General features: G+C 38.6%; 2 protein-coding genes across 2 annotated transcripts in view; both read left to right on the top strand.

Moving 5' to 3' along the window:
* The window catches only part of LOC131902742 (leukocyte immunoglobulin-like receptor subfamily A member 6), a 76,103-nt gene extending 64,784 nt beyond the window's left edge, over positions 1 to 11,319 (top strand). Inside the window, exons 5-9 of the mRNA XM_059253731.1 lie at positions 6,535 to 6,819; positions 6,959 to 7,261; positions 8,284 to 8,319; positions 9,020 to 9,139; positions 10,949 to 11,319. Coding sequence (XP_059109714.1) covers positions 6,535 to 6,819; positions 6,959 to 7,261; positions 8,284 to 8,319; positions 9,020 to 9,139; positions 10,949 to 11,319 — 1,115 coding nt within the window. The remainder of the gene's footprint in view (positions 1 to 6,534; positions 6,820 to 6,958; positions 7,262 to 8,283; positions 8,320 to 9,019; positions 9,140 to 10,948) is intronic.
* A 19,233-nt stretch (positions 11,320 to 30,552) lies between these two features.
* Positions 30,553 to 58,235, top strand: LOC131902731 (killer cell immunoglobulin-like receptor 3DL1). The gene is made up of 7 exons (XM_059253727.1): positions 30,553 to 30,634; positions 31,337 to 31,603; positions 53,296 to 53,601; positions 54,928 to 55,221; positions 57,351 to 57,521; positions 57,943 to 57,989; positions 58,092 to 58,235. Exons 1-7 carry the CDS (start codon positions 30,553 to 30,555, stop codon positions 58,233 to 58,235), a joined length of 1,311 nt encoding a protein of 436 aa, XP_059109710.1.
* The last annotated feature ends 13,854 nt before the right edge of the window (positions 58,236 to 72,089 follow it).

The following is a 72,089-nucleotide window of genomic DNA, read 5'->3' as shown; positions in this document are numbered from 1 at the left end:
TCCCTCTGTATTACTTTCCTTCCCTTGCCTATTTCACTCTTTGGGCCAGTTCTATTCCTTGAGGATATTCTTAAATATAAATCCTCAGAGCTAGTATCCATAAGTAAAAGAGAAAACATGGCAATTGTTTTTAGGAGAATGAATTACCTCACTGAGTATTGTTTTTATACTTCCACTAGTTACCTGAAGATTTCTGAGATGTATGTCAATAAGGAACAGCTATGCCAGTGCATACTCGTTGATTTGGGGTCATCCAATACCTCTGTGACTTACAACCAATCCCTTATGTCTGTCTGCAATGATCTCTGATCCATGGTAGGAGGGTCTGTGATACCAATGTCCCATTTATGCCTGAGCATTCCACAGTGTCTTATGGTTCACACGTTTGACTACTAGTAGGGGTCCTCATCTCATCTGCTGCAGGCAGACCTTATCTGATGAAGATTTAGAAACTAATCTATGGTGACTAACTTATGGGTGCAATGATAAATCACTGGGTGTTGGTTTACTACTGTGATGATTTAATAGAGTTGTGGTACTATGTTCACCTCTGTGGAACATGATATCTCTAACCACAGATAATTGGCCAAATACTGGTGTCAGGTATGGATTTAACTTGTGGAATGAACCTTATTGCTAGTGATAAAATGGTTGGGCACAGTCACATTATTTGGCACTATAAAGTGCCAGTGGGCATGTCTTTCCATCCAGTCTATCTTTACCTAGTTGGAGGTTTTCCTGTGTCCCAGTCAGCTGGCCGTTGGGACAAATCTCTCCCACTCACATCCCACAAATAAACACACAGAAGTTCATATTAATTATAACTGCTTGGCCATTAGCTCAGGTTTATTACTGACTAGCTCTGACTCTTAAATTAACCCATAATTTTTATCTATGTTTAGCCATGTGGCTTGGTACCTTTTCTCAGTTTTGCCTTGTCATCTTGCTTCTTCTGTGTCTGGCTGGTGACTCCTGACTCAGCCTTCCTCTTCCCAGAATCCTCCTCATCTGTTTCCCCACCTATACTTCCTGCCTGGCTACTGGCCAATCAACATTTTATTTATCAACCAATCAGAGCAACACATATTCACAACATACAGAACGACATCCCACATCACTTCCCCTTTTCTGTCTAAACAAAAGGAAGGTTGTAACTTTAACATAGTAAAATTACATATAGCAAAACAGTTATCAAGCAAGAATTACAGTTACAATTTTGAGTCTATTTGTATTTGGCAAAATTAAAGAAAATATTCTATCATCTATCCTATATTTGTGAGTCTAAAGTTTCAGATCTATTTATCTTTTATCATAACCAAGGAAAATTATAACTTCCTAGTTTTCAACTACATTAAAGACCTCAGAAGGATATATTACCTTAGTAAACAGGAAGAGCATTGTAAGCAACTTCCAAAATTCTAGAATGACAGAGACAGTTGCCTGCCTGGACAGTCACCCAAATTTCCTCTGAAACATTGGGACATCTATCTTCAGCCAATAGGTCTAGAGTTTTTTAGTCATTTCCCCCAGTGTCCTGTAGAATATTTGGCAGGAACCTGAAGAACCAGCTCATCTTGCCGATTTCAGTGGTCACCTTCCTAAGGGTCCTGCATGTCTACTTTATACAACATACTGTCAAGCAGTCAATGCAAGCACACTTTTTTACCCAGTGGCTAACTTTTGCCACAAAGAAAGCAAACCCATAATGAGCTTCTTCAATGTCTCTGAAGTAGAATGGTGCTGCTAGAAGCAGGCATGTCTCAATGTCCAGAGTCAAAGTTCTTAAAACATTTTAAATGCCATATTCTGTAGGTCTTTGAAGTGTTTGAAGATCACCTACCTAATTAAAATACACCTTCATATACCTAAAAACTTAACTAACATGACTATAAGTTTGATTATCATGGATGACTAATTATTAATCTGTATTTCTTAATTATACATTACAATTACATTATACATTACATTACAATTTCAAATGAGCTGTACAAACATTAACCTTAAACAAGAGTAGAGATACACATACAATATAACAAAATTAACTTTAAATTTGTATCAATAAACTAAAATCCCTAGCAATGTAAAACACTTTAAACAAGTTGTTACTCTTTATCCTATCATTTCTATAATATCCCCTTTTCTTTTTTAGAAAGAGATTGCATTTATAATCAACCCCATTAAATAAAAATAAACATTTATAAAGAATGTTTTGGGAATTTAGGCATAGCTTCTCACACTACTTCCTGCTGGTTGTGGGCACTGGTAATCTTATGGGGATCCTGAGAAAACTAAGAATTATGGTCAAGTCCTAACTGGAGTAGTCTGTGATGCTGTATTATCTAAGTCAGTTGCCTTGAAGCTGATTTTACATGTTGGATCACCTGGAGACCTCTCAGGTGTTCTTCCTTGATCCAACTATACTAGCTTGGAAGCGATCCATCGGTTCTCATTTTCTGTGGAAAAAGGAGCACAACCTCTTTTCCAAAACAATGTATCATTAAACACAAATTTTGAAGTCAAGGTAGTTTAAAAAAAACATATATACACACACACACACACACACACACATATATATATATATATGTTTAATTTAGCAGCCTTTACAATCAAATGTCTTTCTGCAGTTAAAAATCCCTAAGACAACACAATCCAGAAACTCTGTGTAATATCCATCTTTATGTGGCTTATTTTTGTATTACCTTTACTGTCTCTTTAAAGACTTTATTTTTTAAAACTATTTCTTTATATAACTGTCTATATTCATTTTCTTCTCTCTTCCAAGCCTATGTACATTTTTACACACACTGTAAACCATTTAAAGTCTCATTCCATCTAAATCTGCCTTATTGTGAATCTGTTGTTTTAAACTGCAGTGGCTAGTACTGAAGCAGAAGCCTTGGCTGCTGACTCTGCCCATTTCAGCTTCCCAATATGGTGGTGGTACATTTACCACCAGCTCTGGGAGCCATGTGCACACTAACTTTTGGAAGCAGTGTGTCTCTTCCTCCATCAAAGCAGCATGTATCCCAGAAACCATTTTTTGTCTGTACTAGCAAAAGCTATATCCACTATGCACCATGCTGCTGTGCAGTTGGAGATGTCTCTGTGTACAGTGGCAGGAATCCACAATGCTGCACTCAAGCCCACATGCCACTGCAAACATGACATACTGTAGCTCATGGCTCACATGGGAGACAAAACTAGAAAGCTGTTTTTGCTCCTTTTTAGAATTTTCTTTTTAAAACTTTCTGTGGGTTTAGGTGGAAAATCTTGCTCTACATTGGGCAGCCAAATGTAGTTGGAAGTTTCCTGTGTCCCAGCTGGCCAGCAGTCAGGACAAATCTCTCCCACTCATGCCCCCCAAATAAATAGGCTTATATTAATTATAACTGCTTGGCCATTAGCTTAGGCTTATTACTGACTAGCTCTTACACTTAAATTAAACCATATTTTTTAATATGTTTAGCCATGTGGCTTGGTGCCTTTTCTCAGTTCTGCCTTGTCATCTTGCTTCCTCTGTGTCTGGCTGGTGAATCTTGACTCTGTCCTTCCTCTTTCCAGAATTCTCCTCATCTGCTTACCCACCTATACTTCCTTCCTAGCTGTTAGCCAATCAGAGTTTTATTTATCAACCAATCATAGTGACACATATTCACAGCATACAAAACAACATTCCACCACTAATATCTGGTGATTTAGGGTCAGCAATGTGAAAGATGTGCAAAGAATGTATTCCTTGTATAGTTTATCCTGTTGGTATGCTGAAGCCTAATCATACCTTCTGAAATATACTGAATGCCCAACTTCACTGCTGGGAGACATGCCTTACTAAGTATAGATTTACACAGTGTGTGTTGGGAACATAGCAGCTGTTTGAAATTTAACATTCCTCATGTTATTAAAAATTCTGGCTACTGTGTTGCTTATTGTCTTAAAACAAGACATATCTCCTGTGATTTATCTAATGACAATTATATGATATGATGAACTACAAACTTTATCACTTCTGGACACTCAATAACCACTTATGTCTTCCAGGTAATATAGAAGTTAATGGAGAATAGTGATTGGTGGTAGTTTAACTAGGGTTTTCTGAGCCTATCTTGGAGATACTCCTCTAGTCCAAGAAGAGTGGAGTGCAGTGTTAAAGGTGCAGTATTATGGGAACTTTATCTGGAGTAACATTAACAAACCATGTAATACATTACATAAGGCACCAGTGACAGAAAAAAATACAATGCCACCCAAGTATGATGTGGTGAACCAGTGAATTTAATTTTGATTACTAAACCAAAGCATTGGTAAGTGGCTCCTTAATGAAGTTGGGAAAATTTTATATAGCTATACCACCAAACAAAACCTGTACCTCTTTGTCTTTCATCTTTCTTCTTTAGCAAGGCATAATACCAGCATGGGGCAAAGTATTGCAAAACCCTTCCATCACCTATAATAAATATTATGACCAGTCCTGTGAAAAACATAGGTGGACATCGCAGCCACTGTAATTGAAATAGAGAAACCCTATCTTTATTTCATGTCATCCTCAGAGGATAGATTACCACAACATGCAGGCATCCCAAGTACTTGTAGATATTATGCCCATGGAATTAAAAAAAAAGCCAGTCACCAAAGTTTAATTGGGAAATGGAAAATTCCTCTTCCAAGCAGAATAATAAAGCCAAAGGTGTCTACATTCTTATGCCCAGAACCTGAACTTATTCCCTTTGGTACCAGATATTACATAAGTTAGGGACTTTGGAGGAGTATAGCATGAATCTTAGAAGGTCTTATTAATAAAAACAAACCCAGAGCCAACTATTGGGGTGAATGCTGAAAGATCACAGAAACAGAACAAGCCGCAGCTAACCTCACCTGGCTAATTCCTCAGCTGGTCTTGTTTCCTCAGACTGAAAGCCTCTGAGTCCTCATCTGAATAGATGTCAGCTGAACTGCAGCTAAAAGCCTAAAAGCTTAACAAGCCTCTAGTTCCTGGTCCCCACACTTTGTATATCTTTCTGCTTCCTGCCATCACTGGGATTAAAGGCATGTGTCACCATGCCTGGCTGTTTCCAGTGTGACTATGAACTCACAGAGATCCAGATGGATCTCTGCCTCCAAAACGCTAGGATTATAGGTGTGTGTGCCACAATTTTCTGGCCTCTGTCTATCTAGTGGCTGTTCTGTTCTCTGACCCCAGATAAGTTTATTAAGGTGCACAATATATTGGGGGACACAATATCCTCACATTTTCTGTTTTTTCTAAATAATAAAGGAAGCTTATAACTAATGTAACAAAGTATATACAGTAAGTCAAGAACTGCATTAAGAATGTCCAGTCCAGTAACATTTGACAAATTCAGACAAAACATTTCATTACCTGTCTTATTTAAAGCAAGTAGTTCCTTTTTAAAAGTAGATTCAATAATCTACCTTTTCATCTTATCAGAGGAGGACTTAAGCCTGATGGTCTCAACATAAGAGTAACTTTTTGAAAATGCGAACAAGTAGGCAAAGAGTGAATCTCACAGAAACCAGTAAGAGGGAACAGAATTGGAAAATGCTGGTCTTGGCTGCTGTGAATCAGGACATTGTGACTAAAGTTGTGGAAGACCATTGGAGCTGAGGGAGGAAAGAGAGCAGAGTCTGATCTGAGCCTGACATAAGAAATATTTGACTTGAGTCTACAGACCCACCTTGAGATTATGGCCTCCCATTTTAATATCATAAGTGAACTTTTTCTTAGCACAGTGTGCTGATTGTGACTAAAAACAATTTTGCATATTTGGGGTCTGCAATTGTTTCTCCTTGTGAAATGACATGTTGTTACATGCGAATGTTTATTTTCTGGCTTGGTAAACACAGAGAACAGGTGGAAAGCTGTGAGGAATAGAGAAAAAACATTTCTTCTAAAGACTTTTCAGAGACCCGAGTACTTGGCAAAACTCCGGAACTGGGGAAAAAAAGAGAAGCTCCCCTTCTGGTGAACTGGTGATAATACCGATGTGGCAAACCCATGACAGGAAGGACCTGCCCTCAGACTGAAAACACCCTGTCTGATGGTTCTACAGAACATGGTCTGGCTGCCCAAGGAGCACAAGCAAGAAATATACCAAGACTCACCATGGTACCCATGCTCAGAATGCTGCTGTGCCTTGGTAAGATATGAAGAGGGAGAGTGGACACTCAAATCTGTAAAAAACCCTCTCCAAGCCGGGTCTTATTGAATCTGGAGACCTCAAGATATTGACCCTGTCTCTCAGATGGGAAAAATCTCTCAGAGTGAATTTTCTTTCAGGACTGAGTGTGGGACAGAAGACTGCAGTCCTGGCAGGTGAGTGTCTCCTTCCTTCTCAAGATTTTATTCTTGACTCTGAATACCAGACCTTATTTTTGCTCTCCTCTTAGTTAACTCTTCACAATGTGGAGTGAGAGAAGTGTTTATGGATAATGTTGTGATGACCATTAAGTGCTCTATGCTAAGGTTTGGTGTCTGAGGGAGGATTGTATGCGACTCAGCCTTTGGTTTCCTTGCAGGAACACTCACAAAGCCCAAAATCTGGGCTGAGCCACAGTCTGTGATTGCCTCATATGCAACTGTTACTATTTGGTGTCAGGGTTCCTCGGAGGCCCAGGAGTATCGTTTGCTTAAAGAGGGAAGCTCAGATCCTTGGGACCGACAATCCCCTCTGGAAAGCTTGGACAAGGCTAAGTTCTGTATTAATTACATGACACATGACTTTGCAGGGATATATAAGTGTTGCTATAAGAGCCCTGCTGGCTGGTCAGAGCACAGTGACACTCTGGAACTGGTGCTAACAGGTGAGTGGAGACTCAGGGTTCCTACTACAGGCTCTCCCCTCAGGAGTTCTACTCTCCAGGGTACTTTTCTCAGAGCCCAAGCCTGCAGGACAATGTGGGTAGCTTAAGTTCATTTCATACACTTCCCCTTGTATCCTAGAAGCTTATGATAAACCAAGCCTGTCGGTTTGGCCCAGCCCTGCTGTGACCTCAGGAGAGAACATAACCATGCAATGTAGTTCATCACTGGGATTTGGCACATTCATTCTGATCCAGGAAGGAAAACACCACCTCTCATGGACCCTGGATTCACAGCAAAATGCCAATTTGAAGTTTCAGGCTCATTTTGTTCTGGACCCTGTGACCACCATCCACAATGGTACATTCAGATGCTATGGCTATTTTAGGAACAGTCCCCAGATGTGGTCAAAATCAAGTGACCCCCTTCACCTCTTGGTCTCAGGTAAGAACCCCTCACACTACCTTTATTAGTGCAGAGTGTCACCCAGGGATCTGCTCTGAGAAGCGTTCTAACCTAGAAGTAAAATAATGAAACTCAAAAGTTCCAAAGACTTTGACACCTCATAGAGCACCAGCCTTAAGCTTCCCCTGATGCAATTACTACCCCCAGTGACTCATTGGAATTTAGCAGAATCAGGAGGGCTTGAGAACAGACAGTATATGGAGTGATCAGACATTGTCTCTGTACTGCTTAATTTTCTATTTTTGTGATTAAAACACCATGATCTAAAGCAACATATGGAAGAAAGGTTTTATTTCTTCTAATAGTTTACAGGCCATCATGAAGAGAATTAGAGGTAGGCACTCAAGGCAAGAACTGGAGCAGAGGCCATAGTGGAGCATGGTTAACAGGCTTACTCTCCAGTGGTTTTCTCAGACTATTTTCTTATATCATCAAGGTCCAACTACCCAGAGTTAGAACCACCCACAGTGGGCTTGGCTGTCTCACTCCCACCTCAACAATCAGGCAATCAATAAAATGCCTCCACAGACTTGCCTACAGGCCAATATGATGGAGGCATGTTTTCAACTTAATTTGCCTCTCCCAGATGACTCTAGCTTGTATTAAGTTAGCAAAACCTAATGAGAACAGTCTCCAATGGCATCCTCAGCCCTTCATTCTCCTCTTGTCTATATTTCCTGAAATAAAGGGTATAGTCTCATCATAACAATCTCATCTCACCAAAGGCTTGTGGTAAAAATGATGCACAGACTCAATCAGGAAGTTTCATGTCCCTCAGAGACTCAATACTTTCCTTACCTTCTGTGATATGCTTTGTTGAAGCTTGGTGGACCTGGGCTGTGATCTTGACAGACAAACAGGAATCCAGAGGCACAAAATCTGGTCTCCAACAAGGTGGTAGCTAGTTGGAAGTACTTAAAGTCCAGATTGATGTAGAAACTGACAGGCCATAGTCATGTGCTTGAAGTTCAAATACTCACTTCTCCATCTATCTCTGGCAGAATCCAAGGACGAGTCTCCTACCCACACTGAGAATGGTAAGTAGAGCTCTCATGAGAGGTGGGTACAGAAAGAGTGGGATCATTATGGGGTGGTGAAGCCTCCTCTGAAGTTCATAAATTGAAAGTACTAGACTTGCTCCCCACTAAGATAATCTGTTCCTCAGAGCCAAGGCCTCAATATATCTCTCTACCTAGATCCCATACCCTTGTTAACACCAACTTCTGATTCACTGGAGTCTTGAATTCCCTAATGGAGTTTCTTCCTAGCCTCTAGATTCCTGGACAGGTTTTATTGAATAGTGAAGGAAAATCAAGATGGTCTTTTGAGATCCAGACTTGAAGAAAATCACCTTCTCTGAGTCTTTGTGCTGTCCTTGGCTGTGACCTCCTGAATGAGCAGGAGTCTCATCCATCAGACACCGGTTTTTGAAAGACCATGTCCCCTGTGCCACAAGAATGGTGACACACTACACTACATTGGAAAAGACTCATATTTGGGGCTGGATATTCTGAAACTTTCTTTCTAGAACAAGTACCTCATCCTTTGTAGTAAGGACAAGGCTGAAAGTCAGATGTTGGGTTCAAACCACAGCTCTTTTAATCCTTCTATCTGGGTAATGGAAACAATTCCATGTTGCATGATTGTGAGGACAGAGGCTATGAGTGGGCTGGGCATACAGTAGGTGCCTGGGTAAATAACATCTTTTCTTCATGCACAATGCCAACTGTGCCTAAGGACTGGGAAGATACCAGAAGGTTCTGATTGGAGTCTTGGTCAGCCTCCTCCTGCTTTTCTTTCTCCTTATTCTTCTCATCCTCTTCCGATATCAGTGTAAAGGCAAAGAGAAGAAGGCAGGTAAGTAGGGTAAGAGTGACTTGGGTGTATGGATGTGGTGGGTAAATAAAACATGTAGCCTCCAGATCTGTGAAAATTTCAAATATTTTATAAGGTTTTCCATCTCTGGCAGTATTTGCATACTTACAGCATGTTTTTTACATCCCATTTCTTCCTCTGAAATTTTCTATTGGTGGAGCCTTCCCATCCAACTAGCTTATACTTTTTCAATTCATGCAGACCAAAGGGAGACCAACTTGCAACTTCTTGAAGGGAATACAGACCCAACAGCCAGAGATAGACTCCCTCAGAAGAGGTAACTCCTGCCCAGAGACCCAGACTCCCACCTGCCATAGACCTCACAGCTATCTGATAATCCCTGTCTCCTCAGATCCAGCCCAGATGCTGCCATCAAGGAAGAAAACCAGTGTGAGAATATGGGGTCCTTGGGGATGGAGATGCTCTAAATGTCAGCATCACAAGACTGATAGGAAGGGTCTGGGGTCAACACTCTGAGGGACTGAACTTTCACAATGAACCCAGAGATTTCATCACACTCTCTGGTACTCTGTCTCCTTGTGGGACAAGGGCATGGGTCTAGGAGACTGAGAGATTCCATAGCCAAGAGATGACTATTTTGTTGTAACGTGACAGATGCTTCTGTGATGGCCCCACAACCTGAGGAGAGTGTAGAGCTGGACAGTTGGGTAAGACTGCTGCCCCATTCACAGTGACAAGAGCTTATGGCCCAATTTGGTCTAGCACTCCTTCTTTGTGCCAGAATCAGCCACAGCTGATCCCTCCTTTCTGGAAGAATTTGCCTCTATGAACTATGATCTCTTCTTCTTGGTTTCGCTAGGACTATGTGACCCTTCTCTCCTGTCTCATTTCTGGATGTGTGTCATCTGTCTGTTACTTAGCATGTGTCTAGAGACTCAAAAGGACATATGAGTCACTGAGCCCTCATTCCTCAAGATCCGCATTTACTCATTCACCCTGTCATCCACAGAGAGCTTCTTTTTTTAAGCTTGAAAACAATTTTATTAGTGTTTAAAAGAAAAAACAACAACAAAGGTAACCTGTAAATCTCAGGATCTGTCTGGAGGAAAAAAGAAAATAGAGAAGAGAAATGAAGGGAAAGCCATGTCTGAGTAGAGCCAAGATAAAGATCAACTAGGTGATTGCTGGTGGCCACAAGGCAGGGAGGGAAGCTTTAGAGAAAGAGTAAGTAATACCAAAGTGTTAGGAAATGTGTACTTAGAACAGATATACAAAGAAAAATGGAAGCATTATGCACTAACTCAGAAAAGTAGGCACATTTACAAAACTAAGGCTTACAGCACTATAAGCTACCACATAGAGCATCTTCTTGTTATAGCTTTCCTTAAGGGCTACAAACACATCAAGGAACACAGTTCCTCACCCACTCTAAGCTCACCTGAAGGCTAGGAAATGAGATGTGTATAACTGAAGAATGATTGTGGTGTGGTGTGCTATTAGGAAAAATGAAGCAGAGAAAATGGACATACTGCGAGGCACAGAGGGCCAGTGTGAATCCCAAAGGGAGACTCTTACTAGGTATATTCTGAGGAGATACCTGAAAAAGTCCACCCAGACACCTAATTAACCAGCAAAAACAGGCAGAAAATACAGAAGGTTCAAAGGTCCTCAGACAGGAAGATGAGAATGTTGCTGGATCTGAGAAACCAGGAGTTAGTGTGAGGATAACAGGCCAAAACTATGGGAAGTACACTTGCAGACTCCCCAAGGTCTCAGGAAGCCTATGAAGACTCTATTAGTAATGATATGATGTGAATTAAATTTCTAAAGGCTCTCTCTGTCTAAAGAAGATCCTGAATGGAACTAGAAGTCACTTTATCCATCTCATTGCCTCCTTGCTGCAGAACCCACCTGATGAAGAACCCCAGGGAATTGTTTATGTCCAGGTGAAACCCTCCATGCTTTATAAAGCAGGGATTACCTCTTCTTTCCCACTGTCAGAAAAAGTACTGGACATGAAGAATAATCAATCAGGAGAGAACAGAGAGATGTACCCTCGGGTAGGTTCTGTTCACCTAGCTCCAGAAGTTGCCAATGCCAAGCACATACCTTCCTCCAACTCTGTCCCACTCCAGGCTACTACATCCAAGGAGCCTCAGGATGTGACCTATGCCCAGTTATGTATAAGGACACTGGAATAGGACAACAGCTGAAAAAAGTAAGAAGCCATAACAGAAAGAAGACTCTGACCCCACATTCTGTGGATAGAAACTAGGGACATCTGAGATAATATTTGTCTCTAGTGCACTCTGTATAACGAACGTCAGCCATCATGCATACCACATGTATCATCAGGAGACTCTCAGAACTTGACCCTCTTGATTCTTTGGTCAGAGATAACCAATGTCCTTACATTTTGTAAATAGAGCCAAATCCTTCTCAATAAGCAATTAGTGAAATGAGAAAAAAATGAAGTGAGAAAATGTTGTGAATTGAATGACAATGTAACCAGGACACATTGATCTATGAAACTTGAACTTTCAGAACCATGAATAAATACAGAAGCAAAAAAAATGTCTACAAAATCAATGGCCTTATATATTATAATGAGAATACAGAATGTTAAAACCAGGCTATCCCAGATGAAAGCATGGGGGTGGAAATGGCAATTTAAGAGAAACCACTGGCCCTGCGTGATGGCCACTCATCCTAGATAATCAGGAGACACCAATAGAAGACCTTATCTACCACTTTTGAAGCCTTTGGATTCATTCTCAGCACAGACAGAGACAGAGACAAAGGGAGATACAAGTAGTGGGAGAGGGAGGGAGTTTCTGGTACTACTTATATACTCTAAGATGTGTGGTCTTCAAATGGAGTGTGGTCAACTTATCAGGACTCACATCCTTAAAGAAAACCAACTTCCCCTCTCCCAGAAGTCATCAAATGCCACAGCTTCTCAGTTAGGGGTGGAATTTATGATCATTCCCTCTCCATGCTGGGATTTGGTTTGGCTTGAGCTTGTGCGGGTCTTTGCATGTTGCTGTAATAACTGTGAGCTCAAAACTGCATCTGCCCTGCTATGTCTGGAAAACACTATTTCCTTGTAGTCATCCACTGTCTTTGGCTCTTACATCTTTCTATTTCCTCTTCTGCAATGATCCCTGTCCCATGGGTTGTGGGGGTGTGACTTTTCTGCCCCTAGCAGGTATCAACTGCCAACAGCTCCTTGGCTAGATCTGAGGCCTTATGAGTCCCTTTGCTCTCCATGCTAGAGTCCTGACTGGCTTCACCTCCTGCAGGTCTTAGGCCAGGGGTTTACAGCTACTGTGAGGTAATAGATGACATATCCCAGTTAGATCCAATAGACACTATTTCACATCACAGAATCATTGGCAGTCCTGTAACTGTTACAAGCCTCCCTTGTCTTCCACGATATTATTGCATGCATATATGTATAGGAATATATATCTATATCTATATCTATATCTATATCTATATGTTCCAAAATATAGCATGCTCAGTCCATATGTTACCTATATGAATGTTTTCAGGCCTGACCATTAGGTATTAGATAACCAATTGTTGTGCTTTTCCCTGAAGTAGACTATTTCTCCCACTCTCAGCATTCCTCAATTGCCTACAGTTGTGTGTGTGTGTGTGTGTGTGTGTGTGTGTGTGTGTGTGTATCTGTGTCTGTGTGTCTGTGTGTCTGTGTGTCTGTGTGTCCAGGGATGAGTCCTCATGGGCTTTTCTTCCACTACTTTTTTCAAGGAATGTTTGGGAAATCATGTTAGTGAGACTTTGTAGGTATACATGCTGACATTACTAGGAGGCACAATCTCACAGGAAATACACTGATCTTGCTCATACAATATTTCCACCTTCCTTCTTCAATATTCCATGAGCCATAGGTGTACAGAAAATGATCAAAATTGGAAATGTTTCATTGCCTTTGGTTGTTTACCTACTGGTTACTTCACCACACTAAAATCCAATAAACATACATATGGTCATGGTTAAATTGAGTGAATCACAACAAAATCAAAAGTTATGAATATGGAAAATGACTTTTAGGAATGATGGTCCAAAGAAAGTTCAACAAGAAAATCCTGTCACATTTAGTGCCCAATGCAGGGCACCAAATTTGGTTGGACTTTGTTTGGCCCACCAGCCCCCAAATAATGACACAGAGACTTCTTATTAATTATGAAAGCTCAGCCTTTAGCTTAGGCTTGTATCAACTAGCTCTTATAATGTAAATTAACCTGTTTCTATTAATCTATATTCTGCCATGTCGCTATTTACCTCTCCTCCATTCTGTATGTCTGACTCCCTCTTGGTGGCATCTCCCACGTGCCTAGATTCATCCACCTGAGTTCCATGCTCTGCCCAGAAGTCTGGCCTAACCTCTCTTGTCTAGCTACTGGCTGTTCAGCATTTTATTAAGCCAATCACAGTGACACATCTTCACACAGCATGATAAAATATCCTACAACAGTTCCACCCTTTGTCTAAACAAAAAAGAAAGGTTTTAACTCTTAATACAGTACAACTATATACAGTAAGAAGAATTATCAGTCAACAAGAACAACTTCTTTGTACCAGAGGAATCCTGTCTATTCCTTGGCTCTTAAAAAGAAATTTATATTGCACAGGAGTCACTCATATGCACTATACACAAATAGTAGGAGACAAAATAAAATTCACCCAGACTCATATTCATTGAACTTCTCCTGATATTTCTATCAATAGTGTTTAGTTATCACATAGTTTGTGATTAAAATGGATTTGTATTTCTCCTAATTTGAGTCCATCTTTAATCACATCATTCTATCTGGTAAACCACTGTCTTTGGAAATGCTACTTATACTACCCTTCCTATGGGTTATAAAGGTTTATGTGGAAATAGGCTACATCATATACCTATTGTTCAGTAATCTCTACAATCAATCAATAGAATTAAGAGATTACTCCCTTAAACTTGTACTGATTATTTGCACCTATTGGATCCTTTCATGGTTGCAGCTACAATATCTTTTTTACTACCAATCCAAGGAATGGTTACTGGAATACAAAGAAAGTTCCCAAAGATGATGCCTATATGACTAGTAAAACTGCTTGTGTTACAGCAAAATAACAGCAGAAATTTATCAAGAGATGATGAATGGAGGGCCACAATAGAAATAAGTGAATCTGTACTTGTTACTCAAGCATAATCTTGATTGTCAACAACTTCCTCTCATATGTTACTTTAATGTGTCAGATTTTCATCATTCTATTGATGGTAAAAATAAAGATTTGTGTAAAGAGAGACAAAATCTCTCAAGGGACCTTTGAGTGGCCATTATGGTTAAGATCTCTTTCCTCTGTTTTGGTCCTATGTTAGATAGTCTTATAATTCTCTTGTGCTTCCCTGTACTTACGGGACTAACCATTAGGGCAGTGCATTCAAACTTGGCCTCTATTACCCACCAGTTTTCTTTTAAAAAATAGAAAGGAGGGGATATTGGGAGCACAAAGGTACTTGTGCCCATAGATCAATAGGGAAATTAAGAATGTTAAGCATGCAGGGTTGTCTTTTCAAAGAAAAAGTTGTATTAACCTGTTTTTCCATTCAGAATACTGGGAATTGGAGGTGATTAATATCCTGGTGGTCTGTGTTATCAGAAGGGTGGGGCCATTTCAAGCTCCCACAAGCATGACTGGAGATACACACTAATATAGATGGACCTTACAATTATCTGTATAGGCAGGGCTCCCCCAAGCTCCCACAACTGGGATAAGAGGTGGCTAATAGTCTATTCATTTTCTGTGTGCCTGAAACCATGCCAGATCCTTCCCTAGGCCATTATGCTAATACATTTAACCTATCTCTAGAGCCCATCCTCCTGTAAGAAATGACAGGTCCTTTAAGTTGATTTCAATATTATTACATCTCAGTGTACACGGGGTGCTGTATTGCATCAGGAGACATTTCCACAAATTAACTGTGTCTAAATATACTTACAATAAACTACTTGGTGTCAAATTCCCAAAGTTTGAACCAGCCTGGGTAACTAAGTAATTCTGAACTGGGTTTCTTTGTTACCTTATGTGGTTTGTTTTTCTGCTAGCCATAGTGTTTTCAGGCACCCCCACAACTGTATAAAACTTTTCCGTGGTCCATGACCCTTGAAAGTATCTCTCTGTAGCATTATTGGAAGTAACTTGGATTGAAGAGACTCCAAATAAAATTCCACCTTCAGGATGCCCTTAGTTCCTAGGGCCTTAACTCTTGAGAGGTTCACACGGGAAGATCACAATTCGGAGGCTACCTAGAAATCTCCCTTTTCAAAACAAACAGACAGACAATAAACAAATATTCATCTCATAATCCAGGCATTAAAATGTAAAAGAGAACATATGTGATAGTATCCTAGTTGGTTTTGTCAACATGACACAAGCTATAGTCATTTGAGAAGTGGAACTCTCAACCGAGAAATTGGCTCCACAGTTTCATTGGCTCCAATGAATTAGTCTTTGGGCAATTCTGTTGGGCATTTTCTTGACTCATGGTTGATGTGGGAAAACCTAGTTCACTGTTGTTGGTGCCCCGCTGGATCAGGTCCTCTAAATTGTATAAGAAAAAATGCTATGAAACCATGGGGAGCAATACTGTATGTGGTGAACCTCCATGGAATCTGATTAATTTCCTGACTCCAGGTTCCTGCTTGGATTCCCTCACTGGACTGTCACCTGGTATACATAAATGATTTAAGCCAACATCTGTCACTCCCCGTTGCTTTTGGTCATGGGGTTTTATCACAGCAATAGAAACCATATTTTAGGATTATTATTGTGTACATAGGTTGCGTGACTCTTTCTGGGGAGAAATGAGCAAGCATCTGCTGATCTCACGTAGGGTACCAATTGCAGATCCAATAAATGATCCAGCCAGATCTATTTTACTGAACTGAGGAATTTATAAGGATTACTTGAGGAATTATGGAGGAAGGGTAATTATGGGAACATGGGTGAGTCAAAAGTGGCTGCATTACCAAAAGCCCAAAGTAGCATGTGTGATGACTCATGAAAGCTGCATCCCTGGAGCTCCCTATACAACTTATAGGACACTTGGCTAATTGAAGGATCTCATCTCCTTAGCTATTGTTATTACTCATATAACTTTGGAGGGCCCTTGTGAATCTGTGAATCTTGTATGCTTCAGGACATTCCTGAGAATTCTGAGGTTTTCTTTTCTCCCTGAGTCTGAATAATTCCACTTCCAAAAGATAATGTTTCAATTCAGAGGAACTAACTTTTCAGCAGCATAGTAATGGAATGATGTGAGAAATAGCATGTACCTTACTTCTGCCAGATCTTAGAAACCATTATAATTGATAGGAAGTATACAGTGAAATATTAAAGACATATATACATGCTTCTGATGAGAGAAGACTTTGACAAACAGCATTTGAGTTATAAAGACAGCATATTTTAAGGTCCAGTGTCTGGAAGGTATCAGCTGGAGTGGAAGAAAGTCAGGATAGTTGGGTAGGAATATGATCAAAATACATATCCACAAAAGAAATTGTCATGAGACACATTATTTTATATAACATCATTAAATATTATTAACATATACTAATAAAATGAGTGAGTCTTTTGTTTATATAGAACTTTGAGATATTCAACATAGTTGCCTCTTCAAGTAGATCTAGAGTGTACAACTAGTTAGATTGTAGAGGTCCATAGGAATAAAACGAAGTAGAGACTCGTGCTCAAAACCAGTACATGCTTCAGCCAGACAAAATCACATCACCTAGAGAGATGAGACATATCAAACTGATGCTCAGAGATGCAAGACAATGTCATGTTTTCTCCTAACAACACCACAGGGCCCATTAGGTCTGACAGTGTAAATTTGGAAGAAAAAAGGCAGAACAGAGGAGCAGTTCCTTACCAGTGTTCATTCACTCCTCAGGGTTCATACTTATAGCTTAGAGGTAATTTAGGCTATGAGTCACCTCTGGTTCTGGTTGCAGGAGCATGAGGGAGCTTCTAGCTCTATAAATAATTTAAGGGTCATCTAGACACTTAAGTATCCCTGGTCTTGATTGTGAGAGCTTGATATAGCCTGGCCCTTTAGAAATCACAAGCCAACAGTCTATTTATCATCCCCAGTCCCCAGCCTTCTGGGTGAAAAACAGGTCTTATACCTTTTCTTTAAAAATAAACCATGCATGCTTACCATTGCAGGTTTCCTTAGTCATCTGTGGGCTCAATTACCTTTGTGCCCCCGACAGGCAGTCACAAAAAAAAAATTAAATGGAATATTTGCAGGAAAATTGAAGCAACTGGAAATCATTATGTTTACTAAAATAAGAGATACGCAGAAAGTTAAATGCTGCATATTTTTATACACGGAAGCTAGATTTAAGAATATGTTTGTACATTTTTAATCTTTCATTAACTTTTTAGGTTACCATACAAAGCACAGTGTTTCATTATGGTATCTATATACATATGTGTCATATCATGCGTTTGTTTGTGTGTAGGTGTGTGTGAGACAGAGAGATTAAACAAAAAGATCACGAAAATAAAGAAAGAGGTTTTAATATATTTTTCTTAATTTCATAAGCATACACAGGTATTTTGATCATATTCAACACTCACTCTAACTCCTCCCACATTCAAGAGTGGGGGTCCCTGATACTCATCCTCCCTCAGTGCTGGAATGTTGACTGTCTTGATCTTGTGTAGGTCTTATGCAGGCAAGTACAGCTGCCGTGAGTTCAGGAATGCTGAGGTCCTGTCATGTCCAGAGGCATCATTTTGCTTTTGTCTTCCTAAATCTCTGGCTCTTATATTTGTTGATGCCATATCTTTTATTAGTATCTCTGAAGCTTGCGAGGATGGGTGTGATATAGAGAGGAAGGGAGCTTAAGGAGGGTGGAGAATAAAGGATAGTGGATAACAGAATCCATGTAATAGGAAAGCAGAAGAGAGAACCAAAAAGGAGAAGAAAGGAAAGCACCAGCATGAGGGGAGGCTGTGATCTAAAGTCTTCCAAGAAAAAAATTTAGTCATTTCTCCTCAACTTTGGCCCACATGGTCTAAACCACTATATAGAGACAAACAGCCTTCTTGGAACATCTATATCAACCCCTTCAAAGACTCAGAGAACATCATGAAAGATAGGGCATTAGAAAGATCAAAACATCCAGAATATTTGAGGGTAGTTGTGAGACCTTGGCCTCTGTTCATGGCATAGCTATTAAAAACACAAACTTCATAGCAGCTGTGGTTACCTCAATAATAAATAATAAACAAATAAACTCAATTAACTCCATGGTGTGTTAACTTCTTGGCCTTCATGTATGTAATAAACAGTAGTGTATCTGAAACAAGTGGGAAAACTCATTTATAAATATTTTATGCAATATTAAATAGTAGCATTATCTTGATTTTTGTGCCAGTATGATCTTTAGTTTTCCTTTTCAACTTGCCACATTCTAGATGTACTTCAAAATAGTGTCTAAAAGAGAGTGTATAAATCAGAGAAATTTGCCTATGGACATATCTGGAGAATTTTTTTCCTGTTTAGCTTAATTGGGGTGAGAATCTGATTACTATTTAGGGAGTTGGAGCCATTCCCTAGGCAGGATATTCTGAACTGTTCAAGAGTTAAGAAGGTTAGTTGAGCATATGCATGCATCCTTGATTTCTGCTTTCCAACTATTGGTGCATTGTAACCAATTGTCTGTTTCCTAACTGATATAGATATGATAAGATGAAAGGGTAGATTAATGAACCTACTTTTAAAGAGCAACAACTTGTTTAAAATGTTTTACATTGCTATGGATTTTAGTTTATTGATACAAGTTTAAACTTAATTTTGTTATACTGTATATATATTTCTATTCTCGTTTGAGATATTATGTTTATGTAACTAATTTAGATGGTAATGGATAATTAAGAAATACAGATTAATAATTAGTCTTCTATGATAGTCAAACTTGTAGCATGTTAATTTAGTTTTCCAAGGTATGTATCAATATATTTCAGACAGATGGGTAGTCCTCAAACACTTCAAAGACCTATAGAATATGGCATTTAAAATATTTTTTAAAATTTAGACATTCTGGACAATGAGACATGTCTGCTCCTGGCAGCACTGATTTACTTCAGAGAGGAGGATGGGCATCAAAGACACTCCATGTGGAGTTTATCTTCACCTTGACAAAAATAGCCATTTGGACAAGAAACTGTTCTTGCCTGGACTGCTTGATCAACTGGACATGCAGAACCCATAGGAAGATGACCACTGAACTTTGCTTGGCAAAATGGTCTTTTAGGTTCCTGCTTCACAAAGGAAACTGCCAGACATTCTACAGGACACAAAAAAATGACTGAGAGACTCTAGGCTTGTGGGCTGAAGAAAGATGCCCCAAATTTACTAAGGAACATTAGGTTCCCAGCTGTCTCTGTCTACCCCGCAAGACTCCCAAAAGTTGCCTGCATCCTTCTCCTGTTTCTCAGGTAATATTATATCCTTCTGAGGTCTTTCATGTAGTTGAAGACTAGAGATAGTTATAATATTCCTTAGTTATGATAAAAGATAAGTTAGATATGAAACCTTAGACTCATAAATATAGAATAGATAGGATATCTTCCTTAATTTTGCCAAATACAAATAGATGAGATGTTATAAATAGACTAGATACTGTAACTGTAATTCATACTTGATAATTGTTTTGTTATATGTAATTTTACTATGTTAAAGTTAAAACCTTTCCTTTTTGAAAAAAAAAAGAAAAAGGAGAAGTATTGTGGATGATTGATTGATAAATAAAACACTGATTGGCCAGTAGCTAGGAAGGGAGTATAGGCGGGACTAGCAGAGAGGAGAATTGAGAGAACAGGAAGGTGGGGAGGAGGAGACGCCAGCCTGCCATCCAGGGAGCACCATGTAAAGGCAGCAGGTAAAGCCACTGAACATGTGGCAACGTATAGATTAACAGAAATGGGCTGAGTATAAGAGTAAGAGCTAGTCAGTGGTAGGCCTGAGCTAACAGCCAAGCAGTTTAAGTAATATAAGTGTCTGTATGTTTACTTTATAAGTGGGCTACGGGACTGCTGGGGCTTGGCGGGGCCTGGAGAGAAAAACTCTAGCTACAAGTAACTGTTTTGATGACTTACCTACAATGATGGAACTGTCAGTTAAGTAAACCTTTCCTCCATTAAAAATAAAAATAAAAAAGAAACAGCTAAAGAAAAGTGTGTTAGTGCACACCTTTAATCCTAGCATTTGGTAGGCTGAAGAAGGAAGAACTCATATTTAAGGCCAGTCTGTGCTTCATAAATTAGTTTCAGACTAACTGGAATGCAAAATAAACTCTTCAAGAAAAAAAATAAAAATAAATTTAAAATAAAAACAAAAAAGATTGAAATTTGAGAACCACCAGACATTGGCTTAAAGGACAGCCTCCTTTCTCACCTGAAACATAAACAGATGGATTCTTGTCCTTTTCTGAGACATTACCCAAGAGCAACTGAAAACTAAGCATTTCAAAAAGAAACTGTTCAGTAGTAACAGATGAAGAAATCCTGTGGTCGGGAACTCAGACCTCACACAACCCATGACTCTCACGCTCTCACAATTATCTGTTGTTGTGAAAGTACACAGCCAGGAAGCTAAGTGTATTGAGGCAATATCAGCATTGTGGTCACACAGGACACCACCTTTCTGTGTCTTGGTGAGTCTTGAAATAAAAGTGAGTTAGCAAGGAAGACAGGACTCCCACAAAAGCTAGATCCTCTTTTAACATAAAAGCTAGCTGACTTTAGTGGCAGCCAATGATGATCTAATTTCCTCAGTACTCTGCTGAGATAGCTGTAACTGGGTCTCTGAATCTAAGATGTAGTACTTGGTTGCCTCTATTCAACCCATGACATACTGTCTTGCATTCATAGTTACTGGTAGAATTTTGGAGAGGAGAGATTGAGGGACTGAAAACTTAAGGGTGATCCTCAGTGTGTTTGTACTGAAAAAAATACATGCTCACTTGTGATCATCTGCCTCCCTAACTCTGTTTTATAATAACCAATATCTTCCATTATTTATCAATCAATACTTTCAATTCTTCTATTAGGTTTAGGACTATTTGAAGTTTTTTTCTCTTCACACATACCATTCTTAATATTTCTTCAGCCCTTTCTAGCTCTGAGTCTTTCTCTGTTCCCCTTGTCTCACTCACTGTGTATATGCATATTTCTATGATCCTGCTATATATGTATCTTAGATCAGAATTCTGAAACAAGCCCCAATTGCATAAATCAAGTATCTGCAAGACTATTATACTGCTCAAAGCACCAATAAAGCATCCATTTCTTTTAGCCTTCCAGCTCTGTAGGCATCATGCAGTCCTTGGCATTTGGACCCTTCCTCCACTGTCATAATTAGCAACACAGTGTCTTCCTCATGATGTTTGCTCTGCCTACTACTGTATTTTTCATTATTTTGTTGTATAAACCCTTGTATTGAATAAATCCAGGATAATTCAGAATAGTCCACCATCCCAATGTCAACTTGTTAATACTTGAATTCCACCTTGTAGCCTTTTTTTTGCATGTCCTTTGGGAATCATGTCATGCCAGCACAGTATCCAATTCCTTGTTTTGAATATGCCTTTATCAAAGTTATTTGAACATATTACCGTTGCACATATTATACTATGACTAAGACTGTTCACCAAATTTATAGGGTTGCGAGATTTGGGGGAGTAAACTGACCCTCAAAACGTGGTCAATGACGTGAAATTATGATTTCCACAGTGTCACTGTATCTGAAACTTTATCAAGGGTTTGATTATTAAAATCATAACATTTGTTGAATCCTGCATATGGTGGGGTCACAGGTTCAAATAAAAAGCTCTTCTCAAGGATTATGTCTTAGAAATGAGGGACAGGAGCCCCATGTTCTTTGTACAACTATAATATTTCAGAGCTGCTATGAGAGTAACAATGAAGAATCACATGCTATCCCTGAGGAAGAACAGGCAGACAGTGAAGCCTTGCCATAACTTCCCACAGAGAGAGGAACAGAGTGAAAGATCTAATGATCTCCCCTCATCCCTGTGCACTCATCCTCCTCTTTTCAGTTCTTCTGGTCCTTTTTGATAATAGTTTTCTCTGAATTGAAGCATGTGTGGCCCAAAGTAGGAGGTGGAGAGGCTTGGGAGACTCAAGAGCTAAACAAACTTCACATGTCCTAGAGAGCTGAAATTTGCAAGATTCACTATCACCCTTCCCAGATCTGTAGGAACAGTAGACAACTAACTGAGTCTACTGAGCTCTAAGAGGAGATTTCTTAGATCTCCTGAGCTGCCAGAGAATTGTTCAGAGAGCTCTAGGGTTTCTGCCTTTATGATAAGCACCCATGTTGAGCTCTGCTTTCAGTAATGCTTTTGAGTCATTCCTTGCTTGTATAAGTAACTCCTTATCTATACTGCTCTTGGTAATCTCAATTAACTCATTGTTTCACAAAGTTGGATTTTAATGTAATCATTGGTCTGTTGTGGATTTCCTTTCTTAGGTGAACAGTTTTGTGTAACTAGAGTTTTCCTACCTGGCCCACAGTCTGGACAAATCTCTCTCACCCGCCAGTCCCACAGCCACTCAGACCCAACCAAGTAAACACAGAGACTTATATTGCTTACAAACTGTATGGCTGTGGCAGGCTTCTGCTAACTGTTCTTACATCTTAAATTAATCCATTTCTATAAATCTATACCTTGCCACGTGGCTCGTGGCTTACCGGTGTCTTCACATGCTGCTTGTCATGGCGGCAGATGGCAGTGTCTCCCTTCTCCTTCTTGTTCCCTCAATTCTCCTCTCTGTTAGTCCCGCCTATACTTCCTGCCTGGCCACTGGCCAGTCAGTGTTTTATTTATTGACCAATCAGAGCACGTACAGACCATCCCACAGCAGTTTTGGATATGTTGTTCTTCACCAAAAAAAGTCTCACAATAGTGTCATTTTCAAATGGTGGGTGTGAAAGACTGTAAGCACCCCCCAACTACCACATATACATGATATATCTTTCTATGCTAAGGTATGTTAGTTGAAATTTTTGAGGAAGTAGCTAATATTGAACTAGATTTGATCATGAAAATTTTTTATCTAAAAAGAAATTACTCATTTGAGTTTAAGGTAAGACTCATGAAATAACAGATAGGATTTGATGCCACCAAGAAGGTGGAAAAATAATACTCTTGACTCACACTCACAAACTCTAGAAGTCAAAAAATACATGGATGAAAATTGAATTATGAATATTCTCTTATCTATCAACTTCATTATGATAAAATAAAAGATAATCAGACAAAGATGAAAATGGATACCAGATAAAAGAAAGATGTTTGGCAAAGTCAATAAATAGATAACTGAAAGAAAAAGGATAACAAATACACAGATGATTGACAGAGTGTTTGATCAATAGAAAGACAAACATGATGTGTACTCACTTATAAACTGATATTAGCTGTTAGGAAAGTGATAACCAAGCTATAATTTGTAGTCCCAGAGAGGTTAGGTAAAGAGGAAGGCTCTCGCAGGGAACCCAGTGATCTCTCTGGGATGAGCAAATAGAATAGATTTTACAGGTGGACTGGGGGCACATGAGTATAAGAAGAGGAAGGAACCAATGGGGCAGGAGGGATGAAAAGAGGGAATACTGGAAGAGACACTTGAAATTTGGGGTATTTGGGGAACAATATGGAAACATAGTGTTGTAGAAAATCCCAATAATCTATGAGAGTAACCCTAGTGAGGAGCCCTAGTAATAGACGATATGGAGCCTGAACTGTCCACCTTCTGCAACCGTGCAAAGTTCTCAGTAATGAGAGTGGTACACCAACCCAGCCACATACCTTTGAACTACAATCTTTCTTGCCTACAACTTGTGTTGGGCAATGGTGGCACAGAACTTGTGTGAGTGGCCAACCAATTACTTGTCTAATTTGAGGCTCACACCACAAGAGAGAGCTTGTGACAGACATTGCCTGGATTACCAAGAATGGAGGGGTGGATGTCCCCGAGAACTAGGGTACAATCGAACACAACTGTCTAAAAATTCAATGAAATGATTACTAATGATGTTCTGCTATATTCATAGATAGGTGGTACCTACTTCAGTTTTCATCAGAGTGGATGATTCTGGCAGATGATGAGAGCATATGCAGGATTCATGGCCAGACATTAAGGAGAGAGAAAACACAGGTTGGAAGTCTCCATGCAGTCCCTCCCCTCAGATCTTGGGGAACACCTCAAAAGATGGGGAGAGGAATTGTGAGAGCCGGAAATGTCAAAGATACCAGGAGAGCCTGGCCCAAGGAATCAACTAAGCAAGGTACATAGGGGCTCACAGAGACTGAAGCAGCAATCACAGGGCCTGCATGCGTCTATGTGAGGTCTACTGCATATATGTTACAGTTGTTAGCCTAGTACTTGTGGGGACTCCTGACAGTGGGAGTGGGGCTGTCTCTGATCCTTTTACCTGCTCTTAGGACCATTTTTCTCCTACTGGGTTGCCCCATCCAGCCTTGATGTGAGGATTTGTGCTGAGTCTTGTTGTATCTTGTATATGTTGGATTGATAGCCTTGAGAGGTCTGCTTTTTTTCTGAGGGGGGAGATGGGAGAAGAGGAGATCTACTGAAGAAGGGAAGTGGGGAGGGAATTGAAGGTAGTAGGAGGACAAGCTGTGATCACAATGTATTATATGAGAGAAGAATAAATAAAATTTAAAAAGAGAAAAAAAAGCAGTCTTCTCAATACATGCCATTTTTTTATTTTTATTTTACAATACAATTCAGTTCTACATATCAGCCATGGATTCCTTTGTTCTCCCCCCTCCCGCCACCCTCCCCTCCCCCCAGGTCCACCCCCCATTCCCACCTCCTCCAGGGCAAAGCCTCCCCCGAAAACTGAGATCAACCTGGTAGACTCAGTCCAGGCAGATCCAGTCCCCTCCTCCCAGGCCGAGCCAAGCGACCCTGCATAAGACCCAGGTTTCAAACAGCCAACTCATGCAATGAGCACAGGACCCGGTCCCACTGCCTGGATGCCTCCCAAACAGATCAAGCCAATCAACTGTCTCACCCATTCAGAAGGCCTGATTCAGTTGGGGGCCCCTCAGCCATTGGTTCATAGTTCATGTGTTTCCATTCATTTGGCTATTTGTCCCTGTGCTTTATCCAACCTTGGTCTCAACAATTCTCACTCATATAAACCCTCCTCTTTCTCGCTAATTGGACTCCTGGAGCTCCACCCGGGGCCTAGCTGTGGATCTCTGAATCCAGATCCCTCAGTCATTGGATGGGGTTTCTAGCATGACAATTAGGGTGTTTGGCCATCCCATCACCAGAGTAGGTCAGTTCGGGCTGTCTCTCAACCATTGCCAGCTTTCTTAGAAAATTGGGAATCAATCTACATGCCATTTTCAAAAGAAGAATCAAGATTAGATGAGCAACTTAAACAGACCTATGTCCCTAGTGAAGTAAAATCAGTCATTAAAAGTCTCCAAAATCAAAAACAACAAAACAAGCAAACAAAACAAAAAACAAACAACAACTAAAGCCCAGGAACTGATGGTTTTACCACAAAATTCTACCAGACTTTCAAAAAACAGTTAATGCCAAGGCTTCTCAATTTATTCTACAAAGTGGAAACAGAGGGATTATTGCCCAATTCATTTTCTAATGCCACAGTTATGCTGATAATGAAGTGATATAAAGACCAAAAAAGATAATGCATGCCAATTTTATTTATGAAATCAGAGTATAAAAATGTACAATAAAACTCTTGCAAACTGAACCCAAAAACACATCAAAAGGACATTCCACTGAATAATGTAGACTTTATCCCAGAGATGTAGAAATGATTCAACATCTCTAAATTGATAAATGTCATCCAACTCATAAACAAACACAAAAATCACATGATCATCTCATTAGATGCATAAAAGACCATTTGCAAAATCCAGTACCACTTTATCATAGAAATCCTGGAGAGTTTAAGGAAAAGGGGTCATACTTCCACATTAATAAAGGCATTTTAGACCAAGTCCACAGTCAACATCAATTTAAACATAGAGAAAACAAAAGAAATTCCACTAAAACTTGGAACAAGGCAAATTTGTCCACTTTCTCCATACCTATTTCATTTAGTACTTGAAGTCTTAGCTACAGCAACAAGACAGCTGGAAGAGATAAAGGGGATGCAAATTAAAAAGGAAGACATCAACACATCTGTATTTACAAGTGATGTGATAGGATGCATAAGTGACCCTACGTCACTTATAGGGAGATGCCTGCAGCTGACAAACACTTTCAGCAAAGTAGCTGGATACAAAATTAACTCACAAAAAGCAATAGTATTCCTATATACAAATGACAAAGAGACTGAGAAACTAATTAGGGAAACACACCTTTCACAATAGCTTCCAATAACATAACATATCTTGGAGTATCTCTAACCAAGAATTCTATGATAAAAACACCAAGTTATTGAAAAAGAACTTGAAGAAGATATTAAAAGATTGAAAGATTTCCCATACTCATGGATTGGTAGAGATAACAAGAGTAAAATGGCCATCTACAAAAAGTAATCTACAGATTCAATGCTTTCCTAATCAAAATTCTAATACAATTCAACACATATCTTTAAAAGATAAATTTGGGCTGCATATTGAAACACACACACACACACATACACACACACACACACACACACACACAAATCAGAATAGCTAAAACAATCCTGAATAATCAAATAACTGAAGGAGATATTACTACCCCCAAATTCAAGTTGTACTACACAGATATAGTAATAAAAACAGCATAGTATTGGCACAAATGCAGACACATTGATTGATAGAATTGAACTGAAAATTCAAACATGAATCCATACACCTATGGATGGCCGATTTTTATTGAGGAAGCCAGAAACACATTCTGGAAAAAAGATAACATCTTCAGAAAATGATACTACTCAGATTGGTTGACTAAGTGCAGAAGAATTCAAACAGAGACATATTTATCACCTTGGAAAAAATTCATCTCCAAATTGATAAAAAGATCTCAACATAAAACCAGAAACACTAAAGATAGAATAATATATGTTAAATAGCCTTGAACTCATCTGCAAAGAAAAAGACTTTCTGAGCAAAAGAACAGTGATGCAGTAAGATCAACAATTAACAAATGGGATTCAGAAAATTGAGAAGCTTCTGAACAGCAAAGGATACTATTTATGTATTCACTCATAAATAGATATTAGCTGTAAAGTAAAGGATGATCATGATACAATCCACAGACTCAGAGGGGCTAAGTAATAAGGAGGGCTCCAGGGAGATATGCATGGATCTCTCTGGGAAGGGGAAATGGGATAGATTTTGTGGTTGGAATGGGGGCAGGTAGGGATGGGAAGAGGAGGGATCAGGTGGAGGGATGGAGGGAGAGAATACTGAGAGAGATGACTGGTATCAGAAGACAATTCAGGGGCAAGGAAGAAACCTAGTGTAAAGGAAACTCCCAGGAACCTACAGTGGTGACCCTAGATAAGACTCCTAGTAATGGGGGATACAGAGCCCTAACCAGCTACATTCTGTAACCAGGCAAGGCTTCAAGTTGAAGGATTGGGACACCAATACAGCCTCAAAACCTTCGACCTACAATTTGTCCTGCCTGCAAGATGTGCTGGGATAAATGTGGCACAGAACTTGTAGGAGTGGCCAACCAATGACTGGTCAAACCTGAGTGCCATGCCACAAGTGGGAGTCCACACCTTACACTGTCTAAAGGGCCAGGAACCCGAGGCTGGATAGTCCAGAGACCTAGAAAGGAACCAAACACAACTATTAAAAATGTAAATGGCCGGGCGGTGGTGGCGCACGCCTTTAATCCCAGCACTCGGGAGGCAGAGCCAGGCGGATCTCTGTGAGTTCGAGGCCAGCCTGGGCTACCAAGTGAGTTCCAGGAGAGGCGCAAAGCTACACAGAGAAACCCTGTCTCGAAAAAAACCAAAAAAAAAAAAAAATGTAAATGAAGTGATTCCTAGTGATGTGCTGCTGTACTTATAGGCAAGAGCCTAACATACTCATCACCAGAGAGGCTTCATCCAGCAATTGATGGGAGCAGATACAGATCTACATTAGGTGGAGCTCTTGGAATTTCAGGGAAGAGAATTGTAGGAGCTAGAGGGGTCAAGGACACCACAAGAAAATGTCCCACAGAATTAAATAAGCAGGGCTCATAGAGGTTCACAGAGACTGAACTGATAGTCAAGGAGACTGTATGGGTCTGGCCTAGGTTCTCTGCATATATATTATGGTTGCATAGCTTGGTGTTCATGTGAGACACATAAAAGTGGAAAGAGAGGCTGTCTGTGACTCTTTTGCCTGCTTTTGGAATCCCTTTTCTCATTCTGGGTTGCTTTGTCAAGTGCCTTTATGAGGGAATGAACCTAATCTTATTGCATCTTGGCATGTAATGTTTGGTTGTTATCCTGGCTAGACTTGCCCTTTTTTGAAGGTAAATGGAGGAGGAGTGGATCTGGGGAGAGCAGAAATGCAGGGAGGGACTAGGAGGAGAGGAGGCAGGAGAAACTGTGGTCAGGATGTAATATCTAAGAGAAGAATAATTTTTTTAAAAAAGGACCCCATGATTCAAACAAAGAATTGAAAAATATTTCCATCTTCCATATCTAATAGAAGATTTATATCCAATGTAGGTAATCAACCCAAAAACCTATTTATCAAGATAACAAATTACCGGTTGTGGTGGCCCATGCTGGTAGGATTTGCTAAGGATGTAGAGGCAGGAGGATCCAAGTTCCAGGCCAGCCTGGGCTACACATTTGGCCAGGCAGTGGTGGCACATGCCTTTAATTCCAGCACTCAGGAGGCAGAGCCAGGTGGATCTCTGTGAGTTTGAGACCAGCCTGGTCTACAGAGTGAGATCCAGGACAGCACCAAAGCTACACAGAGAAAAGTCTTGTCTCAGGAAAAAAGATAACAAATAACCCTATTTTAAAATGGGGTACAATTATAAACAGAATTCTCAGAAGAGGAGGCTCAAAGAGCTGAAAAACACTTCAAGAAATGTGCAACATCATAGCAATCAAGGAAAAACAAATAAAAACTACTTGTACATTTCATCTCACACCTGTCCTTGGGACTGGTGGCACTGAAAGATTTTTCTGCCTAGTTTGACAGTTCTTCCATGTTTGTGGTTGATCCATTATTCATTCCAAAATACTACAACCCTGGGTCATTGAGCAATGTCTGGTATCTATAAGTTCTCTATCAATCATTGACTGTTCTCTACAAATCTAAGATGTTTTTCAGTCTATGTTGCAAAGCTATTCATATATTCTAGGACGGCTGGAGAAAAAAATCTTAACAGAGGTTCCCCATAGGGATAAGCAGATACCAATAAAACAGACATGTGAAAATGCATGCTGGAGAAGAATTGAGAGAGAGAGAGAGAGAGAGAGAGAGAGAGAGAGAGAGAGAGAGAGAGAGACTCAGAAAAAGGAAGGGCAGAGGATGTAGAAAGTATGACATGAGTGGGAGGAAAAAACTGCGAAAGGTCAGACAACAAAATAGAAGATCTGAAAGTAGAGATGGAGAAATAGTAGCAGATGTCGGGTATTACAAAACAGACCTAGGGAGGCGGATGAGAGATCACACTTGAGCAGCATACACTAAGGGGAACAAGAAAGGGAAGGTCATCATAGTTCCTTTTCAAGAGAAACAGCCACATTCATAGAACAGTTTATCCTTTAAAAAGAGAGATTAACACAAGTATGTAAAAGCAGATGACTGAAAATGAATAACTTAAAATGAAGGCAGACTCCAGATTTTTAACACACACAGGATGAGGGAGTTACAAGTCATGAATTTGGAAACTGACCACTGGAAAGGGGAAGAGCTTAGCAGAGAGATGTTGGAAGACATATGTCAAGGAAGAGGAAATGAGGGGGTAGGGGAATGACTAGTGCAGGGGTTACAAGGGAGAAGTGTGGGAAGAAGACGAGCAGAATGAACTGTGTGAGGATGTCATGATGAATCCCAGTGCTTTGTATGCTGATTAAAGCAAATGTGGGAGACCTGCCCTTTCCTAAGCAGAAGTGGAGGAGGAGTGGATTATGGGCTGGGAACAGAGTGGAGATGAGGAGAGGGACTGGAAGGAAAGGGGAAAGGGGAAACCGTGCTTGAATTGTAAAATATATAAATAAATAAATACTTTTATTAAAAAAGAGAAGGGACAGAAAATGTAAACTTAGAATGAAATCAGAATCTAGATTTTTGTTATACATAGAATCAGGAAGTTATGGGTCATGAAATTGGAAACTGACCATGGGAAGGAGGAAAGAACTTAACAGAGAGATGGAGAAAGAGGAAGAAAATGTAAGACATGGAAGAGGAGATGAAGTGGAGTGGAAGGACCAGCAGAAGGTGGTACAAAGAAGTAAAGTGTGAAGAGAGGAACAGTATGAAGATGCCTTAATGAAGTTCATTACATTGTATGCTGATAAAGATAAAATAATAGGTAACTCTAATTAGAAACATTGGCTTAAAGTGGAAAAAATTAATGAAAGTACAAGAAGACTAATAAAAATAATAGAATCAGTGAAAGTTGGGGAACAAAAGGAAAATAATAGGGTAAATACATTCAAGCTCACATATATATGTATATGTGCATGCATATGTAACAATTAAAGAAAAATAGACCATGAGATTATGTTATTATATTTTAATTTCAAAAATTAAAAAAAATCTAAAACAAATATAAACGTACATTATTTAAACATATGAACATTTCACAATGAAGTCAATTGCTATATAAAATTAATATGTTAATGAAAATGTATTTTAAAACAGGGAAATTGAATGAACCAATGTGAAAACGCAAAAAAAATGGGATAAAATATATGGGTATAGGAGTAAAGTCAGAGACCCAGTAAGATAATGTATAATGAAAGTGGGAGAGGGAGACAGAGAAAAAGGAAGAGAGAGAGGAGGAGAGATGAAAAGATAGAGAAGGAGTTAGAAAGGGGAAGAAAGAGAGAGAGAGATCACAGAACTGTAAGCAGGGGGAGGGAACACTGATGAGTGAATGAACACTGGGAAGGAGCTGCCCCTCTAACTGTCTCTGCCTCTTTTCTTCCAGGTTTATACAAGAAACCTTCTCTGTCAGCCCTGATGGGCCCTGTGGTGATGTCAGGAGAGAATGTGACCTTGTCCTGCATCTCTGACCATCAGTTTGACATGTTCCATCTCGCCAGGGAAGGGATGTCTCAGGGACATGGGCTGCCTACAGTGCAGAGCCACAGTGGGACACTCCAGGCCAAATTCCTTCTCAGTCCTGTTATGCAGAAAGGGAACTATAGATGCTATGGCTACTTCAGTAACTCTTTCCAAGTGTGGTCATCACCAGGTAATCTATTGTACCTTATTGCTAAACATAAGAAAGCTTTACATGTATCTCATGCCTTGTGACTAATGAAATCCTAAGGATATGTCTGAGAACCATCCTACTTATGGTGGAGTGAAAGTATCATAAAGATCTAAGGAGAATAATGACTGTTGGGAGTGGGAGAATTATCATTATTGCTTGTACAACACAGAATAGAAAATATAAATATATTATAAATGTAAATATAATATAATCCATATCTATTTTTATATATGAGTTGATAGCAGTTTTTTCTTTATGATTGTTACATATATATGTATACACATATAACAATATACATAATAATACACACACACATTATATATATACATATATACAAAAATGGACTCAGCAAGTCATATATATATGTGTGTGTGTGTGTGTGTGTGTATGTGTTTATGCACACACAGAGACATACATATAACAATAATAATCAAATAAAAGAAGGCTATGAACCTAACAGTAGGGAGAATATGGGAAATCTTGGAGGAGGGATACCTATGAGTGGCTGGAGCAAATGATTCCTCTTCTGTATTATAGAAACATGTGTGCCAAATAATCTTGGGTTCATCTGTTGGCTTAACTTCCTCATGGCTCTATAGTTTTAGCCCTGTAATTCCCCTCTATGATTCTCAAACTCTTCAACATCAGAAGTTGTTTAGGGGTACCATGAAACATTTAGAGACCATGCATCTTTCATTTCTTTACCTAAGACCTCCTACAAGTAAACAGGACAGTAAATTGACCCCCTTCCAAGGAACATTGAAGTGGTCATTCTAGCTCTGTTCCTCTGTTCTTCACTTCTTCCCTTAGGGAGAATTTGTTTTGCTCAAATGTGTTGTAGAAATTTCAAAGCAGGTTAACTGAGCATCGGTATCAATCTCAGGTTAATACATTCAATCTCATGTCTTGGTGTTTTCTGCCACTGGCATAAAGCTTATAAGGGGAAGCCCTCGTGTACAAATTACATGAAATAAGACTTATTTACAAGTAAGCATTTAGAGCTGAAAATTAAGGATTCATGGTCTTCCCATTTGCCAAGTTTAAGGACGTTGTTGAATAGAATATTTGTTTAAGTATGTAAAGATGTGTTGCTTTTTTGTGCAGCATTTGTTTAACTATGAAAAGATGTGTTGCTGTTTCATCTTGCCTGCCTAAGGTACCTGATTGGTCTAATAAAAATATGAATGCCTAATAGCTAGTCAGAGGAAGGATAGATGGGGATGGTGAGCAGAGAGAAAATGCGAGCCAGCCAGCCAGCCAGGGACCAGCTATAGAAGGCCCAACTAGTCAGGGGCCAGTTTGCCAACTGCCAAAGAGCCAGGCATGGAGGAAGCAGGAAAGTACAACACAAAGAATGAAAGAAAGTTAAAAAGGCTTGAGGTAAAACATAAATGATGAGAAACAGGTTAAATTAAGTTAAACTGCCTAAGGGGACAAGTATAAGCTAAGGCTGAGCATTTGTAAATAATTTGTAAGTCTCCATGTCATTATTTGGGGGCTGGTGGTCCAATAAAGACTGCTACATAAGGAACCCTCCAGAATGACAATGAAGTTGCATCAGTACCTTCTTGCATCACAGTGCCTCCTTGTATATGAAGGGCTTCCCATCCTGTATCTTATACTCTGAAGCCATAGAAGTATCTAGCTAAAGCATAAGGCATTTTCTAGTGCAGCCAGTAACAGAGAAAAATCTGGAAAAATCTGAAAAGATTCTCCTTACCTCCATTCACTGAATATATCGCACATCTTATATTTATTCTAATAATTACATGTGAGAAAATACAGATGGCAAAGTCATCTAGATTCTTATTATATTTTCATTTTATTTTTGTTAGTTATTGATTATAAGAAATGTGCTTTGATAACATTCATCCCCTGCCCCAATGCCTGGACCTACCTACCCAACTACGTGTCCTCTTTTTAATCCATAAAGTACCATGTGTGACGCCTATGGATGTGAGGCGTTCCAGTGGAATATGGTCACCACACTTGTGGCTACACTCCAAAAACTGACACGCCCTCTCCTAATAGCTGTAAACTGTCTACACCTCCTTAGCTGGGGTGGAATTTAGTGTACACTTCCCCTCTTCATGCTGGGATATTGTCAAGTTTTAGGTTGTACATGTCTTGGTGATGCAGTCACAACTGTTAAGTTCATATATGCAACTTACCTGCTGTGTCCAAAATTCCTTGAATTTAGCCACAGCCTCTTTCTGCCATCTCTTCCACAATGGTCACTGAGCATTTAGAGGAGATGTGATACAAACATCTCATTTAGGGCCAAGAATTCTATGGATTCTACTTCTCTGCACCTTAATGAGTTGTGGGTATATGTATTAATCACCATCTCTCAAATATATAAGCTTTTCTAGTGAGAGCTGAGAAATGTATTGATGCAGGAACTGACAATAATGGCTTCACTAGAAGTCAGTTTAAAACTATGTACATTAAGCAGAACAATAGTAGAAGGTTCTCTATCAAGATTATTGCCTTAAAGAAATATTGTATTAATTATCCTCAACTCAATGAACATAAGGCAATGCATCAAAATGTGGATCCTAAGATTGACCTTTTAGTGGGTTCATATCATTCTCCAGATAGCCACAGGAACCTGCATATTCTGGATAGACTTTTAATGACCATGTTTGCTTCCTCATCATCCTCCTTCATTCTTGGTCCTCTGCCAAAAAGAAAGACATCTGAGTAGTGTGTGGATTTAAGACATAGGCATAAAGGCATGTATTCTTCATTTGCAAAAGGATATTTGGCCCAAGACAGGACCACTGAAACTCAGCTTTTTAGAAAGAACACAAGAGCCCCTGATCTTCTCCACGCTCTCAGACTCTGCATCTTCATATTGCAAAAGATACACTAATAACAAGGAGAAGGTTTTATTAGAGAGAGGAGAGAGAAAGAGAGAAAGCTGAAGAGAGAATTACTAAGGTGGACCATGGATGGGATGGGGCTTTGAACATAGAGAGGCCGAACATCTGGCTCTACTTTGTGGTTTTTGAGGAAACTTGTTTTATCATATATCTCACTAATACATTGGATTTCAAATAAAAGTCCAGAAGTGCTTTCTAAGGTGCTTTAATTACTTTTGTTCCCTAAAAAATGCAGCTACCGTGGACCAAGAGTCTGAGTGAAAAGAACACTGAACAGTTAGGTCTTCCTGACCCCATCCTCTTCCATAAAGTCCATATTCCTTCACAATTGGTAAGGATAGGTGAATACAACATCAGTTAAAATGCACATCTTTAGAAGACTCAGCAAGTGAAGAAATGCAGAAGGTGACATACACAGAATTTGATCAGAGGATCATCAAACAAAAATTGATCATACACATTCCCATTTGTTCAGGGAATTCTCCACAGATAGCAATGTTTACACGGAAGTCATGAAATGATAAGCTGACACCACAGATCATCTGTACCCAATGAGTTCCCAAAAAATAAAAGAACTGAGGAAGTCTTTGGTGGAGAAGTTAGACATTTCTCTGGCAGAAGTAATGGATGCATTGAAACAATTGCTGGAATCTTAATACAGAGGTCTCTAACTTTGAGGTTTTCCTTCATTATTCTAATATGGTTCTCAAATGGCTTTCCTTTACTTACAAAGGTGATGGTCCTCACTACCAACTCAACAGAAATTAAACTCTACTGCTTCATCAATGGTTCTCTGTTTCATTTCACACATGTGGACCTCTACAACCTGGCTAACTGTAAATTCTAAACTTACTTGAAGATGTAACTATGTTGAGGCTCTCACAACTCCATATAAATAAAAGCCTCACTTTTTTATTAGTATATATTAGTAATATATAACGATGGTATATAAAATAATGAGTTTCATGACATTTTCTTATATGTATATGTGTTTTGATCATATTCACACCCAATAACCCTAACTTGATTTTCTACCAGTCCTGCTGATATCCTTCCAGAAGCCCACTCTTAATATGAGGCCTCAACATATTCTGTTCTGTGTACTCTAGATGCTGTTTGTGAAGGTAATTTCTCAGCAGGAGCATATACATGTTTCTTTAATATTTCAATGTAGACTTCCCTCCAATAAAAATATTTTCTAAGATATGGTGATAGATGAGGTGATAGACACATAGGTGATAGATATATAGAGATAGAGATAGAGATAGATAGATTGATAGATAGATAGATAGATAGATAGATAGATAGATAGATAGATAGATAGATAAATAGACGGTAATAGATAATAGATGATAGAGAAATAGATACAATGTGATATAGATGACAGTAATATACATAATAGACATCCAAACTTATGGGACACACTGCAGCTAGTCATAGCACTAAGTACCTAAATAAAAATATTGTAGAGATGTAATACAAGGAACTTAAAAGCACACCTGTGCTGTGTGATAATCTTTCTGTATGCTCTGAATATGTGTTGCTACCATTAGTTAATAAAGAAGCTTCTATGGCCTGTGGCAAGGCAGAATATAGTCAGGCAGGGAATCTAAGCAGAGAGAAAAGAAGGTGGAGTCAGAGGAGAGACACTGAGTACTGCTGGAGGAGCAAGATGTAATAGAACATAGGTAATGCTACTAAGCCATGTGGCAATACATAAATAAATAGAAATGGGTTAATTTAAGATGTAAGAGCTAGATAGCAAGTAGCCTGAGCCATAAAACCAAAGAGTTTGCAATTAATATAAGCCTCTGTGTGTTTATTTGGGACTGAATGGCTGTGGGACCAGATGAGACAGAAACTTTCATCTACCATCTGCATTTGGTGCCCAAATGTTCTGCAAGAATTTCAATATAGAACCTGAGAAAGCTTTAAATAGGGGTTCTAGTACACATAATCAGAGTAAAAAACAGATTCCTAGCTGTGTCTCTCATGTAGGCCATGATACAGAGATGCCAGTTCATGTGGGCATGAGGTATAGCATGTTGGGTTTGTAGCATGTCAGCTTGACATACAGCATGGCAGATTCCCACTGCAGTACACAAAGGTGTCTCCAAGCCATGTCACATGCTGCAGGGCAAATTTAGATTTTGCTCATGCAGGTAAAAATGGCTAAAAGATACACAGTAACAAAAAGGTCCAGATAGAAAAACCTCTAAACATGTGCCAATGTGTATTATAATGTGTGTAGGCTTAAGAAAGAAATAAAAAAAGGTATGGACAGTTCCAGAAAGGAATAAATAGTTTAGAAATAAAGTCAAGTCTTGAAAGAGAGAAGTAAAGTAATATGAAAAAGAATAAGGGATGTAGAGATGGGAAATGAACAGGGAGTCTGAATCCTGTATGTTATTATGTTGATTTTTAATTTCTTGAATGTTGACAAGCAAACAACAGTGGCTGAGATATGGTATTGATAGAGGGGCCGATGTCGTACACCATCCTAGACATTTTAAGAATGCCTTAACTTTCAAACCGAAGTCACAAAATACATTTGTAAAATGGAACTTAAAAGACACATTGCTTTGGAGAAGTGGTTTTGCTTCTGTTTCCACAAAAAACAAGAGGCTGTGGATTTGTTCCAGGTTAATATGGATCAGATTTGATCAAGGGAGACTTCCTGACACTTGACAGATGATGTCTATCAACAAAAGTTACTGCTGGTCTTCCCAGGACACAGTCATTGTCTCAAAATTTTCAAAGGGTCCCCTGGGGATGCCTTTACCCACAAAGAACAGTAAGCAGTATGAAGAAAACTATGCCCACATTCCCAAGAGTTGAAGGATGTTGGTGATTTTTGGTTATTTGGTGGGTTATGGATGTTTGTTATAATTTAGGAGAATACAAGAATAAAGGGTAAAAAGACAACTACTAATCTCAGATATTGGCATGGATTTTAGTATAGTGATAAAAATTAGTTAATTTTGTTACACTATATATCAACACACATGTAAGCTCTAGAACAAAAAGAAGAAATCACACTTAAAAGGAGTAGAGGGCAAGAAATAAGCAAATTCATGGTTGAATTTAATGCAATAGAAAAATAAATTTGAAGAATCAATAAAATAAGCTTATTCATTGAGATTGAAAAACCGTTATCCAAATTAACTAAAGCACACAGACAATATCCAAATTAAGAAATTAGAAATAAACACATGGACATAACAACTGAGTAAATCCAGAGAATCATAAGGACATAGTTTAAAAATCTGTACTAGACCAAATTGGAAAATCTAAAAGAAATGGATAATTTTCTTGAGACATACAACTTACAAATGCTAAATAAATGTTAACAAGCAATTTAAACAGATCTGTAACCCCCGGTGAAATAGGACCAAACCAAACTAAAAAGAAAAAGCTCAAGACCAGATGGATTTAGAACAGAATTCTATGATAATTTCAAAGAAGTTTTAATACCAACATTCCACATGTTTTTCCACAAAATAGAAAAAGAGGGAATATTGTGAAATACATTTTCTGAGATCACAGTTACTCTGACAGTCAAACTAAATAAAAACCCAACAAAGAAAGAAAATCATAGACCAATTTCCCTTATAAAAATAGGGTGCAAATTACTAAATAAAACATTTGCAAACTGAATCCAAGAACACTTCAAAGGAATCATTCACTATGATCATATAGGCCCCATACAAGAGATGCAGGGATGCTTCAATATATGTAAATCAATAAATGTATTCTACCATATAAACAAAAACAAAAACCACATGATTATCTCATTATGTGTGCAATAAAGGCTGCCTGGAAAAAAAAAGAAATTTAAGGTGAAAAGAGAGACAGGAATTTGAGCACCACTAGAAATTTTTAGAAAACCCTCCTTCCATGTTGGAAATATAAACAGAAGGATTCTGTGTTTCTTCTAAGAGTCCACACAAGATCAACTAAGTATTTCAAAAAGGAACTGTTTATTTTGCATTTGAAGTAATAAATATAGAAATGCATGGTCAAAAACTGAGACCTCACACATTCTGTGTGTCCTATGGTCTCACAAGTACCTGCTGTTTTGAGTGCACACAGACAGGAAGCTAACTGTGCTGAGGCAATATCAGCATCTGGCCCCACAGGACACCACCTTCCTGTGTCTCAGTGAGTCCTTAATGAAAGTAGGTTACCAAGGAAGACTGGGCTCCCACAAAAGCTAGACTGTCTCTGAACAGGAAGACTGGCTCATTTTCATGAAGGCCAAGGATAATCTAATCTCCTTAGCATTCTGCTAATGACTGTCACTGTGTCAGGAGCTGTGGAGATTGGCTGTGTCTATTCAACCCATGACATACTGTCTGGGTTTCACAATGAATGAAAATTCTGGAAAGGAGAGACTGAGGGACTGAAAACTGAATGGAGACCCTCAAGACTGTGCTTACTTTGAAAAGAAAAATGTGTTGTGAATATACAGACAGACATATGCTAGTTAGAGCTATTTTTAAAAATGACAAGCAGACAGAATGACAAGCAGAGGTAAACAGATGATGAGTAGAAGAAAGATGTATGAAAACAAATGCTTGAAAGATAGATTAATAAATCACAAATACATAAATGATTGACTGACAGATCACTTGATTGATAGGATGAAGAGGATAGATTAAAGATGATCGATAGTTAATACCTATATATGTATGACATACAGATAATAGATACATACATAAATGCATAGATACATGATAGATAATACTGGTAAATGATAGAGAGATAATGGGTGCTACAAAGATAGATACAAACATGATTATGGATGACATTAATACACATAATTGACATACCCAAACTTAGGTGACACACTGAAGATGTTCAGAGCATTATGTACATAAACAAAAATATTGTAGAGCTATAATACAAGGAACTGAACATCACACCAGAAAGCTCTAGAGCAACAACAACAAAAAAGAAATAACATCCAGAAGGAGTAGAGGGCAAGAAATAGTCAAACTCATGGTTCAATTTAATACAATAGAAACAAAATAAATATGAATAATCAATAAAACAAGTTTATTCTCAAGAAAATCAATACAATTGACAAACCCTATCTAAATTAACTAAAACATTTATCCAAATTAGCAAAAATACAGAGAAAGAATACCCAAATAGAGAAATAAAACATGAACACTAGGATATAAAAACACTAGGACATAAAAACATAGGTAAATCAAAAGATGCATAAGGACATACTTTAAGAACCTGTACTACACCAAACTGGAAAATCTAAAAGAAATGAATAATTTTCTTGATACACGCCACTTATAAAGGATAAAGGTTAAATGAAGTTTAGGTAAGTAGTTTAAACAGAACTATAATCCCTAGTGAAGTCAAAGTCATCATTAAAACATCATCATAGCCAAAAAAGGACGGATTTAACACAGAATTCTACCAGAATTTCAAAGAGTTGATGCCAATATTCCTCAAGTTGTTCCAAAGTATTGTAAGACAAATCTTAAAAGACCTTATTAATAAAAACAAACCCAGAGCCAGATACTGGGGTAAATTCTGAAAGATCAGAGAAACAGAACAAGCTACAGCGAACCTCACCTTGCCAACTTCTCAGCCAATTCTGTTTCCTCAAACTGGAGGCCTCTGAGTCTTCATCCAAATGGATCTCAGCTGAACTGCTGCTAAATGCCTAAAAGCTTAAAAAGCCTCTAGCTCCTAATTTTCACCCCTTATATATCCGTCTGCTTCCTGCCATCACTTCCTGGGATTAAAGGCATGTGTTTTTCCCAAGTAAGACATGAGATCTCAAGTGCTGAGATTAAAGGTGTATGCCACCATGCCTGCCTCTGTTCTTCAGTGTGGCGTTAAACTCACAGAAATCCAGATTGATCTCTACCTCCAGAATGTTAGGATTAAAGGCATGTGCTACCACTGCCTAACCTCTACGAGTAATATAGTGGCTGTTCTGTTCTCTGACCCCCAGATAAGTTTATTGGGGTGCACAATATATCAACCACAAAATATAAACAAAGGAAATTTTCTGAGGGCACAGTTACCCTGATACACAAACTAAACTATGGCCTTCAAGGCAATGGTAAAAGTGGGAATTTCTTTTAGCCTTGTATGATAACACACACCCATTAAAATATGTGTGAATGTGTACATGTGAGTTCTGGTGCCAGAAGACAGCATTGATTGGATTCCCAGGTAGTTGTGAGTCTGCTGCTGTGGGCATTGGGTACTGAAGTCGGGTCCTCTGCAAACGCAGAACACACTCTTTTGTAAAGATTTTTTCATTTATGGTGGAGCAGGGCACACATATGCTGAGGTGTGAATGTGGGGGTCAGACAATAACTTATAGGAATCAATTCTCTTCTTCCATCATGTGGGTTCCAGGGCTCAAACGCAGGTTGTCAGGTTTATACCCATTGAGCCATCTCACTGGCCCATTGTCATAGTTAGGGTTTCTATTGCTATGAAGAGACATCATGACCAAGGCAACTCTTATAAAGGAAAACATTTAATTGGGTGGCTTACAGTTCAATGGTTTAGTCCATTATCATCATAGCCAGACATGGCAGCATACAGGCAGACACGGTGCTGGAGAAAGAGCTGAGAGTATTCTACCTTTTGAGCCACAGGCAACAGGAAGCAACTGTGTCATCCTGAGCATAGCTTGAACAAAGTGACCTCAAAGCCCACCCTCACAGTGGTGCTTCCTCCAACAAGGCCACACTTCTTAGTAGTGCCACTCCCTATGAGCTCATGGGGGCCAATTTACATTTAAACTAGCATACCCACTATGACTTTTGGCTGAGTCTACAGTACTAGATGTAAACTCCCTCTTGGGGAATAGGCATCAAGTCCAATCCAAAAGTTGTTAGTTACCCTTTCTGCTAGTTAGCTTCTGCTGTCAACTGAAGTCAGTTCAATTATCTGAGGGATCCTCATTGGGGGATTGCCTCAATCTGATTGGCTTGTGGGCACATCTTTGGGGTCATTTTTCTTGGTTGATTGATGTAGGAGGACCCTGCCCACTATGGGCAGTGCTACCCCTAAGCAGGTGGGCCTGGGTTGTATACAAATGCTGACTGAGCAGTAGGCAGAGGGAGCAAGCCAATAAGCATCATTCCTCTATAGTTTCTGTTTCAACTTTCTGCTTTGCTAGAGTTCTTGTCCTAATGGAATTCTTGCCCTGATTTTCCTCACTGATGTATCGTGACCTGACATGTAAACTAAATAAACCCTTTCCTCTTCTGACTTGTTTTTGGTCATGACATTTATCACAGCAATAGAAAATGAATGAAGGCACTCTCATAACAGACCTTCTATTATCCAATCAATGGGTTCATCTAGCCTGGCTTGTCAGCATTGTTGCCCATAGGGTCCATGCTTAACTCTCAATGACATTTCTCCCTCATTATCCTGCATAGAACCATCTGGAACTGTAGAGGTTAGCAAAAGGGGAAGAATCTTCTGGCCCAAGTCCAGTTTGGATTCTCTATGACCTGTGACTCAAGCTCTTGGTGTCTTCAGAAGTAGGATCATTTTTAAAATTTTTTATATAAATATTTTTTTTCATTTATTTTAGATTCTGACCTTAGTTTCCCCTCCCTCCTCTTTTCCCATCCCCTAACTTCCAATCTACACCTTCCACTCCCAAAACGTCTGAGTGATAGCTCCAAGCCCATATACTTAACATTCTTCACAAAAATCCTCATATATACATTTATCGTGTTGTGTTGTTTCACTTCATTGTTGAGTGGTTGACATAGACATTTCTGAGAATGTTTAATAGGTACAATTGACAAGTTGTTTTGCATATTTTCAGACTTTTTATTTTAGCAGGCTCTTTTCTGACTCTACAGCAATAGTTATATATTTCAGTAGGGCATATTATACTCTCAATAATGAACTGAGATAAGAAACATCAATATATTTATGATGTGTTTCTAGAAGATTCTGTCAGAGGCCAAGAAGCTGCAAAACACTGCAAAGAATTGGGAACATTTGAAATGAGACTGACTAGTTGCCGCACAAATCCTGGGATGTTAGTATGCATTTATAATATTTATTATCTGCTATATTTTGTTATATTTTAAGCTTTATTTCTTATATGTTTATCTACATTTCTAAACTTCAAGTTTTTATTAATGTATTTTTTTTCAAATAAAGTATAATTAAACTATTTTTCCTTCCCTTATGCCTCTCAACTTCTCATATACACCATCTTTATTTTTAACTACTCTTGTTTGGATTTTTTCAAGACAGGGTTTCTTTGTGTAGTTTTGGTGCCTGTCCTGGATCTCTCTCTGTAAACCAGGCTAGCCTCGAACTCACAGAGATCCCCTTGGCTCTACCTTCCAAATGCTGGGATTAAAAATGTGTGCCACCAACGTCCAACCTTAATTACCTTTTTATATCTACATAAATTTTATAAATAAAACCAGATTAATGTGTATAATGTCATTTATATTTACATAATTTTAAGGCTTACTACATTTCTAGCAGATGCAATCTCATAGCAAACATCTTCTTCCTCTGGTTATTACATTCTTTCTTTCCCTTGCATGGTGTTGCCTGAGCCTTAGATGCAGGGGTTCTGTTGTAACAGATCAGCTAGTCCTGGACACAATATAATCATCTGTTCCAGTTTTTGTTTTTGTTTTGTTTTGGTGTTTGTTTGATCTATTCAAAGGTTTTTTTTTTCTTCTGATGTGAGAGCTACATTTATATGTCTCTACAATAAAAATATTTAGATACTTAGAATGCAATTAGGGATCATACTTGTTTTGAGTTTTGTTGCAAATTGGTAAATATGATGTTATATGCATTCTTCTATCTGAAGTCATCCAGTTTGATCAAAACTATTTGTTGAAGACATTGTCTTTTTTCCAATGAATGTTTCAGATTTCTTTAGCAAAGATCAGATATACATAAATGTCTGGAATTCTGCTGTGTTTTCATTTTGATTTCATTGATGAACTTGTCTGTCTTTGTACCAATACAGCAGTGTGTTTATTAATATATCTCTACAGTATAACTTGAAATTGGGAATGAGACCTCTAGTAGTTCTTTTATTGTTCATAGGAGTTTAGCTATCTTGTTATTTTGTGTGTATGTTTTCATTAAAGGTGAAACTGTCTTCTTAAGATCTGTGTAGCATTGTGATGGAATTTTGATGGGATTGCATAGATGGGATTCTATATATTACTTTGGTAGAATGCCATTTTATTATGCTATTCTTACTGATACACGAGCATAAGAGATTCTCTACCTTTTGATATTTCTTCAAAAATTTCAAATAAAGCAGAAACATACTTGCTTTGTTTGACTGATTCTTTAAAAGAAGTAGAATTTTATTATTTTAAATAACTACATGATTAATTAAGAAAATGAATAACTATAGCCTGACACTGGATTAATGACATCATAATCATTTTGACTGATTGCTCTTATAACATGAGTAATTATTGGGCATGTTGCATAGAACACCAGTGGAAACACTGAGTCTTGGATTTAAAAAGCAAAAGAACACATCAAAAGTTTGAGTACAATAATCAAATTGGATGATTTTGAATAAAGAGAGTGGGTTCAAGATGCAACCCAATTGCAGTCATGGTAAATGTTGTTGCTGAAAGGCTAAAGTGTGAAAATTTTCTAAAAAGCTATGGTCCACAAAGACAATGGTAAAAGAGGAGAATTTTTTTAGCCTGGTATGAGAACACAAACCTTTAATCCAAGCACTTGGGAGGCAGATGTTAGTGAGGATTTGAATTCAAAGGCAGCCTGGTATATAAACTGCATTCCAGTATAACAAGGGCTACAGAGACAGCCGGTCAAACAAAAAATAATGAACCTGGCGGTGAGGGCGGATGTTTCTGTTGTTAAGCTTTCCATGCTGTGGTCAGGTAGACACCTCCTGCCTCTTACAACACCCAATATGTTTTATTCTGGTTCTGCCTCTTGTCAGCCAAAGCAGCACCATGCTGTCTGTGCTCCTAAACCTGATCTGTACTGGTGAGTCCTGCTGGGAATAGATAGTGTGGAATAACAGGGTGGAAATATCATCCTGGGAGGCTGAATCTGCCTACAGCAGAAACACTGGCTTCCATGTTTTATATTAATGCGTGAGTTCATCTTAACTAAGTAAGCTCTGATTCTAATGTATAGATGCCCAACAAGACAGGGATGTCAGATGGCTAGGCTACTGGAAAAATAAAGATCATTCATCATGAATTTTTTTCCCCAGGCCTCTTCCTAGTACTGAGGACATTGGCACAAGCAGGTGAGTCCATCCTTAAAACCTTGAGATACTATATATCATATAAATAGATAGGTTTCATCCTAACAGGAGAGCAGGCATCACAGGGTGTTGGCTGGTGGCTTCTGTGAGTGACTTGTTGGTGAGAGTTTTGAATTTCAAAATTAAGACCCTGGAAACCTGCCTATCAGTCAGTTCTTTCCCAGATTGTCCCAGACACTGCCCTTGGCTGGGTCAGGCATCAATTTTGATTGGATGAAACTTTATTTTTTGGTTTTTTTCTGCATTACCTTGGCTATCCTAGAATTTACTTTGTAGACCAGGACATCCATGAACTCAGATGGATGAACTCACTTGCCTCTGCCTCTCAAGTGCTGCAATTAAAAGTTTGGTCCACAGCACCTGCTGGATAATCATTTTTTTAAAAATGTATCTTCCACACTGCCATACTCCCCACCTGATCACCCCCACATGTATTGAGATTTTAATGTTATGATTTATGACTTTTTTAGATATATATGTCACTGGACAAATTATTATGAGATTATTTTGTCTTTAAACATCTGTGCTACAGAGATAATTTCTGTACCATCACCACACTATTATAACATCTAATTTTGTTTTGCTTTAGTTAGCTAATTTTACTTTTTCTACATGACGATATTTTCATGTAACTCATTATCAGCCTTTTCTTTCAGCTTCAAAAACACCACAGCATTTCCTGAGCTTATTGTGATGAACTTTATCTGATACTGTATTTCTGAGAAAAATCTTTATATGCTTCATTTCTGAACAACACTGTTGCTGACATTTGTAGGCAGTGTTTTTCTTTTTCCACTATCTGGTCATCCTGGTCTCTTGTGTCCTGTAGATATTTGCTCAGAAGACTGCCATTAGCTGTACTGGAAATGCCTCATATGTTCTTCGCTTCTTTTGTCATTCTGATATCAGAATCCCTTATGATAATTATACGTTCTGTGATCTTGATTATTTGGTTTGAATTTGTTTCATGTCATTTGCCCGTCTTGGACCTGACCTTATTCTTTTTTTTTATGTTTCAAAAATGTTGTATAGTTTTTTCTGCTTATTTTATTAGCTACTTTTTATGTCTTTTTGTAAATATTTTACAAATTCTTTGAGAATTTCATATAATACTTTTAATAGTTTTCAAACAGCTCCATAAACTCATTCTAGGCACCACCACTATCCTCGCAAGTAAACCTCAACATTCCTTTATACTTTCTTGAATTTGTATGACTTGTAATTTGGGATTTGGATAGTGTTAAAATATCTGGTCACTTTTTTAATTGTATTTTTATTCAATTTCTGTATTTACCTCTCAGATTATAAAGTGCCCAATCTAAGCTCACTCATTCTCCTATTTTATCATGAAGTATACTATTGAAATGCTCTCTTAACTTTTTAAAGTTTATATTCATTTGATGAGTGTGTGTGTGTGTGTGTGTGTGTGTGTGTGTGTGTGTGTGTGTGTACATACTATTTCACAAGTGTGGAGGTCAGAGGAAAATCTACTGGGATCAGTTTTCTCCTCTCCCCATTTGGGTCCCAGTAATGGTTTTCAGAATCAGGCTCGGCAGCAATAGCCATTACCTACATATACATCAAGCTGGTCCATAAAATTTTCCAATTCAGTAGGTGTATTCTTTGTGGGGGTGGTTTTCAAAGTTCTTATGTTGTTTGATGATTCCTTTAAAAAATTCATAACATTTGCAACCTAGAGATTTTTTTCATAGTTAGATCACATCCCTTTTCTTTAATAAAATATGTTTTTCTCTGTAAATTTAATATTTTTGAGACTTTCTTACATGAGTACTATATATTCATCATTTCCACCCCTTGGCATGTACCCAAAGAACCTGACATCCTATACCATGGATGCTTGTTCCATCATGTTCTTTGCTCCTCTATTCTTAGTAGTTAGGACAAGGGAATAACCTGAATGTTCTTCAGCTGATAAATGGATAGTGAAAATGTATTACATGTACACTGTGGAATACTATTCAATAATAAATAACATTGAAAATTAGTAAGGACATAGATGGAGCTAGGAAGTATTATACTGGTCAAAGCAATACAGATCGACAAAAACAAATGACATATTTTCTCTTTTGTCTGTGGTTCATAGCTCCAAAGCTTTATTCATGTGGGTGTTTTTTTGGTAATAAATGACAGGGATTGTTTTTTATTCTTCTCTCATATATCATGTCCTGACCACCATTTCTGCAACATCCTCTCCTCCCAGCTCCCCCTTCCCTTTTTCCCAAGATCAACTCCTCCTTTCTTTCCCTTCAGAAAAGAACAGGCCTCCCAATGGTGTCAACTGAGCACAGGATAACAAGTGACAATAGAGTAGATGCATACTCTCATGCCAAAGCTGGACAAGACAACCCAGTAGGAGGAACAAAGGTCCACATGTAGGTTCAAGAGTCATAACAAACAACACCCACTTCTCAGAGTCCCAGAAGAACACCAAGCTACACAACCATAACATATATGCAGAGGAGCTATCTTAGACCCATACAGGTTCCCTGACAGTCTCTTCAGTCTCTGTAACTGAAGGCCATGAGTCCAACTTAGATGAACCCTTGGGTCATGTTCTGATGATGGATGCCCTTGACCATTCTGGCTCCTATAATCCTTCCCCTCTCTTCCTTGGGCTTCCTGGAGCACTGCCTAATGTTTGGCTGTGGATTGCTGCATATGCTCCCATCTGTTGATGTATCTGGTCTGATGTTGAGATCTTTGATCCATTTGGACTTTAGTTTTGTGAAGGATGATAGATATGCATCTATTTGCATTATTTTACATGTAGTAATCCAGTTAGACCACCACCATTTGTTGAAGATGATTTCTTTTTTTCCCTTGTATATTTCTGTCTTCTTTCTCAAAAATCTAGCCTTGCAGATTGACATTTGGGTCTTCAATTCAGTTCGATTAATCAATCTCTCTGTTTTAAAATCAATACATTATGGATTTTATTACTATAGCTCTGCCATACAGCTTGAAATCAAGGATGGTGATACTTCTGGAAGTCTGTTTATTTTTCAATATTGTTTTAGCTTTCCTGGGGTTTTTTTCCACATGAAGTTGAGTATTGTTCTTTCAAGGTATATGAAGAATTGTGTTGTATTTTGAAGGAGATTTTATGGAATTTATAGATTGCTTTTTGTACCATGGCCATATTTACTATGTTGGTTTTACTGATTTCTGAGTATGGGAGATGTTTCCATCTTCTGATATTGATTTCAGTTTCCTTCTTTAAAAACTTGTAGTTATTGACATACAAGTCTTTCATTTGCTTGGTTAAAGTTATTCCAAAGCCATTTTATATTATTTGTGACTATTGTGAAGGTTGTTGTATCTCTAATTTCTTTCTTAGCCTGTTTGTCATTTGTATATATAAGGGCTACTGATTGTTTTTAGATAATCTTGTATTTTGCCACTTAGCTGAAGGTATCTTTTGGCTATAGGAGTTCCCTGGTAGAATATTTTCGGATTGTTTTTGTATACTATAATTTCATCTGCAAATGATGATACTTTGACTTCTTCTTTTTAATTTGTATCTACTGGATTTCATTCAGTTCTGTTATTGCTGGAGCTAGAATTTGAAGTACTAAATTGCATACATACAGAGAAAGTGGACAGCCTTGTGTTTTTCCTGATTTTATTGTAATTGTTTAGAGTTTCACTCCTTTTAATTTGATGTTGACTATAGGCTTTCTGTATATTGCTTTTGTTATATTTAAGTACATTCCTTGTATCCCTAATACTCCTTTACCATAAAGCTATGTTAAATTTTTTTCAAAGGCTTTTTCAGTATCTAATGAGGAAATTATATGGATTTTTTTCTTTTCAGATTGTATGCAATAGATTACATTGACAAATTTTCATATGTTGAAACAGCCCTAAATCTCTGTGATGGATCCTAGATTATCATGGTGAATGATCTTTTTGATGTGTTCTTGAATGAATGTTGAGACTATTTAATTGAATAATTTGCATCAATGTTCATGAGGGAAATTGGTCTGTAATTGTATTTTTATGAATCTTTATGTGGTTTCAGTATTAGTGTGACTGTGGACTCATTAAATGAGGCATTGTTACTTCTGTTTCTAGGAATAATTTAAGGAATATTGGCATTAGCTCTCCTTAAATCTGGAAGAATTCTTAACTAGAATCTATTGGCCCTATACTTTTATCTTCTAGAAAATTTTATTGACAGCTTCTGTTTCCTTGGGGCTTATAGGTCTATTTAAATTTCTTATCTGATCTTGATCCTACTTTGGAAAGTGGTAGCTATTGAGGAAATTGTCCATTTCATTTAGATTTTTCAATTTTGTATTAGAGGTTCTTAAAGTATGCCCTGATGATGCTTTTAGTATATTCGGTGTCTGTTGTTATGTCCCACTTTCATTTCTGATTTTGTTAATTTCGATATTCTCTCTCTGCCTTTTAGTTAGTTTGGATAAGGCAGTGTCCATGCTGTTGATTTTCTCAAAGAACCAACTCTTGGTTTTATGGATTCTTTATATTGTTCTCTTTGTTTCTCCTTTATTGGTTTCAGCCCTCAGTTAGATTATTTCCTACTGTTTTTGATGTGTTTGTTTTGTTCTGTTCTAGATCTTTCAGGTGTGCTGTTAAGTTCCTAATATGAGATCTCTTCAATTTATTTATGTAGACAGTTAGTGTTATGAACTTTTTTCTCTTAGCATTGATCTCATTGTGTCCCATAAGTTTGTGTATGTTGTACATTCATTTTCATTGAATTCTATAAAGCCTTTACTTTCTTATTTCTGTCTTGATCCATTTTCATTCAGTAGAGGGTTCTTAAGTCTCCATGATTTTGTAGGCTGTCTTTTGTTTCTGTTTCCTATAATTTCAGCTTCAATCTGTAGTGGTCTGATATGATACAGGGGTAATTTCAATTTTCTTGTATATGTTGAGACTTGCTCTGAGACCTACCTCTACAGCAACTCACTTTTTCCTACAAGACATCTACCTCAACAAGGCCATTCCTCCTAATAGTCCCACTCCCTCTGAGGCCATTGCCTTTCAAACCACAACAGAAGTCTATTTTGTTAGATATTAGAATGGCTAAACCAGCTTGCTCCTTGTATCTATTTGCTTAGAAATTCTTCTTCCACTGCTTTACTATGAGGTGATTAGGTAATGTTTATCTTTGATGTTAAGGGTGTTTCTTGTATACAACAGAAGGATGGGTCCTGTTTTTATACCATTCTGATAGTCTGGGTGTTTTTATTTGGGAATTGAGTCTATTGATATTGGAAAATATTAATGACCAATAATTGTTAATTCTTTAAGAGCCCTGAAAACACTCTGCAATCAGGGACAGTTTCTGGACAGGGTCTATGATGGCTCCTGGCTGGTCAGTGTTGCAAGATGTCTACCATGGCTGACTGGAAGTATAGCTTGGAGTCTACCTGGTCTTCACTACAGAGACTAGCTATTGTCTCATTCCACAGGAATATCAACCAGGTAGATACATATCAATGACCAACATTCATGCGCTGGCCATCATGAGTCCAAATCCATTCTAAATGCAAGTAAACATGTTGTTGTGTTATGTTGTACTCCAAATGCTTCACATACAAGGAACCATGAAATGATGGAGAAACTATATGTTGGCCTCTAACTAATCACCCTTAGTACAGAAACATGAGCCTGTATAACCTCTGTAAATGAAAATCTTTATGAAAGTACATAAGGAGAAAAGTACTTCAAAAGGCTCATTCCCCCTGACTTGTTATAAATATTCTCAATTCTGTGGTCCTGGGGGCGATCTCTCCATTGTCCATGAGTTTTGGAATATTCACGATGTACTTCTCATCTGAATATTGTTATATTTCTAGATTGGTGAATCAAGAGCATTTCTTTTCTGCTACCTTGGTTGAATCAATTCTGATCTATCATCTCACTCACATTAACCTTTCCTTCTACACTTCTGTTGTAATTTATTCTTAGATTACAATATTCATGATGAAAATTACTTCTTTATTCAATATTCAAAATTCCAAGCTTGGATCTTAGCATGAAAGATATATAATATATATGTGGTAGTTGGAGCACACTTACAGTCTTTGACTTAAAGCTTCTGTTGCTGTGAAGAGACACCATGACCATGGCCATTCTAATAAAGGAAAACATTGGATTGGGGCTGACTTACAGTTCCAAGCTTTAGTCCATTATCATCATGGTAGGAAACCTGGCAGTGTGCAGGCAGACATGATATTGGAGAAGGAGAAGAGAGTTCTTCATCTTGATCCACTGGCAGAAGAAGGAGACTATTTCACACTGGTAAAAGACTGAGCATGGGAGACCTCAAAGCCTACCTCCGGAGTGACACACTTCCTCCAACAAGGCCACACCTACTCCAATGAGGCCATGCCTCCTATTAGTGGCATTTCCTATGTACCGTGCATTCAAACAGATGAGTCTATGGGGACCATAGCTATTCAAGCCACCACAATCTTTTGTAGCCAACACTTCAAAATGACCCTATTAAGTCTGAAACTTTCTTTGCAGAAATACAACACATAAAAATCTACTCAGCTCATAAATGAAACCCCTGACAGACAAAACAAAGATTGCATCAAAGCACAACTTGGTGACTCTATGGGTTTACTGATGTTATTAATAACAGTGTAGTTTAGGGGTATCTCAAGGGGTGACTCAAACCTGTACTAAAAGCACAACTCTATATAGGTGCTTATCATGAAAGCCAAAACCCTGGAGCTCTGTACACAACTTGCAGGCAACTCAACAGGTCTTAGAAATCTCATTATAGAGCTCAGCTGGCCAAGTAGCTTACTTTTTCTATAGAGGTGGAAAGGGTCACTGGTGAATCTTGGATGCTTCAGCCTGCTAGGGCATAGGAAGTTTGTTTACTTTCTGATTATCCTGAGCCTCTCAACCTCTCACATTAAAACAGAGATGTTTCAATTCAGAGAAAATTGTTCTACAGAAGATCCCAACAGAAGTGAAAATTGGAAGCTCAGCTCTCAGGGATAAAAGACAATCATTAAATTTTTACTGTGTGCATCTCTTTGCAGGTGATCAAGACAAGCCTTTACTCTCTGCCTGGCCAAGCCATATTGTTCCTCAGGGACATCATGTGGAGTTTCAATGTGACTATCATAGTGATTATTACACACTCAAGTTATACAAAGAACATGGTAATCTTATCCCTCAGATCCATGGAAGATCATTCACAGGGAAATTTGTCTTGGGCCCTGTGACACCAGCATATGCAGGAACATACAGATGCTATGGTTTTAATTATCAATCCCCTAATGAAACTTCAGCATACAGTGACCCTCTGAAGATCATAATTTCAGGTCAGAGATGACATTTGTAGTATCTTTTAATCCCCCAAAATCTCTCAACTCTGTAATTATCTGAAAAAGCATTAGTCAGAAGCTTGGATTTATAGAAGAATATTCAACATAGAGAAATATGTAATTTTCTGGGCATAATATGATACACAAGGACATGCATTTTTCTAGTCCCTAAGGCTTCCTGTGTGTTAAACAAGTCAAGCAAAATTTGGGCTTTAAGATGGAACTCAAATCTTAACAAGTTGACATCAGGATGTGAGAATATCATGAATTCTCCCAGGTCTATAGCACTACAAGGGTTGATATAACAAAATAGGGAAAAATCCAGTTGTGGGCAAAACAAATCATCATGAGGGAGACACCCTATTGCCAGCTCTGAACATGAGGGAAGGGTCCAAGTGCCAAGGGATGCATGAGGCACTAGAAGCTGGAAGGCAAAAAAATGGACACTTTCCTAGGGATTTCAATAGTTACTATCCCTGAAGATACTTGATTTTTGCCATTTGAGCTTTTCAGAATTCTGATCTCCACACTTGTATTATACTAAGAATCAAATTTATGGTAATTTGTTATGTTAGCATTTGGAAAATAATATAGAAACTCATGTCAAGGGCAAATTTAGAAGCATGGAAGAGATGCTCTGAGACCAGTAAAGTCAGGATGCTAATTCATCAACATGTTGGAAGGAAACAATGCTTCTAATTCTGGATCAGGAATGCCTTACAGAAGTTTGAACCATGGAGAGGGCTGAAATGTTTCCCTAGTAACTATGGTCAATACTAATTCCTTTATCCTACCAAGGATTATACCTTATCCAAAGTAGCATAAAAAGGACACATAAAGCACCCTAGTATGAACATTGCCATGTTTCCTACACTCTCCAATCTTAGAAAAAGACAATAGTGTCTATGGAAGAAGGGTTCAAAAGACACATTCTCACAACAAGCCAGTGGGAAAATATTGTGCTAATTCTAGGATCAAAGAAGTGGGAAATGGACACAAAGATGGAGGAGTCTGTGTCCAGAATGAAATAGACAAGAACAAGTGCACCGGAGCACTCATAGGAAGAACAGACCAAATGAGGTAGAATCGTAAGTCTTCAAGGACACAGAGATTTTGATCAGGTTCATACAATTTCTTTATTCTTAGGAATCTACAGGAAGCCTTTTCTTTTGGCCTTACAAACTCCCCTGGTGAATTTAGGAGAGAAGGTGACACTGGAGTGTCATTCAAAGATTATGTTTGAATCTTTCACTTTGACTTCACACGAAAAAGGAACAATCAAGGACTTTCTCCAGCTTTCTGCTGAAAATCATCTTGGGAGGTCCCAGGCTAACTTCAAAATAGGTCCTGTGACACCTGACCATGCTGGGACTTACACGTGCTATGGTTCTTACAATCACTCACCATATGAGTGGTCTGAATCCAGTGACCCCGTTGACATAAAGATCACAGGTAAGAGGGTGTTGCCTGCTCATCATTCTCTTTGTGATACAGAAAAATATTCTATACACTAAAAACTGTGGGAGGTCACAAGGAAAATGAGTGTGGGAAATTTACATGAAGCCAACGTTGGTGAGTGTTTTACTGACATAGAGAATGAAAAGAAATACCTAAGAACAGACCATTGGTTATAACATAAAGCACAGATACAGATACAGATACAGGGAGGTGCAAAGGAGTCATAAGTAGAGATAAACAGAAAATGGCGATTGGGTGAGCATGATATGAACCAGAGAGAATGAAGTCTTTCTATTAACATTCAGAAAATTTTTGACTTCTACCTTTACAAGAAGTCTACCAAGAGAACCAGACATATAATATGTATGACCTGAGTCAAAATACTTAGTTGGGCTGGTTCTTAATAAATTCTTACGCCTTCACACAGGTGGAACTCAGGATTTGCTGGGCATTAGTAAACATGGAATGTGTGCTAAGAGAAAAACTAGAAAAAGACAGAGTCAATTCTGAATGGAAACTTTGAAAATAGAGATGGAAAAATTATAGTAGATATTAAATATTTCAAGACAGAGCTTGTCAGACACATGATATATCTGACTTTTTTTGGTAGAATTCTTATAGACATAGAACCCAAAAACATATTCTAAACCAAATGCTTGAGAGGCAGACAATAGATCACACTTGAGCAGTACACACACTGAGAGGAACAAGAGAGGAAAGATCACCATGGCCACTGTTCAAGAGAAATATAGATGTTTATGGGTTATTCTGTACTTTGAAGGGAGATTAATTAGTGGAAGTTGAGGAACAACTGAGAATAATAGCATTAATATGATCAATATTCTACATATATAAATATATGTAACAGCAATTTTTAAAAACAATTTAAACACATGAAATGATGCAAATGTATTTCAATTTCAAAAACTAAGAAATATTTTTAAAAAGTATAAAATATGTATTATGTATATTGAATGCACATGAATATTTCATAATGATGTCAATTGCTATATAAAATTTATTATGTTATAAAACATATATTAAAGCACAGATGGAATGAACCAATGAAAATAGAGGTAGAAAATGTAAAAAAGCAAAAACTGTCTTAAAATATTTGAGTAAGAAGTGAAGTCATAGACTAAATATGATAACATAGAATGGAAGAGAGAGAAGGAGAGAAAGAGAGAAGTGGAGAAATTGAGAGAGGGAGATGGAGAGAGGCAGGAAGATCACAGAAATGGAATCAGGGAGAGGAAACACTGGACAGTGAATAAACACTAGTAAGAAACTCTATAAGTGTCTCTGGCTCTTTTCTTCCAGGTTTATACAAGAAACCTTCTCTGTCAGCAATGGTGGGCCCTGTGGTGATGTCAGGAGAGAACATGAACTTGTCCTGTGTGTCTGACCTTCAGTTTGACATATTCCATCTGTCCAGGGAAGGGGTGCCTCAGGGGCATGGGCTGCCTGCAGTGCAGAGCCACAGTGGGACATTCCAGGCCAAATTTCTTCTTGGTCCTGTAATCCAGAAAGGCAACTATAGATGCTATGGCTCTTTCGGGAACTCTTCCCTAGTGTGGTCATCTGCAAGTGACCCATGGTACCTTCCTGAATCAGGTAAGAAAGCCTCATATAGATCCCATGTCTTGTGACTAATGAAATACTAAAACCATGTCTGGGAACCATCCAACTGATAATAGAGAGAAAGTATCATGGGGAACTACGGTGCAGGATTGCTGTACATGCTAGTGTCATATATGTATATGTGTGTGTAAGACATTTATATACCTATATGTATATATGTATATATATGTACACAAATATGTATATATGTGTATATGTGTATGTATATATCTGACACACCTATATATATGTAAATATGCATATCTGTAGACATACATATACCAATAATTATCAGAAAAAAAGAAGCTATCAACTTAAGAGTGCTGTGGGGATATGTAAAGGCTTGGTGGAAGGGTAGATGGAAGAGGCTAGAGATGGGAAAGAGAGGAAGAAAGGAATATACTTATATTTCAGTTGAAAACCTTTTATAAAAGACATGGAACTTGAGACATGGTATCTGATTGCAAAATGATAGACAGGTAGCCTCCCAAACACTCCTTATATGACTGCACCCACACTGGGAGATCTGTGTGTCCAGGCAGATATTGAAACAGGTCAGGACAGACTCACTACGGATGAGGTTCAAATCAGTTTGAGAAGAGCAGAGATGGAGCAGCCCTCCTGAAATCTCACTCACACAGATCTCACCACAGCATTCCTCTTGCATCATAACAACTTGCAATCCAAAGAGAGAGTCTACACCTAGAGGAAAACCACGTAATGTCACCCTATGACTCTAAAGGTTCAACATTAAGTGGTTTTGTGGGTGCTGGTCACTGTCCAAATTTTAAAAAATAAAAGACATTCCATAGAGGAAGGCAGACAGGCTCTTGATGAACTGTCTCCCTCTCCTGTCCATTTCTCTGGTAAACTCCTCAATAAAGTACACTTCCTGTATAGAATCAGATTCCACAACTAGTGAGTAATTGGTACCTCTTCTCTACTGTGGAAACTTAGGGACCAAAATCTCCTTGGCTCATTTTTTGTCTCAGCTCCATCCTGGCTCATTAGTCTTAACATTGTCATCTCTTCTCTCTGATTCTTGAACCCTGCAACATTAGAAGTTGTTTAGGAACAGTATGAGAAATATAAGGACTATCTGTCTCTAATTTTTGTATCTGAGGCATTCTGCGAGTGAAAAACAGAGTAAGTTTTATTCCCTTCTCAGGATCAATGAAGTGCTCCTTCTAGCTCTGTTCCTCATGGAGAGGGGGTGATCAGGCCTGCAAAAGGAATCAAGCAAGCAGAATAGAAGATTTTATATAAAAATACTACTTCTGACAGAATAGCCTTGACTTCACCTTTTCCCTACAAGAGAATTAAATGTCTACTTCAAGGTGATGTAGAAGTAGAAGTTGCAAAGCAGCTTAACTGAGCACTGATGTCAATCTCAGATGGAGAAACTGAACACATGATTTACACATAGGGTCCTACAGTTTTCTGCCAATGTCATAATGCAAATATATTCCTGGATTGTGGTCTTCTCCTGGGCCATAGTCAATTTACTAGTAACAACACTCTTAACATCGACTCTCTTCTGAATAGTTATCAATTGTCTACAGTACCTTGACAGGGGTAGGACTTCATGTTCACCTCCACTGTCTATGCTGGCATTTTCTCTACCTTGAGCTTGCACTGGTCTTGGGCATGCAGCAACATCCTCTTGTGGAGTTCATCTATGCGTCTGCCCTACTGTGTCCAGAGACACTTTCCCTGTAGTTATCCATAGACTCTTTTTGAAATTTCTTCTTCCGTCTCTTTCACAATGATCCCTGAAGATCATGGAGAAGATATAATGGTCTCATTTATGGACAAGAATTATAAAATCTCTTATTCTATGCAACTTGTCCAGTAGTGGCTATCTATATAATTACCATCTACCATAAATACAAGTTTCTGTACTAAGAGTTGAGAAATGCATGAATATATGGGTCTAATGATAAGTCATTATGAGTCAGTATAATACTGTGTCCATTTAGCAAAATAACAGGAGTAGGTTCTCCATCAAGACTCCTGTCCCATAGAAACATTATAGTAATTATCCATCAATAAATAAAAATTAAGAAATCTATCAAATTGGAACCCCAAGATGTACCTCTTATTGGGTTCACATCTTCCTCCAGATAACCACAGGAACCTGAATACTCTGATTGGGCTGTCAGTGACCATGATCCTTGTTGTCCTCATCATCATCCTCCGCTGTTATTGTTGTTCTGGCATAAAAAGAAAGTCTCAGGAACAAGCTAGTGAATGTCCTCTGAGTAGTGTGAGAAACCAAGACCAGAGAAATACAGGTATGTGTTCTTTGTTTACCAAAGGATACTTTCACCAAGACAAGAGAACTGAGGCAGGATTTTCTAGATAGGAACAAAAGCCTTGGCTCTTTCCCTCAACTCTCAGAACACTGAGAAATTTCTGAATGAAAATTCAGCATTTTCACATCAATTGCATACACTGATATCTAGGACAATGTTTTACAAGAGAGATGGGGGAAAGAGGGATAGAGGAAGAGAGAGATAATGCTGAAGAGGAAATTATTAAGGTACAGCATGGGTGGGGTATCTGTGAATAAAGAGAGGCAGAACACATAACTCTGCTTTGGGGAAAGTAAGGAACCTTGTATTTTAACATACATTTCACTAGTACATTGGATTTGAAATGAAAATGCAGTGCTTATTATGTGAGTTTAATTACATCTGTCACCTAAAAATGCAGCCATCATGGACCAAGAGTCTGAAGTGAGAGCAACACTGAACAGACAGGTAGGTTCTCCCAAGTCTGCTCTCTTCCATACAGTCTAATATTCCTTTATTTTCTGCAAGATTGTGTGAAAACAATATCACTTGATGTTTACCTCTTCCTAGGACTCTGAAAGACAAGAAGTGCAGGAGGTGGCATACTTAAAATTTGATCAGATGATCTTCAAACAAAAATTGACCACTCCCAATTCCCAGATTCCCAAGGAATTTTCTACTAATCCCAGTGTGTACATGGAAGTCAGAAAATGATAAATTGAAATCAAAGTTTGTCTGTACCCCCATGAGTTCTCCAAGATCTGAGGAAGTCTTCTGTGGAGTCCACAGCCCTTTCTCCCAGTAAAGACTGATATATGCAGTGAAATAACAGCTGAAATCTGAGACAGAGGTCTCTAACTTTGGGACCATCCTTCATTATTCTCATATGTTTCTCAAGGTGGATTTCCTTTACTTACAAAGTTTATGGTCCTCACAAACCACTCAACAGAAATCAAACTCTACTGTTTAGTCCATGGATCTCTATTTCATTTCATGCTGGAGACCTCTGAAATCTGAGTAGCTATAAATTCTAAACTTACTTGAAGCTGTAACCATGTTGAGTATCTCACAATTCCAAATCAACAAAATCTCAATCTTTTGTAAGTATATATGAGTAATATATTATAACTTTATACAAAATAATGGGTCTCATCACAGTTTCTTTCATGTATGTGTATTTTGGTCATGTTCATACCCAATTACCCTACACTGACTTTCTTCCACACCTACTGATATCTTTCAAGAAGCCTACTCTTCACATTGGGCCTTAATATATGTTGTTCTTTGTACTCCAGATACCCTTTGTTAAAGTTTTTTCTCATCAGGAGTGTGTATTTGTTTCTTTAATATTTCAGTGTAGACTTCCCCTCAATTAAAACATTTTCTAAGATGTGGTTAAAGTAAGACGCATCCTCTTTCTCACATCTTTCCATTACTATGCTGCTGAAAACTTTGTGCCGCTGAATTAGAGCACTGCTTTTTGGAAGAAGACTCACTAATTCTCAAGAAATAAACAACACTTCACAAGTCTCAGGAAGACCATGAAACATGCAAGACTCACAGATTCAAAATCATGCTCAATAAAGTTATAGGAGTAATAATAATAGCTGAGGAGAGGAGATCCTGCAATTAAACAAGCTGCTTGCAAGTCATGCAGAAACATCTAGGAATGAAGTTTTCATGAGTTATCACCCACAATAGTGTGCAAATTTGGTGGTGCAACATTGAGTCATCCATGATCCCATAATTACCCCATGATCCATGATCCTGTAAGTAATCCTAAACCTTGTTAGTTCAATTTAAATATATCTGGGTGGATCATTTCTTGGATCTGTCATTAATGCCTATCTGGGATCAAGATGTTTTCTCATATCTCCAGACAAAGAGTCACTCAACACATTAATAATCTTGGATATGGTTTCTAAAGCTGTAATTAAAAAACATGACCAAAGTTAATTGAAGGACAGGGTTTCTTGGCTTACATACCTCACATGTCTGAGGTCATGGTCCAATGAGGGGAGGCAAGGCAGGAACCTGGAGGTAGGAACTGAAGCAGATGCCTTGGAAGTTCATCATAGGTTGGATTTCTTCTCATAGCTTACACAGCATAAGATGACCTGCCCAAGAATGGCACCACTCATGGGGGGATAGGCCTAGCTACATCAATTGAGAATCAAGAAAATGCCCAAAGGATTTGCCTATAGGCTAAGCTTGTGAGAGTATTTTTCTTAAATGACTAGAGCTTGTGTCAAGATGACAAAAAAAACAACTAGTACATTTCCCATATATAAGACTCTCTTTTTCTGTAGGGAAAGAGACAGGAAGTGGATCTAGAAAAGAAAGGAACCTACGTTTGGCTGAACAGCATTGAGGGAGGAGAAACTGGACTTGGGACAAATTGTATGAGAAAAGAATACATGCAAAATTATTTAAAAAATCATGCCTGGACTATGAGATGAATCTTTGTTTTTGTCTGTTGTTTTAAAACAGGGGGTTGCCAGGTGACCTCTGACTAGTGGTCTTCCTGTCTCAATCTCCCAAGACTTAAGGTTACAAGGACTGTGGGCATCCTGAAGATTAGTTTTACATCTCTTTGACTCAAGTTCCTTTCCAAGAATGCAGCACAGAAGTAAATTTAGGGGATATGTGCGACATAAAAGTTTCAGGGGTCCCTACAAATGCTATGGCTGTCAGAGAAACCAACCGTAGGAGGCAAGAATGAGACTTGGTTCAGTATTACTTAGTAATCCTGGCTAGTTTAAACTTCTTCCATGAGCATATTTAAACACAATACAATTTGGAAAAAAAGATGTTTCCTGCTGTAATACAGTAGTCATTGCACAAAATTCAACTCAATGTACATGTTATACCTTCCAAGAAGATGGGCTCTAGAGGTAGTCTGTCTGTATTAGTTTAAGGGTCTGAGGAAGTATTTGAAGTGGTCACAGTCATAAAAATAGCTTGCATGCTTAACATTCCTAATTTCCTTAGTGATCTGTAGGCACAAGGATTTTATGCTCACAAAATCTCCTCCTTTCTAATATTTAAAGAAAAATAGTGTCTATAATAGAGGCTAAGGTTGTATTCATTACCTCCCTGACATGTCTAACTAATTTAGGTAACCATAAGAGAATTATAAGAAATTCTAACAGAGCTCCCCCCCAAAAAAAAGAGAGGAAAGCCGTCTTAACCATAATGGCCATTCATAGGTCACTTGAGAATTTTGTCTATCTCTTTACACAAATCATTATTTTGCCCATCAATTGTATTGGAAATCTGACACGTTAAAGCATGTGAAAATGCTAGAAAATCATTGACAATCAAAACTGTGCTTGAGTAACAAATAATCTATTTAGTTCTATTTTTTATTGTGGTCCTCAATTCATACATCTCTTGATTGATTTCTGCTATTTTTGCTGCAATATTAGTAGTTTCACTAATCATACAGGCCATCTTTGAGACCTCTGTATCCCAGTTTGTATTCCTGGGATTGACAGTAAAAGAGCCATTACATGATAGAGTATTACTAAGCAATTAAAATGATATCACAAAATTGCCAGTAAATGGATGGAACTAAAAAAAATTCATCCTGAGAGAGGTAACCCAGACCCAGAAAGAAAAACATGGTATGAACTCACTTTTAAGTGGATATTTGCTGTTAAGTAAATGATAGTCATGCTATAATCCATCCACAGACCCAGAGAGGCTAAGTAACAAGGACTTTAAGTGGGGGATGCATGGATCTCCATAGGAAGGATAAATAGAATAGATTTTTCAGGTGGACGGGGGCAAGTAGGGATTTAAACAGGAGGGAATAGGTGGGTATGGATGGGGGAGATAATACACAGTGAGATAACTAGAATTTGGGGCATGGGTGGTGATGTGGAAACCTAGTACAGTGAAAACTCCCTGGAATCTGTGAGTGAAACCTTAGTGAGAACTCTTAGTTCTCACTAAGATACAGGATAGGGAGTCTGAACCAGCCATCTTCTGTAACCAGGCAAGGCTCCCAGTAGTGACACTAGGACATCAACCCAGCCACAAAACCTTCAAAGAACAATCTGTCCTGCCTGCAACATGTGTTCGGTAATGTCCATGCAGAACTTGTGGGAGTGGCAAGCCAATGACTGGTCAGAATTGAGGCCCATGTCACAAGAGGGAGCCCATGACCAATACTACATGGATGACCAGAAACCAAAAACTCTATTGGCCAGAGGTCTAGGATAGAACCAATCATCACTGGCTAAAAAATCAATAAAGTGATTCACAATGATTTTCTACTATATTCATAGAAAGGTGCCTATTCTAGTTGTCGTTAGAGAGGCTGGCTTTAGCAATTGATGGGAGCAGATTCAGATACCCAGTGCCAAACATTGGTCTGGTTTGGAAGTCTCCATTGGATCCTTCTGCTTGAAGCTCCCCCATGGAAGAGGGAGTGGAGGAATTGTAGGAACTAGAAAAATTGAAGACACCAGAAGAACATGGACTATTGAATCAACTAAGAAGAGTTCATGGGAGCTCACAGAGATTGAAGCAGCAATTGTGGAGCCTACACGGGTCTTCACTAGGTCCTCTGCATATGTTACAGTTGCTAGCTTGGTCTTTTGCAAGGACTCCTAACAATGAGAAGAGAGATCCCTCTGTCTCTTTTGCCTTCTCTTGGGACACTTGTCTTCCTACAGAGTTGCCTCATCCAGCCTTAATGTACAGGTTTTTTCTTGGTTTTAATGATTCTTAATGTGTCTTGTTCAGTTGATGTCCCTAAGAAGCTTGCTCTTTTCTGTGGGAAGACAGGGAGGAGTGGATCTGGGGAGAAGGAAGTTGGGATGGGAATACAGGGAGGGAAAACTGCTGTCAGAATGTATTGTATGAGAGAAGAATAAATAAAAAATTTTAAACGGAAGAAAAAAACCAAATGCATAATTTCCACAATACATGCCACTTGCAAAATTAAATCAAGATTAGATGAACAATTTAAATAGATCTATATGGCTTAGTGAAATAAAAGAAGTCATTAAAAGTCTTCAAAACCAATACAACAAAAGCTCAGGAATAGATGGTTTTCACACAAAGAAGATAGTCTGGTAGTATTTTAATACTCCTCAACTTACAAAATAGAGGGTATATTGCCAATTTATTTTCTGAGGCCTCCGTAACTCTAGTACTATAATGAGACAAAGACCCAACAAAGAAAAATAATTGCAGACCAATTTCCCTTAATAAAATAGAGTGCAAATACACTCAATAAAATACTTGCAAATTATATAAAATATATTGCAAAATCCAAAGACTCATCAAAAAGAGGATATTATATGATAATTTAAAATTTATCCCAGAGATGCAGGAATGGTTGAACATTTGTAAATAAATAAATGTAACCCACTCCGAAAACAATAAAGGTCCTGCCCTTATTGCTTTTTCCCAGGGTCCGTTGAACAGTCTAACAACCAGCTGAGGGTTCTAATCTGAGGAATATAAAATGAATCTAAGCACACACAGTTCTTTAGTCCATTTACTTTATTCTTTTAAATCAATTCTGTCTACATGGCTGCTTTTCTGTTCTCATACTTAGCTCCTCTCAGTCCCTCCTGCTCTCATTCTCTCATGTCTATCTTGTTCTTCCCATCTCCACCCTCATCTTTGTTCTTCTAAATCAATTCCCTCAAGTGCTGTGGGGGAACCAGTATATATACACAAGCAGTAATTCTTTGGCAAAGCAATTCGAGGCTTGAAGTTTTCAGGATCACAGAGAGAGGTGATAAGGGTCCACACACAAAGCAAAAATTGTCAGGTTCCAATTACAACCCAAAAGTGGGGAATGACTAAAGAGGTGCTCTCTGGTGAGGTCAACTAAAGGCTGAGATCAATTAGGGAATTCTAAAATGTAATTTACGTGCTCAAACTATAATCTGGAAGTGGCTAGGTAGAATGTTAGGAGCCTCTAAATGTCAATAAGTCACTAGAAAAGTAAAACTGTCTTTAGCGCTGCTTTTTTCCCTGCTTGTCCCAACTGCAGCCACTTTCTGGAAGGGCCGGAGACATATGCTCGGTTGATAAGCAACCTAAGTCAGAGCCTGTAGCATTTGGTTAGTAAAAGCACTTTCGCTTGGAGTAATTGCTGAGGAGAAAATCTAGGTATAGCACCTGCCTGAGATAAAAGGGGGAGGATAAAATATTAATTTGCACAAGAAACAAAGCTTGGCACCTATCATCAACCTGGCCTTGTCAGAAATCTCCATAGGTCAGTGGGAAATAACTACCTTAACTCAGTAATAAGCAAGTGGCTAAAACATCATCCCAGAAATGCAAGCAGTAATTCTCTTAAATTAGGATCTTGTATAAAAAACCCAGGGTGAAGGCAAGGAGCTGAGAATTTAATTGTTAGTTGTTATTTTCTCTATCTGTGGGTAAGATGAGCTAATGTTTTTCTGAGTTTGTTCTTGGATAAAAGGTTTCTTAGCTGAAATACTTTTGTTCAGAGAGTGGCCCTGGCCAGATATAAGCTAATGAAGAATAGACACAGCTGGGGACAGTTATCCAACTACCCCAAATGTATAGGGGAATCTGTGCCCATAAGATTGAGATGAAATCATAAGATTACATGTACACATTACATGGGAATGCATGGTAAGTGGGGAGAATCATAGCTGTTATTGCACAAGAAGTTTACAACAAGAGACAGCCAATTCATTCAAAAGGCAGTAATCTCATAATGCCTTGCGTGATGGTTTCCTCTAACACAATCCTTAGTTCTGATAGGTTGACCTTCTGAACTCTAGTTGTCACTGCTGTATACTCCCATGGTCTTTTGCTACCAGCAGCTATTAATAACCCACCATATAAAGAGAACCAAAAACCACATGCTCATCTCATTAGATGCATAAAAGACCCTTGGCAACATCCAACATCCTTTCATCATAAAAGTTCTTGGGAGTTTAGGGATTCAAGGGTCATACCCCAACATACTAAGGGGAATTTACAACAATTCCACAGCCAACCTGAACTTAACTGGAAAGAAACTAAAAACCATTCCACTTAAATCTTAGGAACAAGACAAACCTGTTCACTCTCTCACTACTAGTCAAAATAGTACTTGAAGTCTTAGCTAGACTAATAAGAAAACTAAGGAACTTCAAGGGGAAACAAATGGAAAGGAAGAAGCCTCTGTATTCGCAAGTGATAGGATAGAACACATACCTGAACTGAAAATTTCCATAGGGAAATAACTACAGTTGGGTAAAAAAAATGACTTCCCCGAACAGCTGGATACAAAACTAACTCACAAAAATCAATAGCCTGCTGGGGGGAGTGGGCAGGGGAGAGGTGGTGTCACATGCCTTTAATGCCAGCATTCAGGGAGGCAGGGGCAGGTTGATCTCTGTGAGTTCAGAGCCAGCCTGTTCTACAGAGTGAGTTACAGGACAGCCAGAGCTACACAGAGAAACCCTGTCTGGGGAAAAAAAAATAGACTTCCAATATACAAGTGACAAAAGTACTGAAAAAGAAATTCGGAAACCACACCCTTCACAATAGCTCAAAAATACGAAATATCTTCAAGAATCTTTAACCAAGCAAGTGAAAGACTTATATGATAAAAACATCTAGACATTAAAGAAAGAAGAAGATAATAAAAGAAGGAAAGATCCTCCATGCTCACGAATTAGTAGGAATAGCAGTAAAAATGACCACCTTACCAAAAGTAATCTACAGAGTCAATGCAATCCCCATCAAAATCCCAACAGAATTCTACACAGATCTTAAAACGACATTTCACCTTCATATGGAAACACCAAAAAAAATCAGATTAGCTAAAACAATCCTGAACAATAAAAGAACTGGTGGAGGTCTCACTATTACCAATTTCAAGTTGTCCTACCGAGCTATTGTAGTGGAAAAGGCATGGTATTGGTATAAAAACAGATACGTTGGACAATGAAATTAAGTTTAACAGCCAGAAATATCTCCATACAGCTGTGAATATCTGATTTTTGCTGAAGAATCCAAAAGCACACACTGGGGAAAAGACACCAGCTTCAACAAATGGTACTGGTCAGTCTGGATGGCTACATGTTGAAGGACGGAAATAAATCCATATATATTGTGCTGCAAAAAAACCTAAACATGAAATGGTTTTAATTCCTGAACAAAAAATGTAAGTATACTGGAACTGATAGAAGAGAATGTGTGGAAGAGTCTTGAACTCACTTGCAAAGGAAAAGACTTTCTGAACATAATGGTGTTGGCACAGGAACTAGGATCGACAATTAAAAAATGAGACCTCATGAAACTGAGAAACTTCTAGACAACAAAGCAAACCATCATTCATGCAAAGTTGCAGTGTACAGAATGGGAGAAGATTTTTACCACCTCCGCTTATGATAGAAGATTAATGTCTAAACTATAGAAAGAACTGAAAAAACTGCATATCAAGAAAACATTTTAAGATGAGGTACAGATATAAACAGAGTTCTCTAAAGATTTAATTCAAATAGCTGAAAACAGTTAAAGAAATATTCAATAACCTAGTCATGAGGAAAATGCAAATCAAAACTACATTGAGATTTCATCTTACACCTGTCAGAATGGCTAAGATCAATAAAAAGGGTACAGTTGATATTGGTAAGGATGTGGATCAAAGAGAACCTCAAATATAGCAAGTGGGAGTGAAAACTTGTACAGCCACTATGAAAATCAGTGCAGTGGTCCCTAAACAAGATGGGAATCAATATACAATTCAAAACACAATATCTCTCTTGAGTGTATACTCAAAGGATGCTTCACCCTAACACAGAGACATTTGCTCAACCATGTCCACTGCTGTTTTATTTAAAAAAAAAACTCAAAATTGGAAACAATCTAGATGTAACTCAACATAAAAATGAATACAGAAAATATGGTACATTTACACAATCGAGTACTAATGGGCCATTTAAAAATGAGGTTATTTAATATTTGCAGGAAAATGGATGGAACTAGAGAAAATCATCCTGATTAAGGGAGAACAGAACCAGAAAGAACAATATGGTATGTATTCATTTATATGAGGATATTTCCTGTTAAATCAATGGTAACCAAGCTACATTTTGTAGATCACAGAGGTTAGGTATAGACTACAGGACTAGTGGAAGAGATCTATCTGGTTAGGAATTGAAAATAGAATAGATATAGTTATGGAGGGGCAGCAATAGGAGAAGGTCTGCAGAGGGTGGACAAGGGAGGATTATGGGGAAAGATAGCTAAAATTAAGGACTTTTTTTTTTTTGGTTTTTTGAGACAGGGTTTCTCCGTGTAGCTTTGCGCCTCTCCTGGAACTCACTTGGTAGCCCAGGCTGGCCTCGAACTCACAGAGATCCGCCTGGCTCTGCCTCCCGAGTGCTGGGATTAAAGGCGTGCGCCACCACCACCCGGCCGAATTAAGGACTTTTTAAGGAGTAGTATAGAAGCTTCCTAAATATAGTCATATATGAAGCCAATATAAATAGAACTGCCAAATAATGGGAGAGACAGAGTCCCAACAGGACATCTCTTATCCCAAACTGAAGCTTGCAGTAGCAGAAATGTGTTACATCTACACATCTAACTGAGATGTTGGATAAAGTGGTCCCATGAGAATCTCCAAATTACATAGCCTGTTGCCAAGACTAAAGGTTGCTCTCAAAAAATTGACAGCAAGGCCATATTATTGAAGGAAGTACATGACTCATTGAACATAGAGAAGTCAAGATGGCGACTAAATAGAGCCTTCACTCCTATGTACTAGCACCTTTGCCACAGGAATGTACTCTACATACTACCAAAAGAAAAATATAAACATCAACCCAGCCACAAAACCTTTGATTTAAATTGGTGTCATGCCTACAAGATAAGCTATGGCAATATTGGCACAAAACTTGCAGGAGCAGCTAATCAATATCTTGTTTGACTTAAGGCCCACCCTATGTGATGGAACATATACCTGACACTACTTGGGGGACCAAGAACATGAGACTAGATTATAGCTAGAGTTTTCCTGCCTGGCCCACAGTCAGGACAAATCTCTCTCACCCGCCAGTCCCACAGCCACTCAGACCCAACCAAATAAACACAGAGGCTTATATTGCTTACAAACTGTATGGCCGTGGCAGGCTTCTTGCTAACTGTTCTTATATCTTAAATTAATCCATTTCCATTAATCTATACCTTGCCACATGGCTCGTGGCTTACCGGGATCTTCCCATGCGGCTTGTCATGGTGGCGGCTGGCAGTGTCTCTCTCTCAGCCTTCCACTTCCCAGAATTCTTTTCCTTGTCCCACCTATACTTCCTGCCTAGCCAATGGCCAATCAGTGATTTATTTACTGACCAATCAGCAACACACTTGACATACAGACCATCCCACAGCACTAGATAGTTCAGAGTTCAAAAAAAGAAAAAGAAAAAACAATATAATGAGTTCTAATGACAATCTGAGATCAGTGCCTTGCTCAATCATGGTCAGGAAAGCATCCGCCTAAAAACAGATGGGAACAAACAGAGAGACCCACAGCCAGACATTATGCAGAGAATGAGAGGCCTTGGAACACTCAGAACTAAATGGGATGTCTCCATCAAAACCCTCCCTTTGGAGGTCAGTGAACACAGAGGGAGAGAAGACAGAAAGGTTGTAAGGACCAGAGGGGATGGTGAACACAAAAATAACAGGATACTCTAAATCATGTTCAAAGCTCATATGAACTCACAGAGACTGGAGAGCAGCATGCACAGGTCTTGCACGAGTCTTCTGGCTATCTATTACAGGTTTCAACTTACAGTTTGTATGAGATTCCTGAGTGTGCAAACAAGTGAGTCTCTCATTCTTGTGCCTATTCTTAGGATCTTTTACATTTGTTTCTTTGTCTTGTCCAATTCTGATGTGGTAGTTTTTGTTTTCTCATTATATTTTATTTTGTTATATTTTCTTATTATTACTTAGAAACCTGTTTGCACTCTGAGACAGAAAGGAGTATATATGGATAGGAGAAAATGTGTGGAGAAACCAGGAGGAATAGAGGGAGGGAAAACCATAATCAGGAAATATGTGAGAAAAAATATGTTTTCAAGAAAAAGGAAAAGAATGCTAAAATTTCAAATGTTATTGTCAAAAGGATGTTCACCTCCCCTTGACATCTTGAAGCAACCTTGGAGCTACTGGAATATGTAATTTGTGTTCTACATAATTTATATATTTATTACTACTGGGGGAGTATGGTGAGGGAAGGGGTAGGGTAGTGGTAGAGTGCTTGCCCCAACACATGGGTGTAGATCAGTGGACCACTTTGTGGAGTCAGTTCATGTCCTCCAGCTTAAGTGGATTCCTGAGATGGATCTTGTGTTACCAGACTTTATATGTCAAGTGTTTCAATCACTGAACTGTCTCACCAATATCCAAGAAATTATTTTTAAAACTAGTATTGTGGACATACTAGACCATTTCTCTTCAAGAAGCATTACAAGGAAGCTATTGCTGATGCTTCAGTGTTTCTGAAGATGAAGGTTTCAGACCTCGTTTACCCTCTTCATGACTAGTGTGACACAATAACCCTAGGAGTGCAATAGTGGCACACATATCTAAGTGGTAGATAATAGCTGTCTAGTTGAACTTAAGGTCTACTCAAACACAAGGAACCATTGCCTGGTTCTGGAAATCTAATCAGCTATCCAGGGCTAGTGAGAACATTGACCTTGGAGTGATCTACAACTGCCACTTTACTAAATAAACATAATTCAAAATTTTCTGAAAAGAGTTTAGTCACAATCCTATCAGGACAAAAGGAATGTGTCCAAACAACTTTGATAAAGGAATATTCAACACAGTGAATTGGATACTAAGGTGGGCATGACATTATCCCCTGAGGACATGCACTTTCTAGTCTATGAGTCCTCTTGAGTGTTAAATAAATCAACAAAAACTTGGATTTGTGATGGAATTCAGGTAGTGTAAAGTTGACATTAGAATGGGAGACTATCCTGAATTTCTCTAGGTGTATAGAACCATAAGGTTTCATATAACAAAATTAGTAAATATACAGTAATGGTCAGTACAAGGCATTATGATTATGTCAACCTATTGAAATCATGACAATGAAGGAAGTGTCCAAGGCCAAGAAATTCATGAGACCCTTAGAAGCTTGAAGGCAGGAAATGGATTCTCCCCTAGAACTTTGAACAGTAGCATATCCATGAAGACCCCTGACATTCCATTTGAGCTTTTCAGAATTCTGATCTCCAGAACACTTGTGTTGTTTTATTAATCACATTTGTGATAATTTGTTATGGTAGTGTTTGGAAAGAAATACAGAAGTCCACAGAAAAGACAAATTAAAAATCAGGGAAAGACCTTTACTATAGCCACAAATGACATAAAATACCTTGGGGTAATACTAACCAAGCAAGTGAAGGACCTATATGACAAGAACTTTAAGTCCCTGAAAAAAGAAATTGAAGAAGATGTCAGAAAATGGAAAGATCTCCCATGCTCATGGATAGGCAGAACTAACATAGTAAAAATGGCAATCTTACCAAAAGCAATCTACAGATTCAATGCAATCCCCATCAAAATACCAACACAATTCTTCACAGACCTGGAAAGAATAATACTCAACTTCATATGGAAAAACAAAAAACCCAGGATAGCCAAAAGAATCCTGTACAATAAAACAACCTCTGGAGGCATCACGATCCCTGACTTCAAGCTCTACTATAGAGCTACAGTAATAAAAACAGCTTGGTACTGGCATAAAAACCGACATGTGGACCAATGGAATCGAATTGAAGACCATGACATTAATCCGCACACCTATGAACAAATAATTTTTGACAAAGAAGCCAAAAGTGCACAATGGAAAAAAGAAAGCATCTTCAACAAATGGTGCTGGCAAAACTGGATATCAACATGTAGAAGGCTGCAAATAGATCCATATCTATCACCATGCACAAAACTTAAGTCGAAGTGGATCAAGGACCTCAACATAAATCCAGCTACTCTGAACCTGCTAGAAGAGAAAGTAGGAAGTAGTCTTGAACACATTGGCATAGGAGACCACTTCCTAAATAGAACACCAGTAGCACAGACACTGAGAGAAACAATCAATCAATGGGACCTCTTGAAACTGAGAAGCTTTTGTAGGGCAAAGGATACGGTCAACAAAGCAAAGCGACAGCCTACAGAATGGGAAAAGATCTTCACCAATCCCACATCTGACAGAGGACTGATATCCAGAATATATAAGGAACTCAAGAAATTAGACATCAAAATGCCCAACAGTCCAATTAAGAAATGGGCTATAGAACTAAACAGAGAATTCTCAACAGAGGAAACTCAAATGGCTGAAAGACATTTAAGGAATTGCTCAACATCCCTAATCATCAGGGAAATGCAAATCAAAACAACTCTGAGATACCACCTTACGCCTGTCAGAATGGCTAAGATCAAAAACACTGAAGACACCTTATGCTGGAGAGGATGTGGAGCTAGGGGAACTCTCCTCCACTGCTGGTGGGAATGCAAGCTTGTACAACCACTTTGGAAATCAATATGGCGATTTCTTAGAAAATTGGGAATCCATCTCCCCCAAGATCCAGCTATACCACTCTTGGGCATATACCCAAGGAATGCTCAACCACACCACAAGAGCACTTGTTCAGCTATGTTCATATCAGCATTGTTTGTAATAGCCAGAACATGGAAACAACCTAGATGCCCTTCAACTGAAGAATGGATAAACAAAATGTGGTACATATACACAATGGAATACTACTCAGCAGAGAAAAACAATGACATCATGAGGTTTGCAGACAAATGGATGGATCTAGAAAAAATCATCCTGAGTGAGGTATCCCAGACTCAGAAAGACAAACATGGTATGTACTCACTCATAACAGGATACTAGATGTGGAACAAGGATGACTGGACTGCTACTCACATCACCAGGCAGGCTACCTGGAAAACAGGACCCCAAGAAAGACACAGGGATCGCCCAATGACAGAGAAATGGAATGAGATCTACATGAACAGCCTGGACATGAGTGGGGGTAGTGAAGGGCGAGGGTCGAGGGAAAGAGAGCTTGGGTGAGTGGGAGATCCCAGCTGGATCAACAACAGAGAGGGAGAACAAGGAATAGGAGACCATGGTAAATGAAGACCACATGAGAATAGGAAGAAACAAAGTGCTAGAGAGGCCCACAGAAATCCACAAAGATACCCCCACAACAGACTGCTGGCAATGGTCGAGAGACAGTCCGAACTGACCTACTCTGGTGATGGGATGGCCAAACACCCTAATTGTCGTGCTAGAAACCTCATCCAACTACTGAGGGATCTGGATGCAGAGATCCATGAATAGGCCCCAGGTGGATCTCTGGGAGTCCAATTAGCGAGAATGAGGAGGGTTTATATGAGCGAGAATTGTTGAGACCAAGGTCGGATAAAGCACAGAGACAAATAGCCAAACAAACGGAAACACATGAAATATGAACCAATGGCTGAGGGGTCACCAACTGGATCAGGCCCTCTGAGTGGGTGAGACAGTTGATTGGCCTGATCTGTTTGGGA

Source organism: Peromyscus eremicus, chromosome 1 (genome assembly GCF_949786415.1).
Source record: "Peromyscus eremicus chromosome 1, PerEre_H2_v1, whole genome shotgun sequence".
In the NCBI taxonomy this organism is placed as follows: Eukaryota; Metazoa; Chordata; class Mammalia; order Rodentia; family Cricetidae; genus Peromyscus; species Peromyscus eremicus.
Note: the sequence above shows the minus strand (reverse complement) of the source record. Positions and strands in the feature narration are given on the sequence as shown.

What these genes read in the sequence shown, in the direction of transcription:
- LOC131902731 (XM_059253727.1), top strand. Translation starts at nt 30,553, where the DNA reads ATGGAGAAAGAGGAAGAAAATGTAAGACATGGAAGAGGAGATGAAGTG. An exon ending in ATGGTACCTTCCTGAATCAG is followed by an intron (nt 55,222 to 57,350) that starts GTAAGAAAGCCT and finishes ATCTTCCTCCAG; the next exon opens with ATAACCACAGGAACCTGAAT. An exon ending in GAGCAACACTGAACAGACAG is followed by an intron (nt 57,990 to 58,091) that starts GTAGGTTCTCCC and finishes ACCTCTTCCTAG; the next exon opens with GACTCTGAAAGACAAGAAGT.